Source organism: Corythoichthys intestinalis, chromosome 22 (genome assembly GCF_030265065.1).
Source record: "Corythoichthys intestinalis isolate RoL2023-P3 chromosome 22, ASM3026506v1, whole genome shotgun sequence".
Taxonomy (NCBI): Eukaryota; Metazoa; Chordata; class Actinopteri; order Syngnathiformes; family Syngnathidae; genus Corythoichthys; species Corythoichthys intestinalis.
This window is the reverse complement of record NC_080416.1, coordinates 15667954-15740042: the sequence shown is the minus strand read 5'-3', so window position 1 is coordinate 15740042 and position 72089 is coordinate 15667954. Positions and strand designations below refer to the sequence as shown.

At 41.3% G+C, this 72089-nt stretch overlaps 2 protein-coding genes across 4 annotated transcripts; one reads left to right on the top strand and one right to left on the bottom strand.

The window, feature by feature from the left end:
• Positions 1-30890: 30890 nt before the first annotated feature.
• On the bottom strand, positions 30891-58728 carry mfsd2ab (MFSD2 lysolipid transporter A, lysophospholipid b). Of its 3 annotated transcripts, XM_057827945.1 has the most exons (15): positions 58565-58728; positions 52883-52999; positions 49343-49468; positions 48555-48679; positions 42705-42828; positions 41353-41431; positions 41103-41272; positions 40918-41008; positions 38744-38862; positions 38474-38557; positions 37477-37560; positions 37251-37363; positions 37023-37166; positions 33880-34056; positions 30891-32371 (listed from the first exon to the last, which is right to left on the bottom strand). In XM_057827945.1, exons 2-15 carry the CDS (start codon positions 52970-52972, stop codon positions 32320-32322), a joined length of 1578 nt encoding a protein of 525 aa, XP_057683928.1. In that variant the 5' UTR covers positions 52973-52999; positions 58565-58728; the 3' UTR covers positions 30891-32319. The 3 variants fall into 3 exon arrangements, with proteins under 3 accessions (XP_057683928.1, XP_057683929.1, XP_057683927.1); XM_057827946.1 differs by lacking the exon at positions 52883-52999; XM_057827944.1 differs by lacking the exon at positions 58565-58728 and having other exon boundaries at positions 52883-53162.
• A 2023-nt stretch (positions 58729-60751) lies between these two features.
• On the top strand, positions 60752-63631 carry LOC130910977 (uncharacterized). Its single transcript, XM_057828664.1, has 7 exons — positions 60752-60761; positions 61283-61350; positions 61414-61632; positions 62277-62334; positions 62482-62617; positions 62722-63096; positions 63191-63631. The coding sequence occupies exons 1-6, from the start codon at positions 60752-60754 to the stop codon at positions 63038-63040; spliced, it is 810 nt and encodes a 269-aa protein (XP_057684647.1). The 3' UTR covers positions 63041-63096; positions 63191-63631.
• The last annotated feature ends 8458 nt before the right edge of the window (positions 63632-72089 follow it).

Below are 72089 nucleotides of genomic sequence, written 5' to 3'. Positions count from 1 at the left end.
ACCCGTCAGGACTCTTGGCACACCCCGAATATGCAAAAAAAGTGGACTTTTGGGGAAAGTCAATTTTTGACTTTTTCGTAAGGGGGGGTGGTTACGCATTTTTTCAAAATTTCAAAAACGGTCAAAAAACACTTTTGGGCCAGGGAGCGCCGGGAAACGTTCCAAAAACCCGTCAGGACTCTCGGCACACCCCGAATATGCAAAAAAAGTGGACTTTTGGGGAAAGTCAATTTTTGACTTTTTCGTAAGGGGGGGTGGTTACGCATTTTTTCAAAATTTCAAAAATGGTCGAAAAACACTTTTGGGCCAGGGAGCGCCGGGAAACGCTCCAAAAACCCGTCAGGACTCTCGGCACACCCCGAATATGCAAAAAAAGTGGACTTTTGGGGAAAGTCAATTTTTGACTTTTTCGTAAGGGGGGGTGGTTACGCATTTTTTCAAAATTTCAAAAACGGTCGAAAAACACTTTTGGGACAGGGAGCACCGGGAAACGTTCCAAAAACCCGTCAGGACTCTCGGCACACCCCGAATATGCAAAAAAAGTGGACTTTTGGGGAAAGTCAATTTTTGACTTTTTCGTAAGGGGGGGTGGTTACGCATTTTTTCAAAATTTCAAAAATGGTCGAAAAACACTTTTGGGCCAGGGAGCGCCGGGAAACGCTCCAAAAACCCGTCAGGACTCTCGGCACATCCCGAATATGCAAAAAAATGGGACTTTTGGGGAAAGTCAATTTATGACTTTTTCGTAAGGGGGGGGTGGTTACGCATTTTTCAAAATTTCAAAAATGGTCGAAAAACACTTTTGGGCCAGGGAGCGCCGGGAAACGCTCCAAAAACCCGTCAGGACTCTGAGCACACCCCGAATATGCAAAAAAAGTGGACTTTTGGAGAAAGTCAATTTTTGACTTTTTCGTAAGGGGGGGTGGTTACGCAATTTTTCAAAATTTCAAAAACGGTCGAAAAACACTTTTGGGCCAAGGAGCGCCGGGAAACGTTCCAAAAACCCGTCAGGACTCTCGGCACACCCCGAATATGCAAAAAAAGTGGACTTTTGGGGAAAGTCAATTTTTGACTTTTTCGTAAGGGGGGGTGGTTACGCATTTTTTCAAAATTTCAAAAACGGTCGAAAAACACTTTTGGGCCAGGGACCGCCGGGAAACGTTCCAAAAACCCGTCAGGACTCTCGGCACATCCCGAATATGCAAAAAAAGGGGACTTTTGGGGAAAGTCAATTTTTGACTTTTTCGTAAGGGGGGGTGGTTACGCATTTTTTCAAAATTTCAAAAACGGTCGAAAAACACTTTTGGGCCAGGGAGCGCCGGGAAACGTTCCAAAAACCCGTCAGGACTCTTGGCACACCCCGAATATGCAAAAAAAAGTGGACTTTTGGGGTAAGTCAATTTTTGACTTTTTCGTAAGGGGGGGTGGTTACGCATTTTTTCAAAATTTCAAAAACGGTCAAAAAACACTTTTGGGCCAGGGAGCACCGGGAAACGTTCCAAAAACCCGTCAGGACTCTCGGCACACCCCGAATATGCAAAAAAAGTGGACTTTTGGGGAAAGTCAATTTTTGACTTTTTCGTAAGGGGGGGGTGGTTACGCATTTTTTCAAAATTTCAAAAATGGTCGAAAAACACTTTTGGGCCAGGGAGAGCCGGGAAACGCTCCAAAAACCCGTCAGGACTCTCGGCACACCCCGAATATGCAAAAAAAGTGGACTTTTGGGGAAAGTCAATTTTTGACTTTTTCGTAAGGGGGGGTGGTTACGCATTTTTTCAAAATTTCAAAAACGGTCAAAAAACACTTTTGGGCCAGGGAGCACCGGGAAACGTTCCAAAAACCCGTCAGGACTCTCGGCACACCCCGAATATGCAAAAAAAGTGGACTTTTGGGGAAAGTCAATTTTTGACTTTTTCGTAAGGGGGGGTGGTTACGCATTTTTTCAAAATTTCAAAAATGGTCGAAAAACACTTTTGGGCCAGGGAGAGCCGGGAAACGCTCCAAAAACCCGTCAGGACTCTCGGCACACCCCGAATATGCAAAAAAAGTGGACTTTTGGGGAAAGTCAATTTTTGACTTTTTCGTAAGGGGGGGTGGTTACGCATTTTTTCAAAATTTCAAAAACGGTCAAAAAACACTTTTGGGCCAGGGAGCACCGGGAAACGTTCCAAAAACCCGTCAGGACTCTCGGCACACCCCGAATATGCAAAAAAAGTGGACTTTTGGGGAAAGTCAATTTTTGACTTTTTCGTAAGGGGGGGTGGTTACGCATTTTTTCAAAATTTCAAAAATGGTCGAAAAACACTTTTGGGCCAGGGAGCGCCGGGAAACGCTCCAAAAACCCGTCAGGACTCTCGGCACACCCCGAATATGCAAAAAAAGTGGACTTTTGGAGAAAGTCAATTTTTGACTTTTTCGTAAGGGGGGGTGGTTACGCATTTTTTCAAAATTTCAAAAATGGTCGAAAAACACTTTTGGGCCAGGGACCGCCGGGAAACGTTCCAAAAACCCGTCAGGACTCTCGGCACATCCCGAATATGCAAAAAAAGTGGACTTTTGGAGAAAGTCAATTTTTGACTTTTTCGTAAGGGGGGGTGGTTACGCATTTTTTCAAAATTTCAAAAACGGTCAAAAAACACTTTTGGGCCAGGGAGCGCCGGGAAGCGTTCCAAAAACCCGTCATGACTCTCGGCACACCCCGAATATGCAAAAAAAGTGGACTTTTGGGGAAAGTCAATTTTTGACTTTTTCGTAAGGGGGGGTGGTTACGCATTTTTTCAAAATTTCAAAATCGGTCGAAAAACACTTTTGGGCCAGGGAGCACCGGGAAACGTTCCAAAAACCCGTCAGGACTCTCGGCACACCCCGAATATGCAAAAAAAGTGGACTTTTGGGGAAAGTCAATTTTTGACTTTTTCGTAAGGGGGGGTGGTTACGCATTTTTTCAAAATTTCAAAAATGGTCGAAAAACACTTTTGGGCCAGGGAGCGCCGGGAAACGCTCCAAAAACCCGTCAGGACTCTCGGCACACCCCGAATATCCAAAAAAAGTGGACTTTTGGAGAAAGTCAATTTTTGACTTTTTCGTAAGGGGGGGTGGTTACGCATTTATTCAAAATTTCAAAAACGGTCGAAAAACACTTTTGGGCCAGGGAGCACCGGGAAACGTTCCAAAAACCCGTCAGGACTCTCAGCACACCCCGAATATGCAAAAAAAGTGGACTTTTGGGGAAAGTCAATTTTTGACTTTTTCGTAAGGGGGGGTGGTTACGCATTTTTTCAAAATTTCAAAAATGGTCGAAAAACAGTTTTGGGCCAGGGAGCGCCGGGAAACGCTCCAAAAACCCGTCAGGACTCTCGGCACACCCCGAATATCCAAAAAAAGTGGACTTTTGGAGAAAGTCAATTTTTGACTTTTTCGTAAGGGGGGGTGGTTACGCATTTTTTCAAAATTTCAAAAACGGTCGAAAAACACTTTTGGGCCAGGGAGCGCCGGGAAACGTTCCAAAAACCCGTCAGGACTCTCGGCACACCCCGAATATGCAAAAAAAGTGGACTTTTGGGGAAAGTCAATTTTTGACTTTTTCGTAAGGGGGGGTGGTTACGCATTTTTTCAAAATTTCAAAAACGGTCGAAAAACACTTTTGGGACAGGGAGCACCGGGAAACGTTCCAAAAACCCGTCAGGACTCTCGGCACACCCCGAATATGCAAAAAAAGTGGACTTTTGGGGAAAGTCAATTTTTGACTTTTTCGTAAGGGGGGGTGGTTACGCATTTTTTCAAAATTTCAAAAATGGTCGAAAAACACTTTTGGGCCAGGGACCGCCGGGAAACGTTCCAAAAACCCGTCAGGACTCTCGGCACATCCCGAATATGCAAAAAAAGGGGACTTTTGGGGAAAGTCAATTTTTGACTTTTTCGTAAGGGGGGGTGGTTACGCATTTTTTCAAAATTTCAAAAACGGTCGAAAAACACTTTTGGGCCAGGGAGCGCCGGGAAACGTTCCAAAAACCCGTCAGGACTCTCGGCACACCCCGAATATGCAAAAAAAGTGGACTTTTGGGGAAAGTCAATTTTTGACTTTTTCGTAAGGGGGGGTGGTTACGCATTTTTTCAAAATTTCAAAAACGGTCGAAAAACACTTTTGGGCCAGGGACCGCCGGGAAACGTTCCAAAAACCCGTCAGGACTCTCGGCACACCCCGAATATGCAAAAAAAGTGGACTTTTGGGGAAAGTCAATTTTTGACTTTTTCGTAAGGGGGGGTGGTTACGCATTTTTTCAAAATTTCAAAAATGGTCGAAAAACACTTTTGGGCCAGGGAGCGCCGGGAAACGCTCCAAAAACCCGTCAGGACTCTCGGCACACCCCGAATATGCAAAAAATGTGGACTTTTGGAGAAAGTCAATTTTTGACTTTTTCGTAAGGGGGGGTGGTTACGCATTTTTTCAAAATTTCAAAAATGGTCGAAAAACACTTTTGGGCCAGGGACCGCCGGGAAACGTTCCAAAAACCCGTCAGGACTCTCGGCACACCCCGAATATGCAAAAAAAGTGGACTTTTGGGGAAAGTCACTTTTTGACTTTTTCGTAAGGGGGGGTGGTTACGCATTTTTTCAAAATTTCAAAAACGGTCGAAAAACACTTTTGGGACAGGGAGCACCGGGAAACGTTCCAAAAACCCGTCAGGACTCTCGGCACACCCCGAATATGCAAAAAAAGTGGACTTTTGGGGAAAGTCAATTTTTGACTTTTTCGTAAGGGGGGGTGGTTACGCATTTTTTCAAAATTTCAAAAATGGTCGAAAAACACTTTTGGGCCAGGGAGCGCCGGGAAACGCTCCAAAAACCCGTCAGGACTCTCGGCACATCCCGAATATGCAAAAAAAGGGGACTTTTGGGGAAAGTCAATTTTTGACTTTTTCGTAAGGGGGGGGTGGTTACGCATTTTTTCAAAATTTCAAAAATGGTCGAAAAACACTTTTGGGCCAGGGAGCGCCGGGAAACGCTCCAAAAACCCGTCAGGACTCTCGGCACACCCCGAATATGCAAAAAAAGTGGACTTTTGGAGAAAGTCAATTTTTGACTTTTTCGTAAGGGGGGGTGGTTACGCAATTTTTCAAAATTTCAAAAATGGTCGAAAAACACTTTTGGGCCAGGGACCGCCGGGAAACGTTCCAAAAACCCGTCAGGACTCTCGGCACATCCCGAATATGCAAAAAAAGGGGACTTTTGGGGAAAGTCAATTTTTGACTTTTTCGTAAGGGGGGGTGGTTACGCATTTTTTCAAAATTTCAAGAACGGTCGAAAAACACTTTTGGGCCAGGGAGCGCCGGGAAACGTTCCAAAAACCCGTCAGGACTCTTGGCACACCCCGAATATGCAAAAAAAGTGGACTTTTGGGGAAAGTCAATTTTTGACTTTTTCGTAAGGGGGTGTGGTTACGCATTTTTTCAAAATTTCAAAAACGGTCAAAAAACACTTTTGGGCCAGGGAGCACCGGGAAACGTTCCAAAAACCCGTCAGGACTCTCGGCACACCCCGAATATGCAAAAAAAGTGGACTTTTGGGGAAAGTCCATTTTTGACTTTTTCGTAAGGGGGGGTGGTTACGCATTTTTTCAAAATTTCAAAAATGGTCGAAAAACACTTTTGGGCCAGGGAGCGCCGGGAAACGCTCCAAAAACCCGTCAGGACTCTCGGCACACCCCGAATATGCAAAAAAAGTGGACTTTTGGAGAAAGTCAATTTTTGACTTTTTCGTAAGGGGGGGTGGTTACGCATTTTTTCAAAATTTCAAAAATGGTCGAAAAACACTTTTGGGCCAGGGACCGCCGGGAAACGTTCCAAAAACCCGTCAGGACTCTCGGCACATCCCGAATATGCAAAAAAAGTGGACTTTTGGAGAAAGTCAATTTTTGACTTTTTCGTAAGGGGGGGTGGTTACGCATTTTTTCAAAATTTCAAAGACGGTCAAAAAAGACTTTTGGGCCAGGGAGCGCCGGGAAACGTTCCAAAAACCCGTCATGACTCTCGGCACACCCCGAATATGCAAAAAAAGTGGACTTTTGGGGAAAGTCAATTTTTGACTTTTTCGTAAGGGGGGGTGGTTACGCATTTTTTCAAAATTTCAAAAACGGTCGAAAAACACTTTTGGGCCAGGGAGCACCGGGAAACGTTCCAAAAACCCGTCAGGACTCTCGGCACACCCCGAATATGCAAAAAAAGTGGACTTTTGGGGAAAGTCAATTTTTGACTTTTTCGTAAGGGGGGGTGGTTACGCATTTTTTCAAAATTTCAAAAATGGTCGAAAAACACTTTTGGGCCAGGGAGCGCCGGGAAACGCTCCAAAAACCCGTCAGGACTCTCGGCACACCCCGAATATCCAAAAAAAGTGGACTTTTGGAGAAAGTCAATTTTTGACTTTTTCGTAAGGGGGGGTGGTTACGCATTTTTTCAAAATTTCAAAAACGGTCGAAAAACACTTTTGGGCCAGGGAGCGCCGGGAAACGTTCCAAAAACCCGTCAGGACTCTCGGCACACCCCGAATATGCAAAAAAAGTGGACTTTTGGGGAAAGTCAATTTTTGACTTTTTCGTAAGGGGGGGTGGTTACGCATTTTTTCAAAATTTCAAAAACGGTCGAAAAACACTTTTGGGACAGGGAGCACCGGAAAACGTTCCAAAAACCCGTCAGGACTCTAGGCACACCCCGAATATGCAAAAAAAGTGGACTTTTGGGGAAAGTCAATTTTTGACTTTTTCGTAAGGGGGGGTGGTTACGCATTTTTTCAAAATTTCAAAAATGGTCGAAAAACACTTTTGGGCCAGGGACCGCCGGGAAACGTTCCAAAAACCCGTCAGGACTCTCGGCACATCCCGAATATGCAAAAAAAGGGGACTTTTGGGGAAAGTCAATTTTTGACTTTTTCGTAAGGGGGGGTGGTTACGCATTTTTTCAAAATTTCAAAAACGGTCGAAAAACACTTTTGGGCCAGGGAGCGCCGGGAAACGTTCCAAAAACCCGTCAGGACTCTTGGCACACCCCGAATATGCAAAAAAAGGGGACTTTTGGGGAAAGTCAATTTTTGACTTTTTCGTAAGGGGGGGGTGGTTACGCATTTTTTCAAAATTTCAAAAACGGTCAAAAAACACTTTTGGGCCAGGGAGCACCGGGAAACGTTCCAAAAACCCGTCAGGACTCTCGGCACACCCCGAATATGCAAAAAAAGTGGACTTTTGGGGAAAGTCAATTTTTGACTTTTTCGTAAGGGGGGGTGGTTACGCATTTTTTCAAAATTTCAAAAATGGTCGAAAAACACTTTTGGGCCAGGGAGCGCCGGGAAACGCTCCAAAAACCCGTCAGGACTCTCGGCACACCCCGAATATGCAAAAAAAGTGGACTTTTGGGGAAAGTCAATTTTTGACTTTTTCGTAAGGGGGGGTGGTTACGCATTTTTTCAAAATTTCAAAAACGGTCAAAAAACACTTTTGGGCCTGGGAGCACCGGGAAACGTTCCAAAAACCCGTCAGGACTCTCGGCACACCCCGAATATGCAAAAAAAGTGGACTTTTGGGGAAAGTCAATTTTTGACTTTTTCGTAAGGGGGGGTGGTTACGCATTTTTTCAAAATTTCAAAAATGGTCGAAAAACACTTTTGGGCCAGGGACCGCCGGGAAACGTTCCAAAAACCCGTCAGGACTCTCGGCACATCCCGAATATGCAAAAAAAGGGGACTTTTGGGGAAAGTCAATTTTTGACTTTTTCGTAAGGGGGGGTGGTTACGCATTTTTTCAAAATTTCAAAAACGGTCGAAAAACACTTTTGGGCCAGGGAGCGCCGGGAAACGTTCCAAAAACCCGTCAGGACTCTTGGCACTCCCCGAATATGCAAAAAAAGTGGACTTTTGGGGAAAGTCAATTTTTGACTTTTTCGTAAGGGGGGGGGTGGTTACGCATTTTTTCAAAATTTCAAAAACTGTCAAAAAACACTTTTGGGCCAGGGAGCACCGGGAAACGTTCCAAAAACCCGTCAGGACTCTCGGCACACCCCGAATATGCAAAAAAAGTGGACTTTTGGGGAAAGTCAATTTTTGACTTTTTCGTAAGGGGGGGGTGGTTACGCATTTTTTCAAAATTTCAAAAATGGTCGAAAAACACTTTTGGGCCAGGGAGCGCCGGGAAACGCTCCAAAAACCCGTCAGGACTCTCGGCACACCCCGAATATGCAAAAAAAGTGGACTTTTGGGGAAAGTCAATTTTTGACTTTTTCGTAAGGGGGGGTGGTTACGCATTTTTTCAAAATTTCAAAAACGGTCAAAAAACACTTTTGGGCCAGGGAGCACCGGGAAACGTTCCAAAAACCCGTCAGGACTCTCGGCACACCCCGAATATGCAAAAAAAGTGGACTTTTGGGGAAAGTCAATTTTTGACTTTTTCGTAAGGGGGGGTGGTTACGCATTTTTTCAAAATTTCAAAAATGGTCGAAAAACACTTTTGGGCCAGGGAGCGCCGGGAAACGCTCCAAAAACCCGTCAGGACTCTCGGCACACCCCGAATATGCAAAAAAAGTGGACTTTTGGAGAAAGTCAATTTTTGACTTTTTCGTAAGGGGGGGTGGTTACGCATTTTTTCAAAATTTCAAAAATGGTCGAAAAACACTTTTGGGCCAGGGACCGCCGGGAAACGTTCCAAAAACCCGTCAGGACTCTCGGCACATCCCGAATATGCAAAAAAAGGGGACTTTTGGGGAAAGTCAATTTTTGACTTTTTCGTAAGGGGGGGGTGGTTACGCATCTTTTCAAAATTTCAAAAATGGTCGAAAAACACTTTTGGGCCAGGGAGCGCCGGGAAACGCTCCAAAAACCCGTCAGGACTCTCGGCACACCCCGAATATGCAAAAAAAGTGGACTTTTGGAGAAAGTCAATTTTTGACTTTTTCGTAAGGGGGGGTGGTTAAGCATTTTTTCAAAATTTCAAAAACGGTCAAAAAACACTTTTGGGCCAGGGAGCGCCGGGAAGCGTTCCAAAAACCCGTCATGACTCTCGGCACACCCCGAATATGCAAAAAAAGTGGACTTTTGGGGAAAGTCAATTTTTGACTTTTTCGTAAGGGGGGGTGGTTACGCATTTTTTCAAAATTTCAAAATCGTTCGAAAAACACTTTTGGGCCAGGGAGCACCGAGAAACGTTCCAAAAACCCGTCAGGACTCTCGGCACACCCCGAATATGCAAAAAAAGTGGACTTTTGGGGAAAGTCAATTTTTGACTTTTTCGTAAGGGGGGGTGGTTACGCATTTTTTCAAAATTTCAAAAATGGTCGAAAAACACTTTTGGGCCAGGGAGCGCCGGGAAACGCTCCAAAAACCCGTCAGGACTCTCGGCACACCCCGAATATCCAAAAAAAGTGGACTTTTGGAGAAAGTCAATTTTTGACTTTTTCGTAAGGGGGGGTGGTTACGCATTTTTTCAACATTTCAAAAACGGTCGAAAAACACTTTTGGGCCTGGGAGCGCCGGGAAACGTTCCAAAAACCCGTCAGGACTCTCGGCACACCCCGAATATGCAAAAAAAGTGGACTTTTGGGGAAAGTCAATTTTTGACTTTTTCGTAAGGGGGGGTGGTTACGCATTTTTTCAAAATTTCAAAAATGGTCGAAAAACACTTTTGGGCCAGGGAGCGCCGGGAAACACTCCAAAATCCAGTCAGGACTCTCGGCACACCCCGAATATGCAAAAAAAGTGGACTTTTGGAGAAAGTCAATTTTTGACTTTTTCGTAAGGGGGGGTGGTTACGCATTTTTTCAAAATTTCAAAAATGGTCGAAAAACACTTTTGGGCCAGGGACCGCCGGGAAACGTTCCAAAAACCCGTCAGGACTCTCGGCACATCCCGAATATGCAAAAAAAGGGGACTTTTGGGGAAAGTCAATTTTTGACTTTTTCGTAAGGGGGGGTGGTTACGCATTTTTTCAAAATTTCAAAAACGGTCGAAAAACACTTTTGGGCCAGGGAGCGCCGGGAAACGTTCCAAAAACCCGTCAGGACTCTTGGCACACCCCGAATATGCAAAAAAAGTGGACTTTTGGGGAAAGTCAATTTTTGACTTTTTCGTAAGGGGGGGTGGTTACGCATTTTTTCAAAATTTCAAAAACGGTCAAAAAACACTTTTGGGCCAGGGAGCACCGGGAAACGTTCCAAAAACCCGTCAGGACTCTCGGAACACCCCGATTATGCAAAAAAAGTGGACTTTTGGGGAAAGTCAATTATTGATTTTTTCGTAAGGGGGGGTGGTTACGCATTTTTCCAAAATTTCAAAAATGGTCGAAAAACACTTTTGGGCCAGGGAGCGCCGGGAAACGCTCCAAAAACCCGTCAGGACTCTCGGCACACCCCGAATATGCAAAAAAAGTGGACTTTTGGGGAAAGTCAATTTTTGACTTTTTCGTAAGGGGGGGTGGTTACGCATTTTTGCAAAATTTCAAAAACGGTCAAAAAACACTTTTGGGCCAGGGAGCACCGGGAAACGTTCCAAAAACCCGTCAGGACTCTCGGCACACCCCGAATATGCAAAAAAAGTGGACTTTTGGGGAAAGTCAATTTTTGACTTTTTCGTAAGGGGGGGTGGTTACGCATTTTTTCAAAATTTCAAAAATGGTCGAAAAACACTTTTGGGCCAGGGACCGCCGGGAAACGTTCCAAAAACCCGTCAGGACTCTCGGCACATCCCGAATATGCAAAAAAATGGGATTTTTGGGGAAAGTCAATTTTTGACTTTTTCGTAAGGGGGGTGGTTACGCATTTTTTCAAAATTTCAAAAACGGTCGAAAAACACTTTTGGGCCAGGGAGCGCCGGGAAACGTTCCAAAAACCCGTCAGGACTCTTGGCACACCCCGAATATGCAAAAAAAGTGGACTTTTGGGGAAAGTCAATTTTTGACTTTTTCGTAAGGGGGGGTGGTTACGCATTTTTTCAAAATTTCAAAAACGGTCAAAAAACACTTTTGGGCCAGGGAGCACCGGGAAACGGTCCAAAAACCCGTCAGGACTCTCGGCACACCCCGAATATGCAAAAAAAGTGGACTTTTGGGGAAAGTCAATTTTTGACTTTTTCGTAAGGGGGGGTGGTTACGCATTTTTTCAAAATTTCAAAAACGGTCAAAAAACACTTTTGGGCCAGGGAGCACCGGGAAACGTTCCAAAAACCCGTCAGGACTCTCGGCACACCCCGAATATGCAAAAAAAGTGGACTTTTGGGGAAAGTCAATTTTTGATTTTTTCGTAAGGGGTGGTGGTTACGCATTTTTTCAAAATTTCAAAAATGGTCGAAAAACACTTTTGGGCCAGGGAGCGCCGGGAAACGCTCCAAAAACCCGTCAGGACTCTCGGCACACCCCGAATATGCAAAAAAAGTGGACTTTTGGAGAAAGTCAATTTTTGACTTTTTCGTAAGGGGGGGTGGTTACGCATTTTTTCAAAATTTCAAAAATGGTCGAAAAACACTTTTGGGCCAGGGACCGCCGGGAAACGTTCCAAAAACCCGTCAGGACTCTCGGCACATCCCGAATATACTAAAAAAAGGGGACTTTTGGGGAAAGTCAATTTTTGACTTTTTCGTAAGGGGGGGGGTGGTTACGCATTTTTTCAAAATTTCAAAAATGGTCGAAAAACACTTTTGGGCCAGGGAGCGCCGGGAAACGCTCCAAAAACCCGTCAGGACTCTCGGCACACCCCGAATATGCAAAAAAAGTGGACTTTTGGAGAAAGTCAATTTTTGACTTTTTCGTAAGGGGGGGTGGTTACGCATTTTTTCAAAATTTCAAAAACGGTCGAAAAACACTTTTGGGCCAGGGAGCGCCGGGAAACGTTCCAAAACCCGTCAGGACTCTTGGCACACCCCGAATATGCAAAAAAAGTGGACTTTTGGGGAAAGTCAATTTTTGACTTTTTCGTAAGGGGGGGTGGTTACGCATTTTTTCAAAATTTCAAAAACGGTCGAAAAACACTTTTGGGCAAGGGAGCGCCGGGAAACGTTCCAAAACCCGTCAGGACTCTTGGCACACCCCGAATATGCAAAAAAAGTGGACTTTTGGGGAAAGTCAATTTTTGACTTTTTCGTAAGGGGGGGTGGTTACGCATTTTTTCAAAATTTCAAAAACGGTCAAAAAACACTTTTGGGCCAGGGAGCAACGGGAAACGTTCCAAAAACCCGTCAGGACTCTCGGCACACCCCGAATATGCAAAAAAAGTGGACTTTTGGGGAAAGTCAATTTTTGACTTTTTCGTAAGGGGGGGTGGTTACGCATTTTTTCAAAATTTCAAAAACGGTCAAAAAACACTTTTGGGCCAGGGAGCACCGGGAAACGTTCCAAAAACCCGTCAGGACTCTCGGAACACCCCGATTATGCAAAAAAAGTGGACTTTTGGGGAAAGTCAATTTTTGATTTTTTCGTAAGGGGGGGTGGTTACGCATTTTTCCAAAATTTCAAAAATGGTCGAAAAACACTTTTGGGCCAGGGAGCGCCGGGAAACGCTCCAAAAACCCGTCAGGACTCTCGGCACACCCCGAATATGCAAAAAAAGTGGACTTTTGGGGAAAGTCAATTTTTGACTTTTTCGTAAGGGGGGGTGGTTACGCATTTTTTCATAATTTCAAAAACGGTCAAAAAACACTTTTGGGCCAGGGAGCACCGGGAAACGTTCCAAAAACCCGTCAGGACTCTCGGCACACCCCGAATATGCAAAAAAAGTGGACTTTTGGGGAAAGTCAATTTTTGACTTTTTCGTAAGGGGGGGTGGTTACGCATTTTTTCAAAATTTCAAAAATGGTCGAAAAACACTTTTGGGCCAGGGACCGCCGGGAAACGTTCCAAAAACCCGTCAGGACTCTCGGCACATCCCGAATATGCAAAAAAATGGGACTTTTGGGGAAAGTCAATTTTTGACTTTTTCGTAAGGGGGGTGGTTACGCATTTTTTCAAAATTTCAAAAACGGTCGAAAAACACTTTTGGGCCAGGGAGCGCCGGGAAACATTCCAAAAACCCGTCAGGACTCTTGGCACACCCCGAATATGCAAAAAAAGTGGACTTTTGGGGAAAGTCAATTTTTGACTTTTTCGTAAGGGGGGGTGGTTACGCATTTTTTCAAAATTTCAAAAACGGTCAAAAAACACTTTTGGGCCAGGGAGCACCGGGAAACGGTCCAAAAACCCGTCAGGACTCTCGGCACACCCCGAATATGCAAAAAAAGTGGACTTTTGGGGAAAGTCAATTTTTGACTTTTTCGTAAGGGGGGGTGGTTACGCATTTTTTCAAAATTTCAAAAACGGTCAAAAAACACTTTTGGGCCAGGGAGCACCGGGAAACGTTCCAAAAACCCGTCAGGACTCTCGGCACACCCCGAATATGCAAAAAAAGTGGACTTTTGGGGAAAGTCAATTTTTGATTTTTTCGTAAGGGGTGGTGGTTACGCATTTTTTCAAAATTTCAAAAATGGTCGAAAAACACTTTTGGGCCAGGGAGCGCCGGGAAACGCTCCAAAAACCCGTCAGGACTCTCGGCACACCCCGAATATGCAAAAAAAGTGGACTTTTGGAGAAAGTCAATTTTTGACTTTTTCGTAAGGGGGGGTGGTTACGCATTTTTTCAAAATTTCAAAAATGGTCGAAAAACACTTTTGGGCCAGGGACCGCCGGGAAACGTTCCAAAAACCCGTCAGGACTCTCGGCACATCCCGAATATACTAAAAAAAGGGGACTTTTGGGGAAAGTCAATTTTTGACTTTTTCGTAAGGGGGGGGGTGGTTACGCATTTTTTCAAAATTTCAAAAATGGTCGAAAAACACTTTTGGGCCAGGGAGCGCCGGGAAACGCTCCAAAAACCCGTCAGGACTCTCGGCACACCCCGAATATGCAAAAAAAGTGGACTTTTGGAGAAAGTCAATTTTTGACTTTTTCGTAAGGGGGGGTGGTTACGCATTTTTTCAAAATTTCAAAAACGGTCAAAAAAGACTTTTGGGCCAGGGAGCGCCGGGAAACGTTCCAAAAACCCGTCATGACTCTCGGCACACCCCGAATATGCAAAAAAAGTGGACTTTTGGGGAAAGTCAATTTTTGACTTTTTTGTAAGGGGGGGTGGTTACGCATTTTTTCAAAATTTCAAAATCGGTCGAAAAACACTTTTGGGCCAGGGAGCACCGGGAAACGTTCCAAAAACCCGTCAGGACTCTCGGCACACCCCGAATATGAAAAAAGTGGACTTTTGGGGAAAGTCAATTTTTGACTTTTTCGTAAGGGGGGGTGGTTACGCATTTTTTCAAAATTTCAAAAACGGTCGAAAAACACTTTTGGGACAGGGAGCACCGGGAAACGTTCCAAAAACCCGTCAGGACTCTCGGCACACCCCGAATATGCAAAAAAAGTGGACTTTTGGGGAAAGTCCATTTTTGACTTTTTCGTAAGGGGGGGTGGTTACGCATTTTTTCAAAATTTCAAAAACGGTCAAAAAACACTTTTGGGCCAGGGAGCACCGGGAAACGTTCCAAAAACCCGTCAGGACTCTCGGCACACCCCGAATATGCAAAAAAAGTGGACTTTTGGGGAAAGTCAATTTTTGATTTTTTCGTAAGGGGGGGGTGGTTACACATTTTTTCAAAATTTCAAAAACGGTCGAAAAACACTTTTGGGCCAGGGAGCGCCGGGAAACGTTCCAAAAACCCGTCAGGACTCTCTGCACACCCCGAATATGCAAAAAAAGTGGACTTTTGGGGAAAGTCAATTTTTGACTTTTTCGTAAGGGGGGGTGGTTACGCATTTTTACAAAACACTTTTGGGCCAGGGAGCGCCGGGAAACGTTCCAAAAACCCGTCAGGACTTTCGGCACACCCCGAATATGCAAAAAAAGTGGACTTTTGGGGAAAGTCAATTTTTGATTTTTTCGTAAGGGGGGGTGGTTACGCATTTTTTCAAAATTTCAAAAATGGTCGATAAACACTTTTGGGCCAGGGAGCGCCGGGAAACGCTCCAAAAACCCGTCAGGACTCTCGGCACACCCCGAATATGCAAAAAAAGTGGACTTTTGGAGAAAGTCAATTTTTGACTTTTTCGTAAGGGGGGGTGGTTACGCATCTTTTCAAAATTTCAAAAATGGTCGAAAAACACTTTTGGGCCAGGGACCGCCGGGAAACGTTCCAAAAACCCGTCAGGACTCTTGGCACACCCCGAATATGCAAAAAAAGTGGACTTTTGGGGAAAGTCAATTTTTGACTTTTTCGTAAGGGGGGGTGGTTACGCATTTTTTCAAAATTTCAAAAACGGTCAAAAAACACTTTTGGGCCAGGGAGCACCGGGAAACGTTCCAAAAACCCGTCAGGACTCTCGGCACACCCCGAATATGCAAAAAAAGTGGACTTTTGGGGAAAGTCAATTTTTGACTTTTTCGTAAGGGGGGGTGGTTACGCATTTTTTCAAAATTTCAAAAATGGTCGAAAAACACTTTTGGGCCAGGGACCGCCGGGAAACGTTCCAAAGACCCGTCAGGACTCTCGGCACATCCCGAATATGCAAAAAAATGGGACTTTTGGGGAAAGTCAATTTTTGACTTTTTCGTAAGGGGGGTGGTTACGCATTTTTTCAAAATTTCAAAAACGGTCGAAAAACACTTTTGGGCCAGGGAGCGCCGGGAAACGTTCCAAAAACCCGTCAGGACTCTTGGCACACCCCGAATATGCAAAAAAAGTGGACTTTTGGGGAAAGTCAATTTTTGACTTTTTCGTAAGGGGGGGTGGTTACGCATTTTTTCAAAATTTCAAAAACGGTCAAAAAACACTTTTGGGCCAGGGAGCACCGGGAAACGGTCCAAAAACCCGTCAGGACTCTCGGCACACCCCGAATATGCAAAAAAAGTGGACTTTTGGGGAAAGTCAATTTTTGACTTTTTCGTAAGGGGGGGTGGTTACGCATTTTTTCAAAATTTCAAAAACGGTCAAAAAACACTTTTGGGCCAGGGAGCACCGGGAAACGTTCCAAAAACCCGTCAGGACTCTCGGCACACCCCGAATATGCAAAAAAAGTGGACTTTTGGGGAAAGTCAATTTTTGATTTTTTCGTAAGGGGGGGTGGTTACGCATTTTTTCAAAATTTCAAAAATGGTCGAAAAACACTTTGGGGCCAGGGAGCGCCGGGAAACGCTCCAAAAACCCGTCAGGACTCTCGGCACACCCCGAATATGCAAAAAAAGTGGACTTTTGGAGAAAGTCAATTTTTGACTTTTTCGTAAGGGGGGGTGGTTACGCATTTTTTCAAAATTTCAAAAATGGTCGAAAAACACTTTTGGGCCAGGGACCGCCGGGAAACGTTCCAAAAACCCGTCAGGACTCTCGGCACATCCCGAATATACAAAAAAAGGGGACTTTTGGGGAAAGTCAATTTTTGACTTTTTCGTAAGGGGGGGGGTGGTTACGCATTTTTTCAAAATTTCAAAAATGGTCGAAAAACACTTTTGGGCCAGGGAGCGCCGGGAAACGCTCCAAAAACCCGTCAGGACTCTCGGCACACCCCGAATATGCAAAAAAAGTGGACTTTTGGAGAAAGTCAATTTTTGACTTTTTCGTAAGGGGGGGTGGTTACGCATTTTTTCAAAATTTCAAAAACGGTCAAAAAAGACTTTTGGGCCAGGGAGCGCCGGGAAACGTTCCAAAAACCCGTCATGACTCTCGGCACACCCCGAATATGCAAAAAAAGTGGACTTTTGGGGAAAGTCAATTTTTGACTTTTTCGTAAGGGGGGGTGGTTACGCATTTTTTCAAAATTTCAAAATCGGTCGAAAAACACTTTTGGGCCAGGGAGCACCGGGAAACGTTCCAAAAACCCGTCAGGACTCTCGGCACACCCCGAATATGCAAAAAAAGTGGACTTTTGGGGAAAGTCAATTTTTGACTTTTTCGTAAGGGGGGGTGGTTACGCATTTTTTCAAAATTTCAAAAATGGTCGAAAAACACTTTTGGGCCAGGGAGCGCCGGGAAACGCTCCAAAAACCCGTCAGGACTCTCGGCACACCCCGAATATCCAAAAAAAGTGGACTTTTGGAGAAAGTCAATTTTTGACTTTTTCGTAAGGGGGGGTGGTTACGCATTTTTTCAAAATTTCAAAAACGGTCGAAAAACACTTTTGGGCCAGGGAGCGCCGGGAAACGTTCCACAAACCCGTCAGGACTCTCGGCACACCCCGAATATGCAAAAAAAGTGGACTTTTGGGGAAAGTCAATTTTTGACTTTTTCGTAAGGGGGGGTGGTTACGCATTTTTTCAAAATTTCAAAAACGGTCGAAAAACACTTTTGGGACAGGGAGCACCGGGAAACGTTCCAAAAACCCGTCAGGACTCTCGGCACACCCCGAATATGCAAAAAAAGTGGACTTTTGGGGAAAGTCCATTTTTGACTTTTTCGTAAGGGGGGGTGGTTACGCATTTTTTCAAAATTTCAAAAACGGTCAAAAAACACTTTTGGGCCAGGGAGCACCGGGAAACGTTCCAAAAACCCGTCAGGACTCTCGGCACACCCCGAATATGCAAAAAAAGTGGACTTTTGGGGAAAGTCAATTTTTGATTTTTTCGTAAGGGGGGGGGGTGGTTACACATTTTTTCAAAATTTCAAAAACGGTCGAAAAACACTTTTGGGACAGGGAGCACCGGGAAACGTTCCAAAAACCCGTCAGGACTCTCGGCACACCCCGAATATGCAAAAAAAGTGGACTTTTGGGGAAAGTCCATTTTTGACTTTTTCGTAAGGGGGGGTGGTTACGCATTTTTTCAAAATTTCAAAAACGGTCAAAAAACACTTTTGGGCCAGGGAGCACCGGGAAACGTTCCAAAAACCCGTCAGGACTCTCGGCACACCCCGAATATGCAAAAAAAGTGGACTTTTGGGGAAAGTCAATTTTTGACTTTTTCGTAAGGGGGGGTGGTTACGCATTTTTACAAAACACTTTTGGGCCAGGGAGCGCCGGGAAACGTTCCAAAAACCCGTCAGGACTTTCGGCACACCCCGAATATGCAAAAAAAGTGGACTTTTGGGGAAAGTCAATTTTTGACTTTTTCGTAAGGGGGGGTGGTTACGCATTTTTTCAAAATTTCAAAAACGGTCGGAAAACACTTTTGGGCCAGGGAGCGCCGGGAAACGTTCCAAAAACCCGTCAGGACTCTCGGCACACCCCGAATATGCAAAAAAAGTGAACTTTTGGGGAAAGTCAATTTTTGACTTTTTCGTAAGGGGGGGTGGTTACGCATTTTTTCAAAATTTCAAAAACGGTCGAAAAACACTTTTGGGCCAGGGAGCGCCGGGAAACGTTCCAAAAACTCGTCAGGACTCTCGGCACATCCCGAATATGCAAAAAAAGTGTACTTTTGGGGAAAGTCAATTTTTGACTTTTTCGTAAGGGGGGGGTGGTTACGAATTTTTTCAAAATTTCAAAAACGGTCAAAAAAGACTTTTGGGCCAGGGAGCGCCGGGAAACGTTCCAAAAACCCGTCATGACTCTCGGCACACCCCGAATATGCAAAAAAAGTGGACTTTTGGGGAAAGTCAATTTTTGATTTTTTCGTAAGGGGGGGTGGTTACGCATTTTTTCAAAACACTTTTGGGCCAGGGAGCGCCGGGAAACGTTCCAAAAACCCGTCAGGACTCTCGGCACACCCCGAATATGCAAAAAAAGTGGACTTTTGGGGAAAGTCAATTTTTGACTTTTTCGTAAGGGGGGGTGGTTACGCATTTTTTCAAAATTTCAAAAACGGTCGAAAAACACTTTAGGGCCAGGGAGCGTCGGGAAACGTTCCAAAAACCCGTCAGGCCTCTCGGCACACCCCGAATATGCAAAAAAAGTGGACTTTTGGGGAAAGTCAATTTTTGACTTTTTCGTAAGGGGGGGTGGTTACGCATTTTTTCAAAATTTCAAAAATGGTCAAAAAACACTTTTGGGCCAGGGAGCGCCGGGAAACGTTCCAAAAACCTGTCAGGACTCTCGGCACAGCCCAAATATGCAAAAAAAGTGGACTTTTGGGGAAAGTCAATTTTTGACTTTTTCGTAAGGGGGGGTGGTTACGCATTTTTTCAAAATTTCAAAATCAGTCAAAAAACACTTTTGGGCCAGGGAGCGCCGGGAAATGTTCCAAAAACCCGTCAGGACTCTCGGCACAGCCCAAATATGCAAAAAAAGTGGACTTTTGGGGAAAGTCAATTTTTGACTTTTTCGTAAGGGGGGTGCTTACGCATTTTTTCAAAATTTCAAAAACGGTCAAAAAACACTTTTGGGCTAGGGAGCGCCGGGAAATGTTCCAAAAACCCGTCAGGACTCTCGGCACAGCCCATATATGCAAAAAAAGTGGACTTTAGGGGAAAGTCAATTTTTGACTTTTTTGTAAGGGGGTGTGCTTACGCGGTTTTTCAAAATTTCAAAAACGGTCAAAAAACACTTTTGGGCAAAAGAGCGCCGGGAAACGTTTCAAAAACACATCAGGACTCTCGGCACAGCCTAAATATACCAAAAAATTGTACTTTTGTGGGTAGTCAAGTTTTGTTACTTTTTTTTTCGGGGGGGGGTGCTTACGCGATTTTTCTAAATTTCAAAAACAGTCAAAAAACACTTTGGGCCAAGGAGCGCTGGGAAATATTCCAAAAACATTTCAGGACTCTCACCACAGCCCAAATATGCCCAAAAAGTTGACTTTTGGGGTAAGTCATTTATTGACTTTTTTGTAAGGAGGTGCTTTCGCATTTTTTCAAAATGTCAAAAACGGTCAAAAAACACTTTTGGGCTGGAGGGCGCCGGGAAACGTTCCAAAAGCATGTCAGGACTCTCAGCACAGCCCAAATATGCCCAAAAAGTTGACTTTTGGGAAAAGTACATTTTTGACTTTTTTGTAAGGGGGGGGTGCTTACGCAATTTTCCAAAATTTCAAAAACAGTCAAAAAACACTTTTGGGTTAGAGAGCGCCGGGAAACGTTTCAAAAACACGTTAGGACTCTCGGCACAGCCCAAATATACCAAAAAATTGTACTTTTGTGGGTAGTCAAGTTTTGTTACATTTTTGTGAGGGGGGGTGCTTACGCGATTTTTCTAAATTTCAAAAACAGTCAAAAAACACTTTTGGGCCATGGAGCACCAGGAAACGTTTCAAAAACATGTCAGGACTCTCGGCACAGTCCAAATATTCCAAAGAAGTTGACTTTTGGGAAAAGTCAGTTGTTGACTTTTTTGTAAGGGGGTGCTTATGCAGTTTTTCAAAATTTCAAAAACAGTCAAAAAACACTTTTGGGTTAGAGAGCGCCGGGAAACGTTTCAAAAACACGTCAGGACTCTCGGCACAGCCCAAATATACCAAAAAATTGTACTTTTGTGGGTAGTCAAGTTTTGGTACATTTTTGTGAGGGGGGGTGCTTACGCGATTTTTCTAAATTTCAAAAACAGTCAAAAAACACTTTGGGGCCATGGAGCACCAGGAAATGTTTCAAAAACATGTCAGGACTCTCGGCACAGCCCAAATATTCCAAAAAAGTTGACTCTTGGGAAAAGTCCATTTTTGACTTTTTTTGTAAGGGGGGGTGCTTATGCAGTTTTTCAAAATTTCAAAAACAGTCAAAAAACACTTTTGGGTTAGAGAGCGCCGGGAAAAGTTTCTAAAACACGTCAGGACTCTCGGCACAGCCCAAATATACCAAAAAATTGTACTTTTGTGGGTAGTCAGGTTTTGACTTTTTTGTAAGGTGGGGTGCTTACGCATTTTTTTCAAAATATCAATCACGGTCAAAAAACACTTTTGGGCCAAGGAGCGCCAGGAAACGTTCCAAAAACATGTCAGGACTCTCGGCACAGCCCCAAAACTGATCTTAATATCCAGCAGTTAAACAGCTACAACCTTCACATCTCTGATCACTTAGCAATCACTATGGACATAGACACTCCTATTCCCATTACCAAATAAAACCGCACAATAATTTTCTGAAATCTTAAATCCATCTCTCCCACAGCTTTAACAGCCTCACTCACCAACTATCCAAAAACAATTTGGAGTTTTTCCTTGCCGGCATGGAGGGTCTTAAGGATAGGGGATACCCAGGACTTGAACTGTATCTATTCATCTTTGTTGCTTCATTTTTAATTGTGTATCATATTGCCTCTGTAAAGCCCTTTGAGACTTCTGTTGTGATTGAGGGCTATACAAATAAAATTGAATTGAAATTGAATTGAACTATCTATCCAACTCGCCCCCCACGTCAACTAATGACCCCACTGTCCTGGTAAAATACTATGACACCATACTCTCTTCCTGCTTAAATCAGCTTGCCCCCCCTTAAAACAAAAACGGTCTCCTTTACTCACTCTGCCCCTTCGTATACACCCACTGATGAAGACCCGGAAAAGACAACTCAAAAGACTCCATAAGAAAACCGGCTTAACAGTTCATCTACTAGCATACAAGGACCACTTAGTGCAATACAAAGAAGCGAGCAACACCGCCCGAACCACCCACTATGCCAACATTATTTGCTCTGCCTCCAACAATTCCAAGGCTCTCTTTTCCACCATCGACTCCTTGTTCAAACCCCATGACAACACCTCTACTTCATTCACTCCTGAAAAGTGTTTATTATTTCTCTCATCTTTCCAAACAAAAATAGACAACATTTACAGTAACCTAAATACCTCCAGGATCCAGTCCACTGCTCCACCTTCCCCTCCATCTTTTTTTACCATCTGCCTCAACGCCCACAACTATCCAGGAACTCACTGAGCTTTCTCCAATAACATCCACTCAACTTTCAACCATTATGTCTGGAATGAAAACTGCCACCTGCACCCTAGATCCCATTCCCTCTGTTCTAATAAAAGACTGTCTCTATCGTCATCTCCTCACTTATCACTGATATCATTAACACCTCCCTCCGCTCTGGCTCTGTCCCCCAACTTCTCAAACTGGCTGCCATCACGCCGATCATAAAGAAAACTGGTTTAGACCCTGATGTCCCGAGCAACTACCGACCCATTTCAAATCTGCCTTTTCTGTCAAAAATTCTGGAAAGGGCAGTTGCGCCACAACTCCGAACCCACCTTACCGACAATAAGCTATTTGAACTTTTCCAATCTGGCTTCCGCTCACAACACAGCACCGAAACCGCACTTCTCAAAGTAACCAACGACATCCTCCTCTCCTCGGACTCACAGTCCTCATCCTCCTGGACCTCACTGCTGCTTTTGACACAACCAACCACACCATCCTGCTCTCCCGACTAGAGGCTCTACACATTACTGGCACTGGACTTTCCTGGTTCCACTCCTACCTCACCGGCCGACAACAATTTATCAGCATTAACAACTGCACGTCCACGGCTGTTTCCCTACCACAAGGTGTCCCCCAAGGTTCAGTTCTTGGCCCCCTCCTCTTCATTCTTTACATCCTCCCCCTTGGTCAGATCATCCATAAATGTGTACAGCAATTTCACTGCTACGCCGATGACATCCAAATATACATCTCCACAAAACCATCTCACACAGCACCAAATCTACACTTCACAACTGCCTCAGCGATATTAAATCCTGGATGCAACTTAACTATCTTCAACTCAACAGCAATAAATCGGACAAAATCATCATAGACCCTACAGCTCACATCTAAAACAGTCAATTCACCCTTACCATCGACAACTGCACCCTCCCTCTCTCAACACACTCCCACAACCTAGGTATCACTTTCGACAATAAACTAAGATTCGACCAGCACATCAACCACATCACCAGAACTGCCTTCTTCCACCTCAAGAACATAGCCCGCCTTCACCCCTCCCTCACCTACTCTGCTGCAGAAACCCTATTACATGCATTCGTCACCTCCAGACTCGATTATTGTAACAGCATTCTTTTCGTGTCTACAGCCAAACTCCTTAATAAACTACAATATATCCAGAACTCCGCTGCACGCCTTCTCATCCGTACCCCCTATAGCAGGGGTCCCCAAACTTTTTCCTGTGGGGGCCACATAACTTTTCCCTTCTCTGATGAGGGGCCGGGGTTAGTTTATAACAGAAAAATTGTGACGATTGCAGGAGTGCTTAAACGTAAAAATGTATTGTTTTTCAGAAAGCCACAATCAAATAACCCTTTTTGGATTCTTCACGGAACAAAAGTAAATATAATAATAATATATTATAATAATAATAATAATAATAATAATTAAGGCTGGGACTTTAACGCATTAATTTCAATTAATTAATTATAAAGCTTTTAACGCGGTAAAAATTTTAACGCAATTAATTGTTTCAGTTCCATTTGTCCGCATGCGGAACCTTCCTAATCATGTGTTTCTGGTACGCCGGTAAATCTGACGCACACAAACAAACGCTAACAGCAGCAGTGATGGGAGGCGACATTTTATTTGGACAGTTAGGGGCTAGTTTTCCCCTATAAAACGCATCCTGATGGGACAATGGACAAGAGCATTGTTTTGTGCAAGCTGCCGACGCGGCCGCGCGCCTTCCTCGTCCCCCTCTTCCCGCCCGCCCTTTAACCAGGGCGCGGCGGCGGCGAGGGTCCCGGCGCGGTCGGCTTGGCGGTCACGGTTGCACCCGGCGGGCTGCCTCGGCCGGCGCTTGTGCAAGCTGCTATTCGATGACGAAAAGCAGACCAAAGAAGACCGATTGAAGTCTGTCGAGTATGTTGGTTTGACACGGGACCACTGGACTTTCTTGAGCAATTCTAACTATTACGGAGTGATCGCACATACAATACAAGTCGTCAACAATGAATGGCATTTGGCGTCTTTCGTCCTGACTGTGCAAAAAGCCAACGACAGACGCTAAACAGTAAACTGTGCAGACCAGTTTTTTTTCGGTAGCTGAGTCCTGGGAGATTGAACGAAAAGTCACAACAATTGGTACGGATTGTTGAATAACTTAATGTTGAAGTGTTGCACTTTGTTATTTTCTTGCAGTTTAATTATCAGTGTTTACATTTCACTATTTGAAAGAAAATATTTGGCAATATTTTATGCCTCATAGTTTTATCTTGTAACTACTGAAAAGTAGTTATGTATACAGTTAAAAAACAGTAACTATCTAAAGAAAAATGTTTTCAAAGAACATAAATAATCCGGGTGCCTGAAACACTTTAAACCTGAATAGCTGTATTAGCACTTTGACCAATTGTATGCTGATGACATTACATATTAACAGTAATAAATTTGTTGTTAAGCTCAAAAAGGCTTTTTTATTGAGAACACGATTTGTTTTGTCAATATGTGGTTTTCAATTAGAATGCGATTAATTTCGATTAATTAATTACAGACCCTGTAATTAACTCGATTAAAAATTTTAATCGAGTCCCACCACTAATAATAATCAATAATAGTAACTGAAAAAGAGGGTTAATTTGACGGGGGATCCCTCTGTGGGTGTGAGGTATAAAGCCGGCGACCCTATGGAGTTGTGACTCCAATCAGGGAATCAACAGGGGACAATCAGGATTTATTTGTTTCCTTTAATGATGATGAAAGGAGTATGAGATTTATTTTGTTGTATTGTGGTTTCTGTGAATACACGATAACCATATAACGTCAGTAATATAATATGTGTACCCTATAAACATATACTGTATTATAAACATATCTAAATTAACAGGAACAACATTAAATACAATATAAATGATCACATACACATCACAAATCATTCACAATAATGAGAATACACATTAAGCAGGAAAATAACAATTTAGACAAGTGAATTGGCAACAAACTAAATTCAGCCTCCACCATGTAGCCAAAGGGGCCAACGATTAGCATTAGCGATTAGCGCTAGCGGCTAGCGGTTAGCTCGTGGCGGCTAACGAATACAAGGGACCATAAGCAGGTAACTCATCTGAAAACGTATTTATGCATTGCCAAGGCACATTTATGCAATATACCCACCTCTCTCATTCACACACAACACTTGGATTGCCACTAAACAGGACGGAAGCTTGAGGAACGAATCGCAGGCAGTGAAAGGAGGAAAAAGTGACTCTTGTACACCGGCAGTGAACGAAGGAGATGAAGGGAGGAGAGAAAGTGACTCGTGCGCGCGTCGCTTTTCTTAAAGGGCCAGCGTAGTAACAATTAAACTAAAGCACAAACATGGAATGGGGCTTTCCTACAATAACACTATTAATTCAATAGATTACAACCAAATAACCCTCTCTGGGTTCTTCACCGAAAAAAGCCAGGAAATAAATAAAACTATATTAGTCAAAATGCTCTCAGGTATTGTTCAGAGGCGGGCCGTATCCGCGGGCCGTAGTTTGGGGACCCCTGCCCTATAGGAATTACATTACCCCCGTCCTTCACAAACTGCACTGGCTTCCCATTTCACATAGGATATATTTCAAAATCATCCTTCTCACATACAAAGCACTCAATTAACGACTTGGCTCCTCCGTACCTCACGGACCTTCTTTGTCCCCACACCCCCTCCCGTCACCTCCGCTCATCTAATGTAAACATTCTCGCACTGCCCCACAAATAACACACCATATTTGGGGGGACAGCGCCTTCTCCGTTGCAGCCCCCTCACTTTGGAACGCACTCCTTAAAACCATCCGCACCTGTTCTGATCTTCCCACATTCAAAAAATTGTTAAAAACTCACCTTTTTAAACTGGCTTTTAATTTGTAATTCTTTTCTCTATTGTTTTGTACTGCCCACGTTGTGTGAGCTTTATTTTTTCTCTCTCTCTCAACTGTAAAGCGCCTTTGAGCACCGGTAAAAGCGTTCTATGAATAAAATGTATTATTATTATTATTAATAAATACCATAATTTTTGCACTATAAGGCGCACCTGACTATAAGCCGCCACGCACTAAATTTGGAACGAAAACTGCATTTTTTCATAGATAAGACACACTGGACTATAAGCCACAGCTGTCCTCAGTGTATTATGGGATATTTACACCAAAAGATATTAACCGGTAACACTATTTGACAGCGGCATCATATGACTGTCATAAGACCAAATGAACCACCATGAAGCTTTGAACCAATTGGCTGCAAAGCTTTATTGCTTCAAGACGTTTCATATGGCCATCACTGCTCCCTTGGGGTAGAACATAGACATAGACCTCTGCTGCCATCTGCTGTCAACACTGTTGTTGTCCAACATGCCTCCTAGCATGCATTGCAGCGCTATAGATGTAAATAACAATCAAAATTCATGTTCTGTGGTAATTATTTTTTCAGTTACTGTTCCGCTTGTTTCATTAACTGCTAGATATAGTATTTGGTAACACTTTATTTGATAGTGGTGCCATAAGACTGTTATTAGACAATCATAATTATGCCATGAAAATATCATGAGCATTAATGAATGCTTATAACAGACGTCATTTAGTGTTATCCGGCAAATTATTTCAGTTTTGAATGGATGTAAAAGATCCGAGCTGGACATAAATGGGGTTAGTGACATAATTTGCTGGATGACAATTAATGACACAAGCATTCAGTAATGCCCATGATAGTGTCATGTCATAATTATGACAATCTTATGACGCCGCTGTCAAATGAAGTGTTACCTATTAACCCAAATAAATCAACAAATAAGCCGCACTGGACTATAAGCCGCATGATTTAAAATGAAGGGAAAAAGTAGCGGCTTATAGTCCGAAAATTATGTGCATTAAAGTTCTTGCATTTTCACAAGTTAAAGGCCAACAGTCGATTGACAAGAAGGGCAGACCCAGATGGCATCTGCTGCAGAGGCTTGTTTGAGTCCTACACAAGACAAATGGAACTACTCAATTGAATAATTTTCTTTGTCACAGGCAACCATCTCTTCAATGTCTTCTTGCTGACTGCATAAGCACCACATTTTCTTGATGTTCTTCTCAGTGTTTGTGTTCTTAACTCTCCGCCCAAGACTTCCTTGAGCCATGCTATCTTTGGGCTGTGTGATTGTGCTGTTCTCAACTGTGTAATAGTGAGCAACCAGTTCTGGGAGGACAATTTGCAGAAAAAAGGCCTGGGCCTTTGGCAAACAAGACTCCCAGAAGGCGCTGTCAGGCGTAACCCTAACAATAGCAATGTCTTCCTGTGTCCAAACGATGAAATCGCAGTAGTCAGATTTAGACACAAAAATTTGTGTCTGAACCTGTGCATAGTGTCTATGTCCTTTTTTTTTTAATTTAATGGAGCCATTCACTGTATGCAAACAAAAGTCTGTCACCATCGCAAGCCTCCTGAATGGCGTCTGCTTTGTGCTTGGCAGGACATTTTATCTCTACACAACCCTTCCCACAGCAAGCGCAGTGGATTAGTCCGTCAGGTGAGGCTCTCACTTGTGGAACGCAAGTGTTGATCATGAAGCGACAGTGCTTGAGTTTAAAATCGGTGTGGTGTACATACAATTACTAACATACATACAACTAAGCGATAGTTATGAGGTAGATATCCGTGAGTTTTTTACAGATGCCAATTTTTTCATTGTGACGTAATTTGTTTAAGTTTAAAATATGCGTGTGAATAATTTTTACTAAATATTAGACATCAGTTAATGATTCTAAGCTAAAAATGACAGACATTTTGAATAATGAATATGATTACTTAAAGGGTATGAAAACGCAAAGGGGGTGTGAGACATCAATAGAACCGTTATGTGCCAAGATAACAAATATTGATAAAGTTAACAAAAAAATCAATCACATTAATGAGCAATTATCACAAATAGATCGAAAATGACGAACATTTCCGAAAGTGTTCTGGAAACAGCCGAATGGGGCGGAGACGTCATAACAAGTAAACAAAAGGTCGAGGCAGGTGCCATCGTTGTTTATCGACGAGAGAGTTGCGTTCGTGTTTTATCAAAAAATCGCTAAAATGGTTCAAACCTGTCATGCTATGTGGTTTACAAATAGCCATTTGTCGCAATGTAGTACCCATGAGTTCCCGAACGCGAGAAAAAGAGCTGGAATACGCAGACAATGAGTAAAGTTCGTCAGTGCTAAGAGGGCTAATTTTGCAATTTTACAGGGAAACGGGAACCTGACGAGCCAGAAGATGTGGCTACAACCTCAAAGAAAACAAAATTTATGCTACTTCCCAATCACTAAAGACCCACGAACTGCGAAGGAGTGAATTCGTGACCCGTATGTGAATAAATTGAGTGATTTGAGCATGTCTGTGGAACAGGAATATCAGCTTGTAGAGATCGCAAATCACGGCGACTTAAACGTACATTTGAGACAACAACTCTACCGAAGTTCTGGATTAAAGTCATTTCGGAATATCCCGACATCGCTAGGAGCGAGCTGAAAACTGTGCTACAATTTCCAACATCGTGTATTTGTGATGCTAGCTTCTCTCACTCTCCCATCTCGGGACCACCTCGTCTCAACGAAACAAACTCAGCCCTCCCACTGATTCAGCGGGGGAGATGTATTTTTTCCCTGCACTTAACACTAAGGGGCTAAAAACAAATGCTATTTTATATTTGCTGTATTTTTCTGCCGCACATTGCCGGTGTTCTGACAAAGTTGGCATGCGCGTAACGTTAAAAAGGACCGCGAATGCAGCGATTCCTAAGTACACACTACAAACTTTCTTTAAAGAAAGGAATATTAACTTACGTGTGCCATGTTTGGCGCACACAACAACTGCACGTGGCTCTCTCACTTAACGACTTCGCCGTGTCGTTAAGCGTTAATTTACGCCATTTCTGTGTTGCACATGTATGTTTGTGATGTAAATAGTTTTTTAGCACCATTGGATGACATTGAGAGTCCAACTAAATATAAAAGTGGGACACCGGTCCGTGAAAAAAAGACCCAAATCACACCGGTCCGTGGTGCAAAAAAGGTTGGGGACCCCTGCTCTAATCCCATTCATATTTGTGTCGGTTGGCAGAGCGAAACCGATGATAGCATATTAAATGATAATTATTCTATACATTACTTTATTTTGCGGTCACGGTGTATCAGCTTCACAAAAAGAAATGAAAAACATACCATTTGGTGTTTCCCACACGAACTGTTGTCGGGGTTTCATCAGTGTGATTGCTCCCCTCAATGATCCTTTCATTAAGCTGCATTGGCTTTCGTTCGGGCTCAAATTGATAACCCAAAACACCAAACACCAAAAAAACACCAAAGAAAGGTTCATAACTCTCCTCGTCACCATTAGAAGAATGTTCGTTTCGTCGGATTCGTCGCTGGAAATAGAAACAAAATTGTCCGCCATCATCGCCGCCATTCAGTATAAGCACTGAGCCGGCTGTTTCCCGAAAGTGATGTCACGCACACAATATGCTAGATTTCCGGCATCTCGGGGGCGGGTCCTTTTAGCTTGACAATCGACCTAATTTCTATCAATTTCTTGGTGTTGCGATGTGTGTAATTACACGAAGTGGCATGATATGAATTCAAAAGGCATGCGTTGATGGATAAATGATGGAATATTAGCATTTCCCCAGGTGTTGTCATACCCTTTAACTTCTTTTTATGGCTAGGACGAAACAAAAGCGGTTGCGCGACGTCTATAAACGGGGGATTCCAGGGTAAAACGGACAAATTAAAAATAGTTCGGGGGCTTATTGCGCCATGAATCTGCTATGGCAGCATATAGACATATTGTTCTATCAAACACAACAGTTCTTTTGGCTTAAAATAGAGCAGTTTATTTTAAAGAGGGGTGCAAGAGCAGAAACTGCTTTTTCAGCCTTGTCTGTGTTTTCCGCCAAATGTTTATTATGGGCTTTCCAGTTAACCTTGTCATCAATAACTACCCCACAAAGCTTATTTTCATATACCTTTTCAATATTCACCCTATCTATCTGTATTTGTACTTAATTATATTTATTCTATCTGCTAAATAACACGAATCTGACGTTGCTGAAATTTAATGATAATTTGTTTCTGTCACACCATTTCTTCAGTTTACAAATTTCATAATAAACCCTCCCCAGGAACTAATGGAACCCCCCCGAGCAAAATATACTTGTGTCATCTGCAAATAAAACTAATTTTAATATTCTTGAAACTTTGTATATGTCATTTATATAAAGAATAAACAGTTTTGGACCTAACATTGAACTCTGGGGGACGCCACAAGCAATGTCCAAGCATGATGATGACCAATAACCCAACAACAAATTGTTAAAAAATATTTAAATTATTAAATCAACATTGGGGGGATAAATAATTTGACGGCTTTAAGTTTTTTTCTAATGAGGGGTTCATGTCAATATTGGGAATTTAAATGTACATATTGTGTTAATTATCTTTGAGTCGTTACCAATGAAATGGCCTGCTGCAATTTAAATTTGGTTTCGATCGAGCGTTATAACACTTGTCATACACCAGATGTCAGCAATGAGACGCAAACAGACGAATCTTGCTCCCAGATTACCTTGTATGTTTGCAATAAATAAATAAATAAGCGTTGGTGAGTTTGGTCTTCAAAATCCAGCAAATCCAGCAGAACCTTGTTTTTGTTTTGGTACTGGTTTTTCTGGTGCAGAAAACAGCAGCTGCTGGATTTCTTTGCAGGGTGGTCCTGCTTGAGGATCACAGAAGAGTCCAATGAAAGCTGTACCTACTACGATCCAGCTTTGGAAGGGAACCTCAGAATTAAAAGAACAATGCTGGAGTTTGTTGAATAAGAACGATTACTATAGAAAGAAACTGGACAAGCACCACCCAATATCCCGAAAATGTACCTAATGTTTAAGACTATTGTGAATAGTTTTCTGGATGTGCCTAGCAATTGGCCAAAAACCAGCCCAGTCAGCCACAATAGGCTTCTGAGGGTAACATAGAAAATGGGTGGATGGAGTTTTACTTTGCTTTCTGAAGCTTGTTTTGTAAGACTTCAAAATAAAGTAAAAGAGACATCTAGTTGAATTTTCCATTACTTTTTATTGTTTTCAATCATTTTTTTTTTCTTCTTAAATAATCTACAGTATAGGTACACCAACTCACTTCCAATCACAAATATGAAAGGTATTTACAAGTTTACATACACTATTTACATATGCACACAGGAGGCATGTACACAAGGCATGTGTCAGTTTCAGGGAAAAAAAAGTCCACACTTTTGGCTCACAGCCTCACGAGAACATAGGAAGAAAAGTTCAATTGCAGTTCCTCTCCAAAAAAACAAAACACATTTACAGGATGTACAAAGGTTACACTTCGCTGAGACAAAATGGCACAATGTACAGAATCCTCTACAAATGATGTAAGGATCCTCATGTCAATTGTTTTCTTCTTAAGTGGACAAAACATCATAAACTTCACTTAGACACCCCTGTTGTCGGGAGCATGTTTTAGATATATGTATAACATAGGATGCTGTATGTACATATTCCATATCGATGGATATGAATGAAGATCACAAAACAGCAGTATATACTGCAAAACATACGCGTATGTACATATAAAACTCACATTCCCATCGTAATTTTTTCCACAATTGCATGCATTCTTTCTTTACCGCTCAAGACAGACGTGCAAGCGACGTATTAACATAGCAGGAGAACGTAGATTTAACTTTATATCAATTGCAGCCTTAAGTAGTTTTTAAATACTGCAAGACTCATCAGTTGTCCGAACTGTAAAATCAAAAACTAATAAATATTTAAATAACTCGATCACATTTGGGTACTGGCTGTCATCGCCTTTTAGCTCAGCGTTCAGTCATGGGAAATAATTATATGCCTTTCACTCAGTAAATAGTAGCAGTTGTGTTGTAGTGGTTATTTTAATGGCACGGAACAAAAACAAGCCCTTAAAAAGTTAATGGTTTGCCTATGGATTGAGTTGAGAACAATCAGGCCGTCAGGACAAATAAAACGTATACCGGCCAGTGACTCAAGGACATAATCCTTGAAATGAAGTGTCAGTTGGTCTTTTTTTTTTTTTTTTAGCTACTGAACTGAGCTAAGGCACAGACGCTGTTCGTTCAAGTTTCAGGTTGGTAGCGTAGTGCTAGAAGTCATTGGAATTAAAACAAAAAAAGAAGAAATAGAAAAAAAAAAAAAAAAAAGATTCAACAGGCTTTTTGTGCACTCTCAATCAAGGAGCAAAGTCACAAAAGTAGATTTTAGCAATACAAAAAGGTCTGACCGACCAAGGAAACCGGCGTGTAAATAACAGGTTGCATGGGCATGTTTCGTAGCCTCTTGAAGGGAAATAGCAGCAGCAGCAGCAAGAGCGTTGCCTGGACAAGGCAGTGTGTCAGGTAAAACGGGCCAAAGTCGATTGGTCCCGCCAAGTGCAAAATGCCAGGCTCTCATCTTGATTGGTGGGTAGGTAAAAAAAACACGCTAGATCATGTTGGCGAGTTCGGTTGAGTCCGTTTCGGATTCCGCCTCTTCCCTGTGATGGGGGGGGGGGGGGGGAGAGATTGTACAAATTGATGTTAAGGATCAAATTTGACCTCTGTCTGCAACACTATACAAATATACAGTGATCCCTCGCTACTTCAAACTTTGCGCCCTAAGTCCATCGCGCATTTTTCTAAAATTACAAAATAAATAAATGCAGTATTTTATAGAAGTTGTCCCGATCCAATCACGTAGTTCCTCACTCTCGCTCCTGCCGCTTTTCTTGGTCAGTGCACTGACTTGTTAAGTTTGATCTTGCCGGAGACGCTCGGAAGCCAAAACTTCAAAGCACCGCATGCGTCAGTCATCGTTTAACTTATAAACAACTGCTGTGGCAACTCTGTGGAAGTGAGCAGCTTGAGTGGATTTGAGTGGACTCACTCAATGAAGCTTTTAATAAAGACTTGCATTTTGTGGGATAGTAACAAGTTTAGAGCATTATTTATATTATTAAATTTGAAGTGCTTAAAAACTTTTTTAAAATATATATATAAATAATATAGACTACCTCTACATACGAAGTTAATTCGTTCCGGGACTTTGTAAGTCGAAATGATCTTATGTCTAGCAGGATTTTCCCATAAGAATACATTATAATTCCATTAATTCGTTCCTCAGCCCAAAAAAACTACACTAAATCCTCAGTAAATACTGCTGGTACTATTACAAATGGCAATTACACAGAGCAAAACAAATACATTATTAATAAAAATTGAGAATAATAGTAGTAATAATAATAATAATAATACCTGTAATAATGTAACGAATCAGGTTCTAATATGGAGGATTTTTGCATGGTGTACCTGAACGCACCGCGTGGCTGATTTGACAGATTTTAACTTTCATTTTGTTCAGCTGCGACGTACAATAGGCATGTTGTGTTGCACAAGTTCTGAAATCAATGATTAAAAACCTGATGAAGCTGGCGATTTTTTGGCGATGTTACCACAATAATAATTGTCACCTTAACTTATAAAGACTGGCGAACGGAGGTCGGAGGAGGGCCGTTGAGCCAGTTCACAGTCGCACGCACCACGCTCATATTTTTCTATCATTCCTATCTTCATTTCATTGGTAAGCCTCACCTTTTTCCTTTGTTCAACACCTGCACTAACATTCTTGGAACCAACAAGAAAATCCGCCGTGCCTCAGTCTTGCGGGAAAACAAAGAAACGGCGGCGCTGTCATAAATCGAATCGTATTTTGAGCATGTCGTTGGATGTAGAAACAAGTGGTGAGTCAAATTTTACGTCGGATGTCGAAAAAAATCGTGTGTCGAGGTACCACTGTATATACATATATATAGGTTTTTTTTCTTTTCTTTTTTTTTAATTGTTTTTAATTTTGGAAAAAAGTGAAAAAACATGCATCTCTTTCCAATGCTAAATCTGATTAAATACATTGAACACACACACACAGAAAAAAATGCTTATCGCTGCAGGTTCTGGTCCCTATTAACCACGAAAAACGAGGTATCACTCCATTTCTTTTAAGTTGTACCTTTGCTCCTGTAGGAGTTTCCTGTTGCCTTGCCTCCTCTCCTCATCGATAGGGTAAGTGTAAAGGATGATCAGACCAATCATGATCAGGAGGATAGGGGCAGCAGAGACCAGCACCTTCAGCGTGATGTCCACTTCAGACGGTTGGGAGCACCCTCGAGAGATGTAGCCGGCAAAACTGGAAAAAAAAAAAAAAAACAGGGCTAAAAGGTTAAGACGCAGTCTTGTGATAGAAGCATGACAGTACTCCACTGGAATCCCATTAAAGTAAAAAATATAATCTCCTACTTTGATGTGAGATTCGTTAGATTTGGATTAACTTCAGTGTCATGCTTTTAGGAAGCAGGATGGGAAAAAAAAAAAAAAAAAAAACTTGATACGCGCCCCAAGAAATAATGACATGGAATCTTAAACACTTGGTAACATTTCAGTTTGGGTCGATTTTAGCGACGCCGGTGGACAAAAGCGGTAGTGTTTTGCCTAAAGGAGACTGCGGTTCTCACGAGGAGCAGCGTACACCCGCACAATGTTGTAAATTCATCATGCCATCAAAAATTAATCTCCTGGTCGCCTGCAGATGAATTAAATAACACTTCTGTTTCCAGCGGCTGTGTAAAGGATGAATAGTAAAAAGGTAATGAATCTAGCTGTGGCTAAACAATAGCACATGACTGTTAGCAACTGTATGGCTTAAGCCCCTTTCACACACATATACCGGTAAAGTCCCGTGTAAGGTGACGCAGGATTTACTCGCGTCATTAATTTCACGCATGGAGAGATATCCCGAGAATGACGCGAGTTGGAGACTTTCACAGACTTGTCCGGTGTTGCCCACTGGCACTCTCTGTGTGGCGAGGGCTGCTGGCACGATTTTATAACATTACATTATTTTTGGTCGGCATCGGCTGTCACATTCTGTTGGTCAGATCGGGTTTTGTTAAAGAGCTGGTTGTGGGAGCGTTCCCGACGTCGTAACTACAGCCAATTCAAGATCATCAAGACTGTATTTAAGTTCAGGCGACCTAAGAGAAGCGTGCCGAGATATTAACTTGCTGGCCGCTATTCAAAACCTTGTACTCTCCAATTTCGTGCATTTGCTAGCTTGTTCGTCTCCTGCCCTTCTTTTAAAAATCCCTTACGTTGTGCTGGTACTTTAGTGTATCTGTTTTTTTGTCTTACTGGCTTTTTGCTTACCGCATAAGTTAGTATCATTGATCCCACTTGACCTACTGTCACGGACCCATTGTGTTATTCCCCCTTTTCCAAGATCGCGTGATTTTTGTTTGCATTTAATAAACCCTTGAACGGATCCCTCAGTTGTCTTCTGCTTTGAGGTAAACCTTGTTTCCGCAGTTGCGGATCCTAACATCGGCAAAAAAATAAACCACAAATTTCCAAAGATGGACGATGGACTCTCTTCCTCGGCTCCATGATCCAGAAGCAATTTAATTTTGTTATGTTTTCAGTTTAATTTAGCTATTTCCAGCTTGATATGTTGATAATTGCGATGTTTCCCGCTTTTCTTCTTACTGCGAAGAAAGAGGAAGTGACAATCGGCCCCCCATTATATTTACGTCATCAGCCATTGTGCTGTGACCCGTGAATTTAAAGCCTGCTTTTATGCACACCGCTTCCCAGGAAAGTCCCAGACATTATACTAGGACGCGACTCGGTGACCCGGGAAATTGTTTTCACATACAAGGGCTGCCCGTTTAAATCCCAGCATATCCTGGTAGCCTTCTTTTTTTTTTTTCTCCTCAGACAAAACTTTTTGTCTCTTTTGTTGCGCTGCCATCTTTGCAGAATTCGCATAAAAGCGTTCGCATCGACTTCAGTCTTTATAATGAATGGGGAAAGGGGGAAGTGACGTATGCCGTAAAGCAGTGAGCACATTTGTGTGTATATATTTTTTTTTTTTTTTTGTGTGTGTGACAGGGTTCCTGCCACCCCCTCAAATTTAATTACTGGCGGTGAAAGCAATACAGACCCCCTCAAGATATAAAAGAGGCATCATTACACTACCATAAATTTCAGACTATAAGCCGCTACTTTTATCCTTTCTTTTGAATTCTACAGCTTATCGTCCAGTGCGGCTTATGTGTTGATTTATTTGGGTTAATAGGTAACACTTTTTCTGACAATGGTGTCATAAGATTGTCATAGGACAGTCATAATTATGACATGACACTATCCTGGGCATTACTGAATACTAATGACAGATGTCATTAAGTGTCATCCGGCAAATTACGTCACTATCTCTATGTCCAGCTCGGATCTTTTATTTGCATTCAAAAGTGATATATAATTTGCCGAAAAACACAAAATGACATCTGTCATAAGCATTCGTTAATGCTCATGCGCCATGTCACAATTATGATTATCTAATGACAGTCTCATGAGCCACTGTCAAATAAAGTCTTACCAAATACTATAACTAGCAATTAATGAAACAACTGGAACAGTAACTGAAGAAATGAGCACAGAACATGAATTTTGATTGTTATTTACATCTGTAGCGCCGCAATGCATGCTAGGAGGCATGTTGGACGACAACAGTTTTGACAGAAGGTAGCAGCAGAGGTTGACTGTCTACCCTAAGGGAGCAGTGATGGCCAAATGAAGCTTCTTGAAGCAATGAAGTTTTGCAGCCAATTGGTTCAAAGCTTTATGGCTATTCATTTGGTCTTATGACAGTCGTATGATGCCGCTGTCAAACAAAGTGTTAGCGGTAAATATTTCTTAGTGTAAATATCCCATAATACAGACATGACAGCTGAGGCTTATAGTCCAGTGCAGCTTATCTTTAGATAAATGCCGTTTTTGTGTCAAATTTAGTGGATGGCAGCTTATAGTCAGGTGCGCCTTATAGTCAGAAAATTACAGTCGTTGTCTGTTGACATATTATTAGAAATGTTACGAAAATATTTTTTATAAAGGTTGAAAAGTTACCTTGAGTTGCTTTAAAGTTAGCTATCTTTTTTTCACAATTGGAAAAATATTTTACAGAATAGGAGAAATGAAGGTGTTTAAAGAGCAATACCACCATCTAGTGGCATCGTATCGAGCAAATGCTCATGTATTGTACAGTGTCAGTGTCATCGAGTTAAAAATTTCAAATGAGTTTAAATAGATTGACGTGCTTACTCTAAACTAAGAGTAGAGATCCCAAGTGAGACACCAGAGGCGAACTTGGTGAAGAAGACGTAAAATGAGTAGAAGAGAGCCTCATGGCCAGTGGCTTCAGGGTTTTGCACCTGGAAGTCGTCAACAACGTCGGGTAGCATTGACCTAAGGAACAAAAGAGTGTTTTGAATCAGACATACAGGATATTGGTGTTGATGGGAGGAAAAGAGCGGAAGGTGGGGATCTTACCAAGGCAGCAGGAAGGCGGCTGCTACGCTCACCCCGGCAGCAAAGGAGACAACGTAGGTGACAATGAGGTTGCTCTTCACGCACACTACCAGGATCATGAAGGGAACTACAGACTGAAAGGAGAAAAAAAACACATTCATTCAGTCCAAATTCTGTTTTCTTGGTTTTTAACATTTGAGAACTGTGTTTATGAGGCTGAAGCACTTATTTCTGTTTAAAAACTTACCAAAGTGCCGACATAGACTGCAGTCTTCTTCCCAAATTTGGTAAGGAACCACTGCCAGAAGGGGATGGTGAGAGTGGCTGAAAGCTGTAAGAGAAGGGGCATATTTACACGTTTGTTATCTAACACATTCCACATCAATGCACGTGAAAAGATCTCAATACAATACGGCAGAAGCAACAAGGTAAGAGCCTGTGTGATATTACGTAACACTGACACAATGAACGCTCTGACAATTTTTCCTCTTCCATGTGTGTGAGGATATTGCGTGAATTCCACAGGGGCCGCATCGTTTGAAACTGAGCGACCGCATCGTGTAACAACCACAAAACCCTTGGAAAAACACCATTGTCATTTTATCTCCTACATTTTCAATTTCCTTTGGGCTCAGCACTGTATTTACTTTTCATCTCAGCAGTGACGTCTACTTAACAATTGCTCTCCCGCACTCAGTTTTTATTAGCAAATAAAGTCATCTCGCTAAATAAATTCCTCGTCGGCTTCGTAATCCTCACCATGAAGTAAAGGATCAAACGGCGTAATCTGCTAAAACCTGTTAACCTGTACTTCTCCCCTGCTTTTGGCCAAGTCTGCCTTCTCCAGCGGATTCGTACGGTTTCATCAAAAAGTGACTGATTCGTGCGGATTAAATTCAGTTTTTTGGAGCAGGAAGCGAGGGCTGCAGAGGCCAATTGTCTATCTGTGGGAATAAGATGGCATTCAGGCCTGGTTCACACAATATGGTAATGGACAGTGAGAACACAGTGGCGCTCTGATAGAAAACAGACCCGCTTTGTGACTGCACACAAATTATGTGCGAGACCTTTAGAGGCAAGTCCGAGGAAGATCGTTATGGCAACGGCCTACCTGCAATGACACCTGCTGCTATGTAATGTGTGTGTGTGTGTGTGTGTGTGTGTGTGTGTGTGTGTGTGTGTGTGTGTGTGTGTGTGTGTGTGTGTGTGTGTGTGTGTGTGTGTGTGTGAGTGTTTAAACTCACCATGATCACCAACAGAATATTCTGGAAGTCATTTCGGAATCCCAGGGTGTAGCTGCAGAACAGAGCAAAGTTGCCTTCCAGGAGCTGCCGAATTTAAAAATAAATGTTACTAAAAAGGCTTGAGAAGAATAAAGACAAACAGAAACCTGTTCTTAAAAAGCGACATTGATTTTTAACATTTTTATACACGGCAAAAAACAAAGCCCCAGAATGTCATTACGATGCAAAGGATGCAGCATTACATGATATTTTACATTATTTTTTGCGTACCATGAATGCTAATGAAGTGAAGAGGAAGACCATGACCAGTTTGGCATAAGGCCCATGTCCCATCACCAGCTTGATGCCCTGCAAGAATGACAACGGCTCCGATTTGGGACGGCTGGACTCTGTAAAGGCGAGAAAAAAACAAAACAGTCTCATCTCTGGTCATAAGACTCCTAATATACTTAAAGCCAAGTCACACTTATAATATACAGCTTGGAGTAAGAATGAAGAGATGCGCGTGTATGAAGTACAACAACTGTATTAAAAAAAATATTAGAATATACACATACCGTATATTAGGAGTGGGAACCTCTTGGTACCTCACGATATGATACGATTTGCGATACAAGGCTCACGATAACGATGTCATGACATGACGATACAATGATTATCGATACATTGGTCAGGAAAATATTCTACACAATAATAAACAGAAAAACAAACCATTTTCATCCTTCTGCTATAGGTTTATCACTAGTAGACAACCAATCCATTTGAACTGGAAGGCGGCAGCGAATGAACCCCTCCCACTTCAAACGGGCCCATCCCACCTCTATGGCCATCAGTGGCAGCCAATGGCATGGAGAGAGGTAATTTTGGGCCATTTCAGGTCATTAACTGTCGATTTTGCAGTCACTTCCTGTTAATTTTGGGGCATTTCAAGGTCACTTCCTTTATATTTTGGGTTACAGAAGACGAAATGACCCTGAAATGAATTGGTAGTGACTCAAACTCAACAGGAAGTGACCTGTAAATGCCCCGAAAATTGGGAAGATTGACTGTGAACGCTCTGGTCTCGAACGAACAAACGTTCCTTCGCCCTTCCCGATCTTAATGGATTGGGTGTCGAGCGCCGTCAGTGGCAGCCGTAGAGGTACTATTATGGTGAAGATCTGGGTGGCAACTTGTTGGGGCCTTATTTTATTTATTTATTTTTTTTAAACTTTGACACCTTTTTAAAACGATATTGCTATTCCTGGCATGAGCATATCGATAACCTTTTGGGATCACAATACATCACCATTTCGATATTTTGTCACACCCATAATACAGTATATACAGTGGTACCTCTACTTATGAAATTAATTGGTTCTGGAAGTAGGTAGTTTCGTAACCTGAAATTGCTTTAAGTAGAGATGAGTTTTCTATATAAAAGCCCTAATACGTTCCAAGCCCCCCAAAAATCAGACGTAAATATTTTATAATGCATAAAAACGCCTTAAAACATGTAAAAAATACATGTTACAATTAGATTATTGCACAATAAACCTAAAATCAGAGTTCTGCATCATGTAAAAAACCAAGAATAGAGTAACGAATAAAAAGTTAATGCACTCATGTAAATCTGTCGGAACATGAGGGATGAATGAAGAAGACGCTGGAATATACACATACAGTAGAGGTCCCGCTTAGCCAAATGGATGCTAGGCAATAGCCAATGGGAGAGCAGCTATAAGTATGTTACATTCTGTATTTTTGCCTTTCTTATCTTGAAATTTCTTTCGTAACAAGAGGCAATATTTTCCCCTTGAGGCGTGTTTTAACCTGAATATTCTGTATGTGGAGACGTTCTTAAGTAGAGGTACCACTGGACATATATTGTAATTTTCGGACTATAAAGGCGCACCTAACTATAAGCAGTCACCCACCAAATTTGACACAAAAGCGGCATTTGTTCATTGATAAGCCGCACCGGACTATAAGCCGCAGCTGTCCCTCACTGTATTATGGCATATTTACACGAAAAGAGATTAACCGGTAACACTTTATTTGACATCTGCATCATAAGACTGTCATAAGTAGCTCATAATTATGACACGACACTGTCATGAGCATTAATGAATGCTTATGACAGATGTCATTTGGTGTCATCGGCAAATTATCTCACTTTTGAATAAATGTGAAAGATCCGAGCTGGATATAAATGGAGTTAGTGACAAAATTTGCCAGATGACACTTAATAACATCTGTCATAAGCGTTCATTAATGCCCATGACAGTGTCAAGTCATAATTATGGCGGTCTCATGACAGTCTTATGACGATGCTGTCAAATAAAATGTTACCTATTAATAAGCAGCACTGGACTATAAGCTGCAGGATTCCAAATGAGGGAAAGAAGTAGCGGCTTATACAGTAGTCAAAAAATACATATATTTTTCCTCTCACTAAATCTTACCTTTTTGCTCCCTCACACCAAAAAACAGAACAATGGCGCAGAGGACATAGATTGTGCAGATGACACCAGAGGCGATCATGTAGGCAGCTCTCTGTCAAGAAAAACAGGACGAATTGAGCCAAAAAAAAAAAAAAAAAAAAAAATGCCATTTGTCCTTCCTAAAGTTGAATTCTAACATTACGTACTGTATGCTCCAGCGAAATGACGTGGTCTGTCGCATTTAGGCCCGCGGTGGAGTTGCTTAAATTGGCCAAAATTTCACCAGGGCCCGGGACGCACGGTGCATTAGCCATGCCGACAATCTGACCCTGGATGGCTGTACCGACGACAGTGCCCAGAACCTCCACAGTCATCCCTGATTGAGAGACGAACAAAGACGTTTATTAAGAGTTCTTCTATCCTTAGAAAGCCTATTAATGAAACAATGGTGCTCACTGTAAGCTGTAGCGGAGTCCCTTTCTTTCTGCTCCGAGCTGATGAACATGGTGAGGGCGGAATACGGCACATGAAAACACTGAAATAGACACGGAACATGATGGCAAAATCATTTAAATGCTCAACCTTTTTCCATTCATTTTTTTCCCTAATAAAGTGATGAGAATTAACATTTTCCAATGTATGATATTTAAAATTTGTAGTGCTGCAAAGATTAATCTATTAACTCAAGTAATTCGATTAGAAAAAAAGATTCAAATTTAATTGTGCTGCTTCGAGTATTCATTGGATTCAAGTGGCGTTGTAATCGTTTGCTTTGAAAGTGTTTGCATTTAGTTTTATTGCTTTGGGTGGATACACTGCCCTCTAGTGGCTACAGTGAATACGACATAACTCATTTCACATGGCTGAATCCAGCAGCTCCCTGTTAAGGATAACATAATATATAACATATGTGAATATGTGTTTAAACCATTTGTTAAGAGCATTGTTCAAAAAAAAAAAAAAAAAGTTAGCATTTTGTAGCATTTGAGCTAGGGGACTTTTTGCTATGTAAGTTTGCATTTAGTTTTATTGATTTGGATGTATACACTGCTAGTGGCCACAGTGAATACGACAACTCATTTCACATGGCTGAATCCAGCAGCTCCCTGTTAAGACCGACATAAGCCAAGTTTTTGTTTGAGCTAACGTTTTTTTTTTTTAATGCATTCATAATTTATTTCATTGGTAAATTTAGCCATTCTTTATGTGAATATGTGTTTTAACCATTTGTTAAGCACATTGTTTAAAATAAAAAAAAGTAAGCATTTTATAGCATTTAAGCTAGCGGACTTTTTGCTATGTAAGTGTTTGCATTTAGTTTTATTGATTTGGGTGGATACACTGCTAGTGGCCACAGTGAATACGACAACTCATTTCATATGGCTGAATCCAGCAGCTCCCTGTTAAGACCAACATAAGCCAAGTTTTTGTTTGCGCTAACGTTTTTTTTTAATGCATTCATCATTTAGTTCATGGGTAAATTTAGCCGTGTTTTATGTTAATATGTGTTTTCGCCATTTGTTAAGAGCATTGTTTTTTTTTATTTTTTATTTTTAAAACGACAACAAAAAATTTGCATTTTATAGCATTTAAGCTAGTGGACTTTTTGCTACGTAAGTTAGCCAAAATTATATTCTGAAATCAATATTTATGTAATTAAACAGCATTTATGACATTGAACTTAACTTTTAAATGAGAACCCTGTTCAATTGAATGATCTGAATAGGTAGCACGCCAAAAATAATTTTCATAGAAATGCTGTGGTTGCACGTGGACAAGAAACCTCGAGGTGTGTGACTCAAACTCACGGTTTGCAGGCTCTGGAACAGACAGTAGAAGAAAAGGTACCAGATGACTTTGCCGTCCTCAAAGGGGGGCACGTACCAAATTAGGAAGTAGGAGAGCACAGCCAGAGGAGTCGAGAGCAAGATCCTGCACAGAGGAAGGAAAAAAAAAAAAAAAAAAAAAGACACCGTGGATTAAAACGTGAACCTCTCAATGCGTGACACACGTGCTACAACAAATAAGCAAGCCTTAATGAGGACAAGGGGGGGATCATTGCGTAAGACAAACCATTCATATGCCATTTTTCATTCATGCATTGCCAAGTTCTAAGTAGTGCGGTTTGTTTTTGATGCATCTCTGAGCTTCAAGCAGAGCTAATTTATAGAATGAGTCACCTTGCTCTAACCTGTAACATACAGTATCTACACCTGAAGTTGAAGTTGAACCGGAGAGGTCGGATTCTTTTGGTCATTTCATTAATGCATTCGAATCCTGATGGCACGCTGAGCAGCATGTCCTGCTCGTGCGCGATATCAAAAGGAAACCACACCTTCAAATAACTACCCCAGAATCAGGACATCCTTGACGTGGCCTGGAAATGCTCCATCACGTGAGGAGGTTTGAGAGTTGTGTCACAGACATGAAATGGTTATTCAGCAGCCAACACTCTTGTGTCTGGCTGATGACGACAATTACAAAGAACTGTATATACATATTTCAGCATAGTTGTCTGGGGGTGATGGAAAAGGGAGTGCTCGCTCACACATGAACACTAACCAGATGGAAAATTCTGTCAAATACAAGACTGAACGTAAATACTATAACACGACATTATTTTTGAAATTACAATATTCCTCCGGGAACCTTATCATTCTTCAGCTGACCACTGTAGTATAGTGATCCCTCGCTACCGCGCACTTCAAACTTCGTACCCTCAGTCCATCGCGGATTTTCTTTCAACTAAAAAAAAATAATAATAATACAGATGAGCCGTCCCGGGCCAATCACTTCGTCTCACTGCACTGTTGGTCAGGCAGTGCACTGGAGTTGCTTTTAAAGTTAACAATGATTGACAGACGTTAAGGTTTGATGTTGCCATAAATGCCTTGAAGCTTCAAAGCACCGCATGTGTCAATCATCGTTTAACTTGTTAAACAGTTGCTGTGGCAACTCATTGTGTGTAAGTGAGCAGCTTGAGCGGATTTGAGTGGACTCACTCAATGAAGCATTTAATTAAGACAAGCATTTTTCTACTTTATCAAAAAACAATTTGGTGGGACAGTAACATGTTTAAAACTTATCATAATTAATACATTTGAAGTGCTTAAAAACCATTTATTGATAGACACAAAAGTTTTTTTTTTTTTTTTTTTTTTTTTAATTATACTTTTGGGGGGAAAAAGTGAAAAAAGATTTCTTGTATGGATCTCTTTCAATGCTAAATCTGAATAAATACATTAATTACAATTTTCTTTTTTTGGGGGGGGGTACTTCACGGTTTTCCATTTATCTGGTCCCCATTAATCGCGAAAAACAAGGGCTCACTGTATGTTTAAACACCTACGCGTGAAGGACAGGCTTCTTAACAAGCATTAATGATCGTTGCATCTTACAACAAAATATACCTGAAGTACAGTGACACACCTGCTGACTACCAGTAACTAGTACACGGAAGCTCTTAGTGGGACGGCTGCTATTTGGGAAAAAAACAAAGCTGGCATCTTAACCACTTCTGCTTTTAAATTAACCAGCCAGATGTAAATTCATCCCATTGAGGGGTGGTTTCCACTGCATTAAGCATCCCCTCTCCCGTGCGTATGATGTGATTAACTGTACTCTTGAGAGAGGATGATGAAGTGGGGAGCGGGTCAAAGCAGCTGACCCCGTCACCACATGACTCTTGAGCGACTATTAAATGTTTTATTTGGTACGCACGTGGCCTCCTATTAAATGGCTTGTATGGTACTAAAGCGTGGAAGTACAGAAGAAATCTCATGACAAAAAGAAAATATTTGTGTTTGAAGGAGCAAGTAAATATATTTTTCATATTACATTTATTCATTATTCTCCCCTCTGGTGTCGGCCTATCACAAGTGAATCACACTTTTAGGTACTTGGCAACACTATAACATTCTGCAGTGATAAGGCACTTGACTTGAACTAAAGTAACCTTCTTGTGTGACTGTGGGGAGAAAAAAAAAACATCCGAGGCCTCAACAGCTAGGCTCTCATTGGCTGAAACTGATGGTGTGTTGTGGGCTGGACCAATCAGAAGCTGAGCACACTAGTCTACCCTCCCCCTCTACGCACCTCACAAGGAAGACGTGGTGGCTGACTACACTGCTTCCGCTGCTCTTTCTCTATCCACGTATTTATCAAGTGACGTGGCCTCAGTGGTTCCAAGCATACCGGCAATTCCTCCACGCCCATTCATGGGAAATGCAAAGGAAAGTGACCCTATTTCTTGAGAAAATGTCTGGCTGGAAATGGCATCACTGACGGACAAACCTTTTTCCTGAACTGAAAAATGGCTATTATCCTAAGGAAACATTTACAATGCAGGTCAAGTGCTGTTTCCAGTTTAATTCCTTTAACAGACTTTTTTCCTCTCGTGCACATTTCAAGTGACCCACATCCCATATAGCTATGCATAACCTGACAGAACATGTTCAAGTACCCAAATTGGACTTAGATGACCCCAAAATTCAGTCATAAGACGTTCATATATTAAATGTAACATAGCAGTTTTCACATATTTACCCCATATGTTATAGTCACGAAAAGGGAATCTCAAAACGTTTTGTCCATTGATTCAATTTTTAATGCAAGAGGTAAGATTTCATCTACTATCTGGGTGAGATGGTCTCAAAACCTGTCAACCCACTGACGCAACTTCACCTCCTTGCGAAAAAGGATAGTCACCCCATTCCCGTTCACGTCGGTGATGACAGCAACCTGGCAGCCACCCCCTCTGACACTTAAAGCTAAACTTGCATAACTGTCATACAGCCCTTCAGCTCAGCTCAATGAGGTACTCGCCGCGTTGAGACATTTTCCAGGCAGCCTCAGTGAACTACCGTAATTTTCGGACTATAAACCGCTACTTTTTTCCTTCATTTTGAATCCTGCGGCTTATAGTCCAGTGCGTCTAATTTGGGTTAACAGGTAACACTTTATTTGATAGCGGCGTCATAAGACCGTCACAATTATGACATGACACGATCATGGGCAAAACTGAATGCTTATGACAGATGACATTAAGTGTCATCCAGCAAATTATGTCACTAACTCCATTTATGTCCATCTCAGATCATTTATATCCATTAAAATGTGAGATAATTTGCCGGATGACACTAAATTACATCTGTTATAAGCATTCATTAATGCTCATGAGTCATGACAGTGTCATGTCATAATTATAATTGTCTAATGACCAGTCTTATTGCGGCACTGTCAAATAAACTGTTACCAAATACAATGACCAGCAATTAATGAAACAACTGGAACAGTAACTGAAGAAATAATGAGCACAGAACATGAATTTGGATTGTTATTTACATATGTAGCCCTGCAATGCCTGTTAGGAGGCATGCTGGACAACAACAGTGTTGACAGCAGATGCCAGCAGAGGTTGACCGTCTCCCCCAAGTGAGCAGTGATGGCCAAATGCAGCTAATTGGTTTAAAGTTTCATGGTGGTTAATTTGGTCGAATGACAGTCGTATGATGCCGCTATCAAATAAAGTGTTACCGGTAGGGCTGCAGCAATCGATTATTTTAGTAGTCGATTAATCGATGAACTAGCCAGTTCGAATAATCAAGTAATCAGATAAGGAATATGAAAATTAAAATATCTGAACTGAGCCTCAAACGGTACAGGTAAAAAATAAGGAGCTAAGTACAACAAAAGAGCAATTGGCTAACTTACATAGCAAAAGTCTGCTAGCTTAAATGCTCTAAAATGCTAACATTTTAACAATGCTTTCAACAAATCCTTCAAACACATATTCCCACAAAAAAAGGCTAAATATACCTATAAACTAAATTATGACTGCATTAAAAAAAACATTAGCTTTAACAAAAACGAAATGAATCATATATACATATATATATACATATATACACATATATATATACACACATATATATATATATATACATATATACACATATATATACACACATATATATATATATATACATATATATTCACTGTTGCCACTCGAAGTCAGTGTATCCACCCAAATCAATAAAACTAGATGCAAACACTTTCAAAACAAACCACTACAACGCTACTTTGTTTAAACGAAAACTCGAAGCAGCAAAATGTAACTCAAATATTTTTTCTAATCCAATGACTCGAGTTAATCGATTAATTGTTGCAGCACTAGTTACCGGTAATATTTTTTGGTGTAAATATCCCATAATACAGTGACGATAGCCGCGGCTTATAGTCTATTGCGGCCTATCTATGTACAAATGTCGTTTTGGTGACAAATTTGGTGGGCCAGGTGCGACTTATAGTGCGAAAATTATGGTAAATAGCTTTAGCACCGCTATATAGTACATAGCTGTAACAAAAGAGCAGGTTATGGCTACCTTCGTAATAAAAGTGGGTTTGAATCACGGCCGCTAGCAGGCTTTAAATTAGACAAGCAAAATCTGAACACTGTCTATTTATCAAGGGACGTCAAAGAAGCTGGAAGGAGGGGAAAAGCACTTGTTGCTGCAGGGAGTGTGTGAAAATGCATTCACAAAGTAACAGATGGGGGTTATATTTACCATCATCCAGCTGAAGGCAACTGTCAAAAAATACTCAACACCTGCAGAAGGCCTCTGTCTTCCGCATGACATGACTGTGTTTCAACTGTTTATATGTTTTAATAGCAAAGATGCCACTGGCAATTATGAATTCAATGAGTAAGTTGTGATGCACTAATAGCATGACTGTGACCTGTAGTAACATCTATTTGGAGATTAGAGGCAATCTGTGTGTGCAAGGGCCCAGGCCAAATCACGAAAGTTGGAACCATTGTTGTTTTCGTCAACGATGATGATAACGAAAATGTTTCTTCAACGAACATTTTTTTCATGACAATGACTTCACGATGACGAGGTAAAATGTGTCTTGGGCGACTAAAACATAACGAGATGGATGCCAGTTGTCATCTGACGAGACAAGAACGAGATGAAAATTTGCCCTAGTTTTCGTCAGCCGATTAGTAAGCGTGTGCCAATTTGAGGCTCCTTTTGTGAAACATATGTCATGTACTGCTTGGTAAGTTTTGTTTTCTTATCTTGGCTATGCCATGTTGCGTTAACCTTTATAGTTCTGTGCTGAGTGATAATCACACACTAAACTAACTTGTAGCACTAGCATAGTCTTAGCATTCGCATTAAGTGCAGTGACTCGATGAGTGTCTTCTTAAACTCTTGGAAAACTTTTTACATACAGTTCGTGGCGTCCAGGTGAGTTAAATTAATTGCAAATAATGTACCGTTTTCCTGCTGCGTGTGAATTATCATCATGAAGATGTCCTTGTAGACTCTACAATTATGTGCTCATCTGTCAATGTTCATTCGAAACTGTTGGGAACCTTTTATCCATTTATTTATTCATAGACTGAAACTTTTGAAGTTCATAGACGAAAACATTTTGAGAATTGTCGACAAAAACTAGACGAAATTTGTCCGAGTTTTCGTTGGCTAAACCTAGACAAAAACAAACACATTTTGAAATAACTAAAATATGACTAAGACTAATAAGTATTTTCGTCCAAAAGACTTAACACGAAAATTGAAACGGCTGCCAAAAACAACACTGGTTTGCACATCCTTTCAAAATTCTTATGATGTAAGATGTAAAGAACATACCAAGGCATCATGCGTCCAATACGCGTCCAGGGACTCCGGGAGACCAGGAAGCCCACTGTGGGATCCGTTATCGCATCCCATGCTCGGCCCACGAACAATATGATTGAGGCGTAGAATGGATCCAGCTGGCAAAAGGGAAGTCAATGTCAAAAAGACGGCACTTTGCATACAAAATGTTTTCTGTTTTAGATTAGGGTGCTCTGTGACAACCGCTAAACTATACTTAGTCTGTGGCTTTAGCTCTCCCCAATTTATTGTAATCATAAGAAGGGCAGCTTTATACCATTGAGATGTCAGCAGAGTCTGTAAGCACTTGGCAGGCATAGGGACAAACGGTGTCGTTTTGCAGCTTGCCTCCTTGGTGCGCCATATAAGCCCGGCAGAAAGAATGTACCGCTCCTTACTGTACAAACTGCACCACGCTGGGCCGTACAATAGAGTCTGACAACAATCTTGTAGGCATACAAAACTGAACCCTGGGAAGCCTTTGACTTTTTACTCCGCGAGTTGCCACATTGGCCTTGACCACGAGATTAGTGTCAAAGCTCATTAAGGCCAACAGACTACCACCACCCACCCACCCACGCTTTTTAATGTTGACAGTATAAGCCTTTTAATTTTGCAGTAGATGGCGTAATGGATAACTTTTTATCTTTAATGATTAGCCAAGTCTATTTTATAGCACAAGGCTTAATTAGAGGAATAAACCACTACATAACTGCACGTTAGACTGCTTGTGATAAAATATATAGGTTCCGGTGTTGTGCAAACCATGGACTCAAACAAACCTGTGCTACGTCCAGCAGATAGAGTTGCAAAAAGAAGCCTAAGGCACATCCTGTGATCTGGTAGGGCGCTCCACCAATGGCGTAGCATAGCTTGTTGCAAACAGACAGTCTGTTCCTCTGCTCGTGCTGAGGAAAAAAAACAAAATGTTAAATCAACTTTATAAGCATCAATTGATCAACCGGCATGTTGATGAGCTTTTAAGAGAGAGAGCCTGTAAAAAACATTTACTTCATCAGATATGCAGCTGTTGCAGAAATCTGGCAAAAAGTGCAAAGCGGGACGCACCCATGCAACAGGAATGAACTCATTTTCCCTTGGCTTTCTCCACGTCTTTTCCCAAAAATGTAAGCTTCAGTCTCGCCTGTTTTAATCTGCTTCGAATAATGCACAGAATGTTGAATGATTTGGATTACCAAAGTTTTTAAAAGCTATTGTAAAGTGCGCTTGTCAACTGTGTGGAAAAAAAAAGCTTGTTTTACTTGCTGTACTGACAACATGGATCTCTGTGTCTTAATCCCGGGGAATGAAAACACTGTGTTGTTACACGCCCGGGCCTGACGAGGGTACCTTGGCAAACAGTCTGGACTGCGCGCCAGCTTAAATGAAAAGCCTTTCTGACCCAGGCCAACCACACACCCTCCTTGTTGACCAATCAAAACAGTTGTTTGACTCTGCCTAAGTGATGCCCCTGCTCATTAGTGACCACTCACACCAGTTTAAAGAAGTATTAAAGCGGAAGTTCAGAATTGTTAACATTAGGCTTAATCTTCGAGTTAGCGGGGGTTTAATTAGTTGGTGGAGTTAATTTCAACAAATTCCTTGCAGTTTGTAAGTTATTTGTTAGTTTCAGGGCTCTGGAGTGGCTAAGCTAGCGCGAGTCAATGGGGCCAATTTAGCATGCCAATTAAAAACGATACAGATCTACGAACAGATCCAACATAGTCAAATAAATTCAAAATGTTCCAAAACAATGTCATAAAAAAAACAAAACTGCCGTAATTCATTTCATTCTGCAGAACTATTTTTTTTTTGATGCGTAATACGACCACAATAGAGAGGAGTGCTTCGGCCACTCGTGCTCACGCTGCTCTCATGGAAGGTGAGAAGTCAGACTTATCCCGCTCGGTTGCAAACTAAAAGCGTTCCAAGCGAATGTAAACAGAAAAGATGGCTATCGCCACGAGTTGTTTTTTTATTTTGGCCATCAAAAGATATTTTGACCTCCAACAAACCTGCCTTCTCGTAAGCGATCAAATAGTGGAGACGTTCCAATGATATTTTTCCAGATCGAAGGTTTGAAACTTTGACTTCCCTCCTTCCTCAAATGCAGCATCAGTCTGCTAAGTTAACTGATGGCCGGTGTTCTCCCGATTAGCGCTCCTTCGTCAAAGAAATCTCCCTGTTGTTGATAGCAGCTTAATGTTGAAAAAAATCTACTTTACGTTTTGACACAAGTATAAAGATATATTATTATGCTAAATATTTAGATACAGTGCTCCCGCTATAATGTCAATATTCTATCTTTAACAATAAACACTATTAAAACCCAGGCGACCCTCATGTTTACTGCTTATCAGACAACATTACCATCGTAACACTGTTATCTCGCAATATCATCAATAACCATCAATTGTAGTCTTTCGTGCATATACGTCAAAAGATATTTGACTTGTGATCACCCCTGGAGGGGCGTGGCTGTCGTGCGCATGCTCAGTAGCGCTTTGGATATCAGCTCGACCGGGATATCCATTCGTCTGAACGCCGGCAACATGGCGAAATGTGCTTTTAGAGGCTGGGGAAACAGACAGAAGAAATGGGCAAAGGACATTTTTCACAAATTCCCTATGGAGAACGAGGAACAATATACACTGGTTACTTGCTGCTGGCTACGACATAAAAAATCAGCGGTGAAAAAAAATTATGCGATATCACTCCGCCCTGCTCCTCTGCAGAGCTTCTGGATTACAAATGTTGCTGTTCATACTGCAATTATTGACATGCAATTGCAAATTTTAATGACTTTATCCTGAAAACATAGCCAACACTATTGATTGCATGGATCATCGATGATTTTCATGTGTGCATATGTTGTTATTTTTTTTTAATCGCACCAGCTTAACCATTCCTGAGCCCCGAAACTAACAAATAACAAACTACACGGAATTTGTTGAAATCAACCCCACCAATTAATCAAACCCTCGATAACTCAAAGATTAAGCCTGATGTCAAAGGGGAAGTTCAGAATTTTCAACCCTTTAAACTTGATTGATTCCTATTGCACGTCATAGGCAAGACAGAATGATAGGGGCTCTTGTTTGACCACAATAGAACTAAACAAACCCTCCCTTTTGTCTTAGTAACACAACCACCCAAAAACAAAACATTACAAATTGACACCTGTGGCACACTTTTTTTTTTTCTCTACACTGATTTCTTTCTGAGTGACTAATGTAGTGTCTACATCACAAAATAGAAATGTTCAAACAAAATTCAGTTCATTAAGTCAAGTCCACTGTTAACTACTTCCTATGTGAGTATTTTAGTCTACCAGCTATTTAAGGTGTGGGAAGAGGTCGGATTTACGTATACTCAAATAAACCATGCTTATGCAATTAAAAAATGATAAAAATGACACGAACTTCAAACCACTCTAAAAGACACGTCGCCTTAGGTAGTAGGTTAAAAGGACGAAAAAAAGGGAACTCCCACCTATGACTGGTCCGTGTGCTAATTTTACTACAGGAATGCACAGTACAGTATTTTAAGAGACCTGCGCTTGGAATTAATAATTTATAGTTAACGATAAAGCACACTTGTAATCAGCACTTGAACGCAGCATTCACTCGCCGCCAATTAAGATTGATTAAATTCGATTGAATCGGATTTGATACAAAAATGCGGTTGCTGGAGTGGTAAAGTAACATCTGGTTAGAAGTTAGTTTCCTTTTTGGGGGGAAAAAAACTCATTGCAACCTTTAATTTGCCAAATTACATTTGAATGGGAGCACATCGGGACACATTCGACTCTAAGACATGGGGAGAAAAAAAAGAACAGTCACATTTTAAGACTTAAATTTAGCTCTGGGTGACTCGGGTAACGACTAGTTTGAACCCACAGGCCTTGTAGACCATGAAGCTGCAATCCTATTTTACGAAAAATATATATATGTCTTGTTTTTTGCTCCACTGATATGCACAATTTGAACAATGTCACGAGGTTACCTTAAAATGTGAATTTGGTAACATCACTATTAGCAGATGTAGTCTTCGTATTTTGTGATAAATCATTGTTTTAAGTCATGTGAATTAGAAATCAAGCCGTGGAAGTATCACAATGTGAACCAGGCTAGTAGCATTTCAATGAATGAGACACTCCCTTTTGAAAATGACAATTTGAACCGGCGGCGTGCTCTGTTCATTCATCCGACGGCAGCATGGACGTTCAGTCCTTTCCCCCTCTCTTGATACAAATTCCACAGGTTTATCTACACTCAAACCCGACGAAAATCTTTAGCTATTTAACTTAAAAATGCACCCACCTTTCTAGAAAGAGAAATGCCATCGGAGTTGCCAGGTTTGGTCAATAAACTGGCGTTGGAGTATTGTTCCCCTCCTTCTCCTTTGGCCATATCAGAATAGCTGCTTCGTCGCGTTATCTTGACAGAAAATTGCAAAAAAAATAATGCAGTGAAAAATATCTTCCGGTTAAGCTTGAGGATAAGTTCGAGTGAATCTCTTGGAATCTGATAGCAAAAGTGAGAAGATGCGGATAAGGTGGACGTAGTCGTTTTTAGAGCTCCCCGCCCATTTGTAACGAACCACATTTGGCCGCGCCCCCTTTTCTACGTCACTGCTGGCACGGCCGCTCACTCGCGTGGGCTGATCGCTTGTCATCTCCTTCCCGTGGTCTGATCAAAAATTCGAGTGGATAATGGTACCCTGACTCACGTGTGTCATTTGTTCCATGGCCAAACACGTAACTCAATTTAATGCAGAGACTGATGAAAAACTACACAGGATAGGAACAGCATCACTTATAAATGTATGCCATGGAGCCTTAAAGTGCCTGTGACACGATAAAAAAAATATTGAATAGCATTATTATATGAATTAAAATCAGATTTTGAGACGATTTGACTATATACAACAATTTGGCAAAGCGCAGATGACAAGAAATGAGTCTTTTAACCTACCGTTTAGCCCCGCCTGTCATTAGCGATGACTTCGGCAGAGTAATGACTTCATCTGATTTAGAATTCAGCCCGTTTCGGGGGAAGGATTCAGAATGAGGAAAATGCAACAGAGAGCAGCAAAATGTCATCATTGTTTTAATATCTACACTGCAATATTTGTACAGGATATCCTTTTTATTTAAGTATTTTCCCCCAATTCATAAACAAATGGTATGGTCATGAAAATAATAGTCTTGTGCTAAATGGGATATGAAATATTAAAAATTAATTTATTCTGTACCACAGGGCTAAATTACTGCATAATGCATTGTAAAAACTGCAGACTTCTTAAACTTCCCTAACGATATTTTATACCATCGGAGTTAGTCCGGCTTTTGTCATTTCCCTGCCCCGACTTCAGAGACGGATGAAAGCGCGTAAACAAAACAGGAGGCATGAGAGCTAAGCGACATGCTAACCTGAACCGAGCGGCTTTTCCAAGTCTTTTCCCCGCCTACCGAAAATGAAAAATCATACAAAACTTGTCTTCAGCGATCGGCCAGCCTCCAGCGGCAAGCATGTTTCGGCTCATCGTTCTGCTGCGGCCCAGGCAGGCAGTGCTGGTCGGCGAGGACGCAATGGGGAATGAACGCCGAAAATGGTGCATTCTCTGTGGACAAACCAGCCAATGTCGGAGCGCATGGCTGCCCGAGCCCAAGCCGAGTATAGTGCTCACTAGGCGGGCACGTAAAGAGGGCTGAGGGGGGTCGAAGTCTCGACGCAATCGAGAACCAGAAACGAGAGCGTGAGACTCCCCGGGGCTGTCCGAGTACAGGCGCTCATCGGCCAGCAAACATGGTGTGCAACAAGCAACCGGTCGTCTGCCAAGTAGCCTTCTCGGTCCAAATAAAAAAAACTAAATGCAAAAGCTTTCAAAACATACCATTACAACACCACTCTAAGCGAATCCTCAAAGCAGCAAAATTTGATTCAAAGCTTTTTTCTATTGGAATTACTTGAGTTAATCGATTAATCGTTGAAGCACTAGATACAATTATATTAAAGAGAAAAACAAGCTATTTCTAAATGGAAATATAAACTATGTTCATTTTTTGCACTTTAGTGGACAGTTTGTTTTTTAAACTATGGGACTATGGCAATATTTTAGTGCAAAATATCTGTAAATATGTACAGCAACACTATATCAACTGGGAGTACTGATAATGAATGCTCATGTTTCGCTGCCATTGACGATGCTAGACGTCCAATCCATTTTGACTGGGGGCCAGCAGTGATCAAATAATCACTGCAAGCCCTCCCAGTCAAAATGGATTGGACGTCTATCACCGTTAATGGCAGACAATGAGTTAACAGACACTTGTAGTGGAAAATTTAAGTAGCGACCTGTTGTTCCCTTTATTAAATAATGACATCTTTTTAAAACGATCTATCGATTCTTGGTGAAAGCATATCGACAACCTATTGAAGATACATCACAGCCCTACTTTCAAGTGAAAAGCAAACTTCTTGCCAAGGGAAGTTTATCTGCATAACATATTTGTCAAATCTGTGTCCAACATGGCGTTGATATCCCATAAAAACAAGGTCAGTCATGTTTCTCATCACCAGTTCAAAGAGACTGCAAGAAGAAAAAAACTACATTAAATTTGTCCAAAAACCTCAAAATTCCACAGGCTTGGTCGAAAAATTGGTAGCTTTTCTCATGTGGCTTCTTCTTCGGCTTTTTATTTACAAAGCCTCCTCAGCTCTGGCTAAGAAGCAGAGCATGTCTGAGTTCTCAATTTAGCTGCGCATACATACCATGAAGTTGACAGCGTCTGAGTACAGTACACACAGGCCGCTACTGTATGCGTGCATATCAGGGAGACGTGAATTTGCAACGTGCAATGTTGACCTTATGCAGCCGCCTCCCTTTGCACAAACATACTATACATTCCCTTATCTATCTTAAAGATGCATCTGTTTGTTGACATGCACCCAATAATTAAGAACGACTTCAACCTTGACTAATTTATTCCTATCAATGTGTTAACATGGTGCAGATTAGATAAGGTTTTATTTACTGCAAGAGCATGTTAGGTCAAGGCACTTGAAAAGAAATTTTGCTTTATCTTCCTTCTGATTTAGAATATCAGTGGGAAAACTCACCTAAAGGTGTCGAGAAAGTGTGTTGATGTGATGCATCACGATTGAAGGGATCTTGCGCTACAGCGTTGTATGTCAATGGGGAACTAAGTTTAGCCTTTGTGTCTTGCATGTGAATGTACATCCACACCTCCGGTACATTTTTTTTTTTTTAAAGAAAATAATCTGTAAGCCATTTATTTTTAAGGGTAATGTTTTAAAATGAGTTCAAAATTATATTCAAGCATTTTGGGATCACAACTTGAGGTATATTTACAGTTCAGTGGTGCACAATGGCAGTACACACACATACTGGATTGTTTACGTACTACTACTTGGCTACTACAAAGACAGCGTTCTATTTCAACTACAGTGTATGTTAGGGTTTTTGTATTGAAAATATAAGCACCCGTGTATTGTAATGCAGCTAGACGGCGCAATGACACATGAACACATTTTAAAAACTAAAAGGTCACTGGTCAATTGCACACGAATAACCAACAGCGCTCTGCGTGGCGGAAGCTTAACAGCAACAACAAATAATAACATGGCTACAATGCAAGGATATCTTACCTATTTGAAGACACCAAAGATTTCCTTTCTGTACTCCACGGCCTAAATCTGCAGCTAAGTTTAATAGAACTATCATCATAATCATCTTCATTTTTGACCTCGTATTGAATTTGAGAAATTTCACTGTTTTTGTAAAGGGGAAAAAATGTTTTTGTGCCATGTTACCACCTCCTCTTTCAACAGTTAATTTTTCCGTTCCAATAGCGCCATATTCAATGTGACCCGGTAGCAAGCAAAGTGTCAGGTGTACTGTTAGTAACAAGAACTTTTTCAACATATATATTTAATCCCCAATGTTAAATACGCTATTGTTTCAATACGTTTTATTTATTTATTTATTTATTTATTTATTTATTTTTAACAAAAATACTCTACCAAAACTTTTTTTTCTCCCCAGTACCAGGGGTTGCTACAGAACCCTCAGAATCCCACTTCCGGCGCGACTTGTCTTGCAAGTCTTATTTGTTATGTGATAAGCTTGAAACTAAAAAAAAATGTATTACTCAAATCTTAATCGGAAGACCATCACTTTATTGTATTGTACTTTTGAAAAACATATCATGTAACATCATTGACTCGAATGTAGAGAATTGAAATACATTTCTGCTTCATGATAACTCAATGGACATCGTACTGCACCTTTTTATGTTTGTGATTTATTATCCACCAGAAGGCAGTACTTTAGTCACACTGCAATTAGAAACAAACTACAGAAGCTGATCATCGCAACTATTGGTAGTCCCAGGTTTACGAACGAGTTCTGTTCCTGCGCTGGCTATGTAACCCGTAAATCAGAATGACCTCTTTAAATACCTCAAAACACCCTCTAAATAAAAAAAACAACAACAACCAAAAACATGTTTTATACTTCATTGTACTGTCCTAATTCCTAAGAGCTAAGTCCTAGCTAGCAAAATGACAATGTCAGACATCCGTGTGGTTTGCTAACTTTTTTCAGCGCTCATGACATCAACACTTGCAAAATGAAACTAAAATAAAATGAAATTAAATCAGTCTAATCCTCAATAACTGCAATTCAAATTTGCATTTCCAAGTAGCTTCTGATACAGCAATAACAAACGATTAGCATGTATCGGTTAGCGTCCGCACATCATCAAAAATAATCACATAAACTCGCCCCTAGTATTCGACCACAATTGAAAACGCACAATAAACAGCAGAAAAAAGGTTTATACAGCCGTCGCCTCTGGATGCTTCACAAGCAACAAATGTGCACGCAGGCTGTCACCTCTGTTACTCGGCTGCTCTGTGTGTGTGTGTAGGGTGGGCGCATCTGTACATGTGCTTGCTTCCTGTTCTACTCTTCCCGTGCCAAAATAAAAGCCTGATTTTTTTTTTTTTTAATCATTTTATTACTTATTTAATTATATTTCTGAGTATTTCTGTATTTTCTCTCTGTTTGTAACACTTTTTGTTCAAATATAAGTTGCTCAAAGGTTTCTGATGATGAAAATATGAATGCTAACATTTTTACCATTTCGTTTAGAATTGTGTTAGCGCTAAGCAAGCGGTAAAACAACGTAACATGACTTGAATGAGTGCACAACTTTACTTCTTTGTAATTCTAATTCCTTTTTATGTTTAGTGTAGAAGTAGACTTGAACTTGTCGACCTACATGGTGGCAATAAATTGATTAACTCTCTGTAATGGCTCCATCAAACACAAAAGAACATGACGTGGTGTTTTGTGATTTTGGATGCTCATCTGTTGCATGTCCTGACAAGGCCCCGAATCAATAAATGTGTGCCAACATGCTTGAATCATTATTCTTTTGAAGTCAAATGGTGAAATTGGTCTTACAGCTGTGCTTATGAAATTGTGGGCTTGTTAAAATGCTTTCAAAATACTGTTTGTCAACATAAACTCACTTGGTTAGACTAATTTCAGCACCAAAGTAAGACATCTGCAAAACTGCAACAGACACAGAAGAAAGATACTGGATTTGAATCTTAACCGAGATCTGCAACACTTTGTCACTGTAACTAGCTCAGGGCTAGTGTTTCCCAAATCTTTATTGTACTGAGGTGGATATATTAAATTACAAAAATATCATGACAAACCACCAAAAAAAATATTGCAAAACCTCAGCTGAAGTAATAATCTCATCTTCATCAACACAGAAATGAACTTGGATTCTGACAGATTCACAGATAATTGTACCTTACACCAGTGTTTTTCAACCTTGTCTGAGTCACAGCACGTTTTTAGATTAGAAAAAATCTTGTGGCACACCACAAACCAAAAATGTTCCAAACTTACTTTCTGAACAGTATATTTAATTAAAATAATTTCTCAATAATTATACTCACTTAGTGTGAAACTTTAGCCTGTTTAGATGAACATAAAAACCGATATCTTGGCAGGAATATTCTTCAACAGCTGTCAGTCTGTCTCCGTTTTTATAGAAGTTAGGCTTGAACAGCTCCAAATCTATCATCTTAGCAATATCTTTACAGCATCATGGCCAAGCATCTCGCTGACAATGGCTTTGCAGGCAGGTAGTATTAATGTCTCTGCCGCAGTGTGGGACTTTTTGGGATTTAGCAACACGTTCGGCAACAGGGCTTTGAGGGCTTTCTCATTTACCTTTGCACTTTTTCTCAAAAAAGTTGCCTGTTTCTCTGTGTTTTCAAAGCGAACAAAATTGTTTTGAAGCAACAGGTGTTTCTCTAGGGGATGACGCATAAGCTCGCTTGGAACCATGGCGCTGTTGGACTAGGGTTGCCACCTTTCAGAAATAGAAATAAGGGACGCCCCCCTCGCGCCCAAAGATTCACGGACGAAAAAAAGGGGGCATCCCCAAAAATCCTAAAATGCATAGAAATGTATATATTTTTAGTAGGGCTGTCAAACGAATAAAATTTTTAATCGAGTTAATTACAGCTTAAAAATTAATTAATCGCAATTCAAACCATCTATAAAATATGCCATATTTTTCTGTAAATTAAATATATATTCTGTAAAATAAATTGTTGGAATGGAAAGATAAGACACAAGATGGATATATACATTCAACATACGAATGGGGATTTCACTCTACTGTCATTTAAATCTGTCTATGCTGTCCTCACTCCGAAGCGTCTACTTTTTCCAAAGCTAGTCAGCTAGTGAACGACGCCTTAATAATCAGACTTCTTCCTTTTTCATCTGATTTATTAATAAAATGGCCTCAAACCATTGTCCTCTGTAGACCGTCGTAAAACTACAAAAAAAAAAGTACACAAGCATTGCATTAGCAACAACGTTAGCTTAGCACGCTATACAGGTTCACTAAACATAAACAAAAAGCGTCTCATACAAAAAATATAACATTTCGCTTACTAACATAATATGTACATTCTTTACAACAACCATACTTACGGACAAATCTTGTCCAAGGATCATATAAGCACAACATTACAACGTAGGCGTCAGCCCGCGACGTTGTGCAGCCATATTGAACTGGCAAGAAAACAATAAACCATGTCGCAAAGCGACCACAAGAGTTCGCTGTTAGACAGCACAAAAAGCCTTGCTGTAAAACTTACCAAAAGGCAGAATACTGCCTGAGTGGGGCATGTGCTTTAATTGCGTAAAAATATTTTAAAGTGATTAATTTTAAAAATTTATTACCGCCCGTTAACGCGATAATTTTGACAGCCCTAATTTTTAGATGAGAAAACTGTATTGTGCACTATGTGAGCATGGCAGTTTCCTTGCAGCAAATTGTTTTTTTTTCTGCGGTTTACTGAAAACAAAGTTGTGAATAACATAATTAACATTTGTGTTGTCGGCACTGAATCCGGTCACATGATCCATTGACAAGCCAAATTTCTTGAGGGAATGTTCCAGGAGAGCTACAATTCCAGCAGCTGACTCGTCTGCATTCTCTATGAAGTCCAGCATTTTGTTGGTGAACTCAGACTCTGGACTGAAGTACTGGACAGCAAGGGGAAACATCTTCCTACTCAATTTATTCGACGCATCGGTCTGTATGGAGAATGGGTTGGGTGACGTTAAAATCTTGAGCACATCACCCACTGCCTTTGGACCCAGGACTTGTTTCAACAGTGCCTCTTGCTTTGTTCTCCCCAAAGTCATTTTCTTCAACATTTTGGCATCACATAAAAATCTTCTGATTGAGCCTGTGTCTACAGTCAGCACTATTGTAGCTCTGGCTGGCTACGTTTTACTGTGTGGTATACCTGTGTCACCTCAGATGCAGTAATTTAGAGGGTAGGAGTGGGATTATGTCAAATTCACTATTAATCAAGCAATAGTATATATTCGCAGTAGGACTATTTATTCAGTGCTTATTTGCTGTTAATCTATTAGCAATAAGTCCAAATGAGGAGCATTAGTTAGCGTAACAAAATAAGATGTTCTTTATGGGTACATAAATTCATTCCATATTGATTGATAATAAATACATGTTTCAAAAAAGAAAAAAATCAACATTCCTGAAAATAACCATAGTAGCAACTGAAATAGCCTAACTATGTTCCTATCAATGCAAGATGTATGAAGGTAAGTATAAATATAGCCTATATGTTATCCATATACAATAGCATAATACAACATACATACCAAACATACCAAATCAAGCTCAGGGGATGTTTCAGGTACAAAGAATTGTGACGAAGGCTCTTCTGGGATCTTATATTCCGTTTGTGCTGGTCCCCTGCAGCATGCTGTTTTACACCTCCGTGAGACACTACAAAGATTTTCCTGCCTGCCTTGCAGTTCGCTTTATAATCACCATCAGTGACTCTATCGAGCCACGGGTTACCCTCTTCTCACTCCAGTCCATTTTTTAGAGACTTTTCCCCTTTTGAGGATGAGGTGAGGTGTCCTGAGCTTCTGCTGTTGACTAAGACATCTTAGTTTTGAAAACGCGCGGGGCGGTGCACTGAGCAGAGTTAGCGAGGTAACTCGGCAACGAACCCGGAAGTGGAGCGCAGTGCAGGGCAGACAGCAGTTGTCAGGCAGATAACTATCTTGCTGTCTTTAATATCTCCTGCCCTTTTTGTTCATTATTGTTGTCTCAGTGGTCACTCGTGAGCGCAGATCGCAGGAGTCGGAGCTCGGAGCGTGCAACTGTAGACCGTGGACGAGCGTAGACGGCGCGCGGCCGTTGGCCGAAACGTAGACCGCGGTCCGCCTCCTCCTTTTGCTGTAGATAATCCCGCGTCGCCGTTGGCCGAAACGTGGACCGCGGCCCGCCTCCTTTTTTCGGCCGCGGCCAATCGGCTCTCCTCGCCTACGACCGCGGACGCCCGTGATTGGCTCCGCGAACGCAGACCGCGGCGGCCCGCCTCCTCCTTACGACGCGCTTGCGGTTGGCCCAAAAGACGCAATCGGCGAAAAGACCCACGCGCTCAATCGACAAGCCGAAAAGGTAAATATTGTGTATGAAATTCGCCAAAAACGATGCAAACCGAGTGTTGTTTTTCAATTACCGATTCGAGCTAACGCTAGCTAGGCTAGCTGGTGTGTGGATAAGCCGTGTTGTGCGCGTTGCGCCGCGCTAATAATAATTAGCCATGTGCAGGCACGCACGTAACGTTAACATTCAATGACTCCGTGTGCTATACGTCTTGTATTACTTGTAACTCGTCACAAATTTAACCGATAACTCATTCATTTCACTTGTGTTCAATGCATTTTTTGTTGTGACGTGATCCTCCCTAGTATGATGCCCACACTGTAAATGCTCCCTATTTGGATTACAAAAAACACTAAACAAAACAGAAATACTGTACTACATAGACGTCATCATTTTGTAAGTGGGCCAATTTTGCATTTTCCCCAATAACTTCGGTTTTATTTGGAATTTGGGAATTAGATGAACTCAAGACACCCCTCTCAACATTTTAGCATCTCTGAACATCAAGTCATTTTTCTTTTTCTAATTGCCAGCTAGGAATGGAGGCATCCTCTTCAAAACCAACAAAAACGCAATTTTATTATTACCATCATCTAGAATTTTTCCTCCGTGTCATGTCCTGCTTTTGTGTTGACACTTGCCTTTGTGTTTCTCAGTGTACATCAGAAGCGATGACCGGCCACCACGCTTTGCTGCCTAAACTGCGCTTGAGAGGTACATGTACAAACAAGGTATTGTTCTGGATGCCTTTTAAAAAAAAAAAAACATCTCCTTCATTTATAAAATGAATTGAACTATATTATTACTTCTTGTCTGATGTGTTTTTTTTTTTTTTTTTTTTTTTTTTTACACACCTAACAGGTAGGAAAAACTGCCTTGCCGTCACCGCAGCTCCAACAGGCCAGCAGATCCCCGGCCAGCTCACGGTGACCTTTGGGAAATACAAAGGCAAGACCTTCATGTGGCTTACGGAGGAAGATGTCGGCTATGTCAAGTAGTGAGTATATATAAGAAATTGATAATAGGCAGTGGATTGTGTGTCTTTGTTACCCAAAATAAAAAAATCGGTTTAAAACAACTACTGCATGCTCTCTTAAAAAGTCTCCTCGATGGCCACGTGAAGGAGAGGCGACGACAGAAGGGAAGGTGCGACACCAAAACTGGGGAGTGGAGGCTGAAGGAGCAGCTTCTACGCTACGTGGATATGTTCCCTCCGGTGTCATGCCACTTGGAGCAGAACATCGACCGGGCCATCTGCGGGCATGGCCGCTTCCGGTCCTTCACATTCGAGGATATGTGGCAGTTTTATGACTTCTCCAAGCTCATCCGTAACGATCTCCAGGCCGAAAGCGCAGAAGAATGGAAGATGGCCCAGGAAGCCTTCTGCTTTGTGCGTCAGTGGCTACTGATGACGGAGTAGGACATCAATGTCACGTTAAGAGATTTCGATTGTACATCCTCACAAAGGAGGAGGAGGTTAGTAGGTTGATTAAAAAATAACATAATTTCCTTTGCCAGTGTTTTAATGCATTTCAGGGCTTACCCGTGATATTTATTTTTTGTTCTGTAGCGAGCTAAAGGCAAAGTTGCACCAGCTACGCCCCTCACGTCAGCTTGTGCATCAGCATTAGCAGCATTATCAACATGACCTGCTGTAGCAAATACACCATCATCAGCAGCGGCAGTAGCAGCAGCACAACAACAAGCACCACCACCACAAGGTGATGATGAAGACTGGCAATGTAAAATACTACGCGCCTGGGCGCTTTGTGGCCAATCCGCACAGGGTCAAAAAAAATATTCCAAAAAAAAACAAACAAACAAAAACTACACGGTCAAGGCGTCCACGTCCAAAGGACTTTCTGGCAGGTCTTTTGAAAACTTTGTAAATTTTAAGGAGGCGGTCAATGACCTTGTAAAATAAAACACATTGATATGTACTTCATGTCTCAGCTACTTTTTACACACACAAATATGCAGTATGTTCGGCATAGCATATAGTCCTGTATATTGTGCACTTTCCCAATGAGTGCAGACAGAAAATTTAAAACCTAGTCCTTATTTCTCAACACTTCAATATCTGCAAAACACTTGCTTATCATTAAACTTATTTAAGACTCAATACAGGCTGCTTAACTTTTACTGTGTACTATAGCTCCTTTATTGAAATACAAGAAAAAAACTGGAATTTGAGTGTTATAACAAATACATTTAAAGCATAGAGATTGGGAAAAGTCCTAATGCCCTTAATTGAAAGTGGAGAAAAAATAGGCCAAGACAACACAACAGCTAAAACGCAGTAATGATGAAATCTATAATGCTGCGCTTCGGACTACGACGTCACTTGAAGGAAACAACGTCAAACTTTGGTCCCGCCCTCCCGCAGCCTCTGAACAGATGCTCAACCACCCTGCGGAATGTAAAGATGCCAAGACCACCCAGAGGTAACTTGTTACCTGTTGGGCAGAATGACCTCGTGAATGAAAATTTAAAACCTAGTGACTTACTTCTAATGGAATACTAGTTTCTTAACACTTGTATATCTGATTAACACTTGCATATTGCAGTTTGCTATTGGCGTAGTTCAGGAGTCAGCTATCTTATTTATTTCAACATCATCCTTCGTACACTGCTTAGTTTAAATTTATTTTTAGGTAGTAGTAGTGTATATTATTTATTTATGTATTGACATTAATTTATTGTGTGATGCACTGATAGGGTGTTGCTATTTTTAATGTCATTGTACTATTTGAATGACAAAGCCTATTCTATTCTAACATTCAAACAGCCGTATTCAACCGCCTGCAACTACCACAGAAAAGACAACACACACAAATTGACCTAAAATATGAATGAATCAGCTCATCTGTGAATACGTATTTTATATAACAAACAAGGCATTTAGGATTCTTTTACATTGGCCAAAAACACACTTCCTTAAAATAAATTCCTATATGTAATCTTTAAAAAGCTTTGAAATGTCATAAATATTCTTAATTCCAGAATAAATATGGTTCAAAACATTATTTGAAAGCAATTTTTTTTATTTAGGTAAAAAATGAACAACTTTTAGATGTATGTGCTTAATAAGAACAAATGGCAATATTTACTGAAGTAAGTAAGTGGAATAATCTCACATTCATCTGTTAAATAGTCTTTAACGGGCAAAACATGATGGAGAAAATGATTTGACTAGACTATGTGGGCCTAAAGTGCAGTAAGCAACCGGAATTAGTGCTCATTGTTTAAATACACTTTAAACTCATTCATAAACTGTTTTACAAAAAACTCACAGCTGCCACCCTGGAGGGGATGTTCAATTGGAGTGGGTTCGGTCACACACAGATTGCAGACCGGAAGGAGTACTGGCCAATCAGAGCAGGGTTGGGGTTCCACCCCACAGTCTGGACTGATGACCAATCAGAGAGGGCGTATTTAATTGTAGGGCAGAATTGATACAAATCAGTCAACGTTTCGCGATTTGAAGACAGAGGCCGCATCGCGCTCGACCTTTGACCCTTGACTCTAAAGTTTGGCCCCGGACCTCAACGTTGAGCGCAGGTGTCGCTAGAGTTCGATTGCACTTCACGTGGGAGGAGGCCCGATCGCGTGTTTGTGTGTGACAGACGTGCATGGGCTGGGCGCACTGCCGTCCGCCACTCCCCGTTGCCGGAGCCGCGGGTTGCGTGGGGTCGCCCCATGGGACAGTTGTGAAATACGGAATAAACTGCGTTCCGTATTGAACCAATATGGAACGCAGTTTATTTTAATTCCCAATAATGGAACGATTCTGTATTTCAAGGGACGGGTAGCAAGCCTATCTGTCTCTCGTGTCATGTTCAAGAACTGCTTGGATTTCTAGCCATCAGCCAACTTGTTGTCCTTGACAAGGTGGCTGAAAATCGTTGCACTTCTTGAACACAACACGAGCAATACCTCGCTTTTCTGCACAAGACCGCAACCTTTTACCTACTCCTTCCTTCCTACTATAACTCTGTCCGACGATGTCCGAAAAAAAAAAACAGTGATATTGGACAATTTCTCGTGGCACACCTGATGATCAGTCACGGCAAACAGGTTGAAAAACACTGCCTTACACCATCTTGTATATGACCATTAAAGGACAATGTCTGACTGATGCTTCTCTATGTAGAACTGAGCAGTAGCAGCTTGAAAGGTCTGAATTATTATGCAATAAAAACACTAGAGGCACTTCCAATTTCTTTGATTTCATCTGCAGAGCCTGGGAGAGGCTCTTAAATGCAGTTGGAAGTTGCTCATATTTGTTTTTCCTACGTTCACTGACATTTTCGTTTGTGTGATGCCTTTTCAAATGAGTTAACAAGTCTGATGTGCTGCCAAAAAGGTACAGTATCTCACTATCTGTGACTTCCATGAAGCAGAAGCTTTGCTGCACTTTGTTTGTTTATAAATACATCTGGGCGCACCTCGAAAACCAAGGGTGTATCTTTGGTCTCAACATTGGTAGGGATGATATAACAGCATAACCTGCATGTACACTTTTCGCTATGGATGGGACATTAATAAGACCAAACAGTTTGGGTCAACGGGGGTCAGGGCTACATTTCTCACGAATATGAACCTCATTAATTGATAGGCTAAATCAGGGGTGCTCTTTAGGTCAATCGCGATCGACCAAACGATCGCAACGCTAGTGTGGGTAGCTTGCGGCATCCCTCCCCCCCATATATAGATTTTAGATGTACATAGCATTGTCGTGTGTGTATGTTGTGTGAGCAACATATGAGGTTATGTAACACCCCACTCTCTCTAAGCAGCTTCTTGCTCACGTTTTTACTGTTTCTATAGTTTCCAGCAGTGTTCACTACACAGTTCAATCACAGTTTAATCACCATTAATAGTAGAAAACACAAACAAAAGGACGTTTATCTAAGCAGCTTCCTACTCAAGCTTTACAGGTCAGTAAGTTCAAACAGTTTAATGTTATGCTAACTCTGATGGAGGTCAGACTTTCGAGAGCGAAACTAGTGGTGCGTTCCCCACCTCTACAACATTGACGTCTTTTTGCATTAATTACAGTGGCTGCTGCTGGCCGAAAAAAAAATTCAAAAATCCCTCCTCTTTGAAGGGGGAGGAGGAGGCGGCATGTTGTTGACATGTATTTCTGTCAGGGCCGTGTGATTGTGAGTGATGTAGGTCAAGTAAATGGCGTACCGCAAGCAACACATCACTTCCGCTCATTAGTATTTATGACGTTAGCTACTGTTGCTCAGGGAGGATACGCCACCGTTTGTCCCCAATAGGAAATGAATGGAAATCGTGTACGAAGGAGATGTTTACAAAGCTAAACCTACCAATTCTCTCCGAAAATGATGTCCCTGTTGCCAAATTCACTTGCAAAGATGTGAAAGTACATAAAAATGTTCAGTTAAAGAAATGGCTTGAGTGTCAAGGGCTGAAAAAAACGAGCCGACCTTAGCATAGCCTTAGCTTTTTTATCGACACCTTTTTCTTACGCGACTGACAATGACATTCTGTTTTAATAAGCTATCCTTTACCACCAGCCCTGTTTTTCCTATATATTATATCCTCTGGTTGTCCTACGTCTCTGACCGTTCTTGGGGGTAATTTGTATTTTGTGTAGCGATCGCAAATGCTACTCAGTGACAGCCAACGAACACTTTTAATTTTTTCATTGATAAAAAATCTTAATTCTATAATTTATTTACACTTCCCCCTTACTAAAGTTGTTTTTTTTTACAACAGAAAAAGTAACAGTGGCAATCAGATACCATTTTAATTCTTTTCAGGTCATTCATTGTCAGACAGAAGCAGCATGGCACAACGTCACGCTAAAAAATAAGTTAAAAATATCAAAATGCCTTACCTCATTGTCCCAAGTTCCAAAAAAGCAATGTGTGATCGACATGTTTGTTTTTGAAAGATTACCGGAGAAAAGTAGCAGAAATAACATTGTTTCTATCTGAGCGTGGGTCTATAATGTCCCACTTCTGCCTTACTTCCGCTTTACGATGCGACGTCGCGGTCTGAAAATGGCATGCGTGCGGTACACTATTGCAAATCAAAGGTGCGTTTGAGACTGGAAAAAATGGACCGATACATTCAGCAAATGAAAAGGGGTAAATGTAAGTATTAACATGATAAAAATAATTTACTTAATAAAGGTAGGCCCAATTCTATCAGATTTAGAAGTTTTATTGTCATTGTTACAAAAGCACAACGAAAATGTTAGGAGCATCCATACAGCTAAGTTGATAAAGTGTAAAACCCATATAATAATAATATCCTTACAACATATGGGAAGAAAAATTCTCTAAATTACCTATGCAACTAAAGTCATTATATAATGCATATAAGGTTGCTTAAAAGTCAGTGGGGACCATTTGAGCATCCTGAAAAGTTGGTAGTGTTATGTCTCTACCTTCCGTATGCAAACCCACTCCCTTGTCGAAAACCTATGTATCTTCAAGTCCCTATTTACTAATACAGTAGCACCTACCACTCTTAGTGTAATTTATTCAGATTAATTAATGTCTTAAACAAGCATTCATCTAAATAGACTCTTTCAAAGTCACCAGTAGGTGATAAAACTCAAGTGGACAACTACTTTATGTAGAAGGCCATACACATCCACCAATACCTTTCCTTGATTCACCTAAGTTGTTTCCCATTGATCACATTACTTGTCCCATTCATTCCAGAAAGACAAAGCTGCATTGGCTATTCCAATTGTCGCTAATGCCCTGAATTTGGCCTTTGGTCAAAGGAAACCAAAGGACACAATTTATTACCAGTGCCTTGTGATGCCACATAACTACTTTTATAGTCCTCGTGACCAAGGCTGTGTTGTGGTACAGTATGTTTAAGTGGAAGGTCCCCGTGTATTTGTTGCCAAACAGAATACAAAGGTGCGTGGGGTCGGGGGGGCTGTCCAATAGGCTGTGTGCGTCATGTCGACCCAACTGTGTGGTATACATAGCGTGAGGTAGGATGGAAACTCACAAGGGGGGTGACACATATATGAAGAGGCAATGAGGGAATGGAAAGGGAAATTCACGTGTCTGTTTGCCCATGGTGAGAAAACAAAACATCAACTGACAAACCAGTCACATTACCTAAAAGTAAATCCACATAAATTGTTCTAACGATGCTACCTACATGTAATGACTACACCAGCACACTGTTTTAAATCCACAACTTGCCTCCATCAAACATTACATTGGCCCAGATTACTTTGTACATGTCCAAATACAAGTTGACACTGTTTCTGTGTCGTGTTCCTGTCATGACCACCTTCCACCGCGCTGCAAACAACCCAACACCGCAACGCAAACAAACAAACACGAAGTCCAAGTTGAGAAAACCACTTCAAAGTCGGTATTTTCAGACATCCCGGCTGACATTGAACTTCACTGCTGTCAACTTGAACTGACCTCTTTGCTACCTAACTGGTAATGTTATGTTTACCGAAGATGCCAGTGAACTTCAATTGAATGCCTTTCCTCAAATCAAAATGATGTTCCAGACTGCTTTGGTTTGTGTAATAAGTACTGTGAAAGTATATAAAAAAATATTCAAACAAAGCAGGATCTACCCAGGGAAAGCTGTTCTATGCCGATTAGCTATTGAGGTCTATAGCAGAGTAAACATGTCCTATTGTAAAGATATCATAGTATGGGTTTTAACTGTCAATAGTGCTTGCTGTGTCTTGATGGGATGATGCAGAGATCAGAACCGGAGAACTCTCATGCCGCTCTGTGGGAAAAGAATCTGAACAAGAGAATGGTGAGAAAGAATGTGTTGTACAGACACATAACAGGTGCATTCGAGAACACTACAAACTAGGCTTGTTTTAGTTAGGTGAGAATATCTGTTTAAAAATGTTGCACATATTGTTTAAATAACATGTAGTACATCTGAAAAGGCAGACATTCCTTAGAGCAGGGGTCCCCTGCCGGTCCGCGGACTGCTACCGGTCCATGGCGCATTTGGTACCGGGCCACACATAAATAATAATTTATAAACGACTGCATTCTGCATTCTTAACTTTGGCCTGTGCCCATTAACACACCAATATCCTTGTCTACTCTAGATATAATACTACAGGATAAAATGTTGTCATAGAAATTCATTGATTGGACTGCTAGCAGTACATCTTGTTTTGTATATCTATGTGCGCTTGTCCTCGATAATAAGGTATGACTGAAAAAAAGACGTCTTTGGACAGATTTTTTATGGGAAAAGGGCACCTGACGAGCCAGAAGATGAGCCTACAACCTCGAAGAAAACAAAATTTAATCTACTTCCCAATCACTAAAGACCCACGAACTGCGAAGAAGTGGATTCGTGACCCATTTGTGAATAAACCGAGTGATTCAAGCATGTCTGTGCAACAGGAGGATCAGCTTGTAGAGATCGCACATGACGGCGACCTTAAACGTACATTTGAGACAACAACTCTACCGAGGTTCTGGATTAAAGTCGTTTTGGAATATCCTGACATCGCTAGGAGAGCACTGAAAACCGTGCTACAATTTCCAACATCATATCTTTGTCAAGCAGGCCTCTCTCACTCTCCCATCACACCAGATCGGACCATTTCATCTCAACGAAACAAGCTCAGGCCTCCCACTGATTCAGCGGGTCAGTTATATTTTCCCTGCACTTAACACGACAGGGCTAAATACAAATGTTATTTTATATTTGCTGTATTTTCTTGCCGCACATTGCCGGTGATCTGAAAAATTTTGCATGCGCGTAACGTTAAAAATGGCTGCGAATGCAGCGATTACAAAGTAAAAACTACAAACGTTCTTTCAAGAAAGGAATATTAAATTAGGTTTGATCATGGACGGACATGTAGAAAAGAGTCCAACTGAATATAAAAGAAGGCTTTTTCACTGCCACAAAAGCTTTGGGAGCAAAATTTTATAAGGGTGCAAAATTTGACAGAACACCGGTCCGTGAAAAAAAGACCCAAATCACACCGGTCCGTGGTGCAAAAAAGGTTTGGGACCCCCTGCCTTAGAGTTCAAACCGTGCATGACATCAACAAATCTTATGAGACTCAAGGCTGATCTATGCTTCTGCATATCGGTGACGGCAGACCTACGCCGTTAACGCAGACCCGATTTACGACCTACGCTGTATCCTGAAGTGCACTGCCAAAAAATCCTGACTACGCGTCACGTCAACACGCGTGACGTGAACGTCAAAGGACTGTGATGGGCCGCTCAAGCTGTTTCCGGTTCAGCCCAACAACACCGCCCTTTACAAACATTCGCAAACATCTTCTGTGTCGCCTACGCTTCAACATTTGTATTGACAACATTTGTTGTTCAATATTGATCAGCTGCAGTTGCAAATACATACGTCCCATCTCCGTTCCCATTGCTGTTAATGACCGGAGGAAAACTAAAGGAACGGCGTACTGCACGCAACACGTCACTTTTGCTCATTAATATTTATGACATTAGCAATTATTGCTAGGCGGGTCAAGCTCGCGTTTGTCCCAAATGCTAAATGCATGGAAATAGTGTACGAAAGAGATGTTTACTGGGCCAAACCTACCAATTCTGTGTGACTACCAATTCTGTCCAAAAATGATGTCCCTGGTGCCAAGTTCCTTGGGAAAGATGAGGAAGAACATACAAATGTTTAGTTAAAGAGATGCCAAAGAGCAGGCCACAACAGGTGAAATCAATGGATAATCACATAACAAAACACACTAATAGCACATACCTAACACAATTTAACTGAAGGCATGACACAAACAAAGCAATTGTGCTTTTTGAAGCTTTTTACTTCCTTCACTTTTGACAATTTGTAAAGCTGTAACAAAGGATGTACACATCAGTTCAAAACGACACGCAATTTAACAATAAAACACTCAACACAAAACGATTGGTGTTAAAACGTCCATCTAGTTTGATCAATATGTAAATTTAGTAGATTAAATAAGCCTAATTTGCTTCACAAAAGTCTACTATCTTAAATGCTATGAATGCTAACGTATTTACAATTGTCGTAGCAAATCGCTTACATGTAACTCCACAAACTGTACCCTTTCAACTTAATTACAAATCTATACACAAACATACGTATTAGCCAGAGTAGGTAACGTGTTACATTTACCCCGTTACATTTATTTGAGTAACTTTTTGAGAAATATGTACTTCTAAGAGTAGTTTTACTAAGCTATACTTTTGCTTTTGCTTGAGTAGATTTGTGAAGAAAAAAACGCGACTCTTACTCCGCTACTGTAGGCTACACAAGAGTCGTTACATTTTTCCTCTTTATTCTACATATTAGATTTATTATAGCTGTAGCAGTCGTAGTAGTAGCAAGTAGCTCTTCCGATTTCACCAATGAGGCGTTGCAACAATAATCACATGACTCCATTATACCAATCATACGTAAGCCTGCCGTTCTAACTTTACGCCAGCCTGTTCAATTATGTGGTGTCG

Bases quoted from the DNA above. Each gene is read 5' to 3' on its own strand.
- mfsd2ab (XM_057827945.1), bottom strand. From the start codon at position 52,972: ATGGCCAAAGGAGAAGGAGGGGAACAATACTCCAACGCCAGTTTATTG. The intron at 42,829-48,554 runs GTATGTTCTTTA...TCCTCTGTGCAG, and splicing joins ATTGGACGCATGATGCCTTG to GATCTTGCTCTCGACTCCTC. The intron at 38,863-40,917 runs GTAAGATTTAGT...TCGCCTTTACAG, and splicing joins TGGTGTGAGGGAGCAAAAAG to AGTCCAGCCGTCCCAAATCG.
- LOC130910977 (XM_057828664.1), top strand. The intron at 61,633-62,276 runs GTAAATATTGTG...TGTGTTTCTCAG, and splicing joins TCAATCGACAAGCCGAAAAG to TGTACATCAGAAGCGATGAC. The intron at 62,335-62,481 runs GTACATGTACAA...CACACCTAACAG, and splicing joins GCCTAAACTGCGCTTGAGAG to GTAGGAAAAACTGCCTTGCC.